The sequence below is a fragment of the Phascolarctos cinereus genome, unplaced genomic scaffold (assembly GCF_003287225.1).
Source record: "Phascolarctos cinereus isolate Bilbo 61053 unplaced genomic scaffold, phaCin_HiC Scaffold_726;HRSCAF=1367, whole genome shotgun sequence".
In the NCBI taxonomy this organism is placed as follows: domain Eukaryota; kingdom Metazoa; phylum Chordata; class Mammalia; order Diprotodontia; family Phascolarctidae; genus Phascolarctos; species Phascolarctos cinereus.
The window spans coordinates 102196607-102268695 of NW_027556098.1; the positions used below are offsets into that span (position 1 = coordinate 102196607).

Sequence of the window (72089 nt, forward strand, 5' to 3'; positions counted from 1 at the left end):
GATCCCAAGAGGAAAACTTACAGGAATGTAATAGCCAAGTTTCAAAACTCCCAGGTTAAGGAGAAAATATTGCAAGCAATGAGAAAAAAAATTTAAATACTGCAGAGATGCAGTCAGGATTTCACAAAACTAAGCAGCTTCTACACTAAAAGACCACAGATCTTGGAGCATAATATTTCAGAGAGCAAAAGAGCTGAGTTTCTGACAAAGAGTAACTTAACCAGGAAAATTGAACATAATCTTGAATGGAAATAAAAATGGGCATTAGACAAACTGAAAGACTTTCAGGTATTTGTGACACAAAGATTAGAACTCAATGGAAAATATGTTATAAAAGATCCAGGAGAAATATAAGGAAAATATTAAAGACTAATTATAAGGGACTCATTAAGGTCCAACTGTTTATTATCTGTGAACATATTAATATTCTTCAAACTGTCATTATTACTAAGGTAGTTTGAAAGAAAGATTGGGGCTGAGTTATATATAATGGAGTGATTCTAAAAAACAAAACTGGGTAGGAAAAGGTAAAGAAAGAGCAATTATCTCATAAAATGGGATGTGAAAGGTAGAACTGATACAGAGAAAGCAGGTGGGGGTGGATGGCTGGTAACGTTGGGAACCTTACTCTCATCGGCTCTAGATAGAAGAAGAAACAACATATACATCTAGAGGAGTATAGATTTCTGGACTTGCAGAGAGGTGAAAGAACTGGGGGACAGGGTCAGGAAAAAGCTTTTAGAAGGGTGTGTAGATTAAGATTTAGGAGGGTAGTGGGAGAAGAAAAGTGAGGGCCTCTTAGAGGAGTGGGTAGAAGAAGCAATAGGAGGGTAAGATGAGAAAATAAAGGTAACAAGGACAGGGTAAAAAGAGAGGATGAGAAGGATGATAGTGAGTAAAAATAAGATGGAAGGAAATTCACAATATGAATTACAACTTTGAATGTGAATGGGGTAAACTCACCCCAAAAATGGGAATGGATAGTGAATGGATTAAAAATCAGAATCTAACAATATGTTGTTTACAAAAGACACATGTGAGAAAGAGAGATACAGAGTTAAAATGGACGGTTGGAGTAGAATTTATAATGTTTTAACTGATGCAAAAAAAGGCAGGGGTAGCAATTATGATCTAAAACAAAGTTATGGCTAAAATAGATTTAATTAAAAGAGATGAACAAGGTAACTACATTTTGATAAAAGGTGCCATAGACAATGAAGCAATATTAATACTGAAGCTATATGTACCAAATACTAGAGCATCTGAATTTTTAAAAGAAAAGTTAAATGAAATATAGGTGGAGATAAATAGTAGTACTTTAATAGTGGGGTGGGCAGAGAGGGTCTTTAATCTCCCCCTCTCAGAACCAGATAAATCTAACCAAAAAAAATCAATAAATAAGAAAAAGTCAAGGAAATGAATAGAATTTTAGATGAGCTGGATATGAGATATCTAGAGAGAACTGAATGGAAAGAGAAAAGAATAAACCATTTTCTCAGCAGTTCATGGCACCTTTACAAAGATTGACCATATATTATGACATAAAAATTTTATAGTTAAAAGCAAAAAAGCAGAAATATTAAAAGTATCAACTTTAGATCACAATACAATAAAAATTATATTTAATAAGAGACCACAGAAACAGATTGAAAGCTAATTGGAGACTAAACAACCTAATCTTTTTTTTTTTGGCTAGACAATGGGTGTAAGTGACTTGCCCAGGGTCACACAGCTAGTTAAGTGTTATGTGTCTGAGGCCAGATTTGAACTCAGGTCTTCTTGAATCCAGGGCTGGTGCTCTACACATGGTGCCACATAGCTGCCCCCTAAACAACTAATCTTAAAGAATGAGTGGGTTAAAGAACAAATCATAGAAAAAAATCAAAAATTTCATTAAAGAGAATGACAATAATAAAGCAACATATTAAAACTTATGGGATACAGCAAAAGCAGTGATCAGAGGAAAAGTTATAGCCTTAAATGCTCATATCAGTAAAACAAAGAAAGAGCAGATCAATGAATTGGGTATGCAATTAAAAAAAACTGGTAAAAAACAAACTAAAAATCCCCAATTAAAAATTAAATTGGAAATCCTAAAAAAGGTGAAATTAGTAAAATGGAATGTTAAAAAACCATTTAATTAATAAATGAAACTAGGAATTGGTTTTATGAAAAAATAATAAAATAGATAAACCATAGGTTAATTTGATTTATTTTTAAAAAAGAGAAGAAAACCAAACCACTCCTATCAAAAATGAAAAGGGTGATTTTACCACTAACAAAGATGAAATTGAAGCAATTAAAAAAACCTTCTTATAAAAGCAAAATCAGATTTCAATAATTGGAGAAATATTAATTGCTCGTGGGTAGGCAAGACCCATGTGATAAAAATAACAATTTTACCTAAACTAACGTATTCAATTCCATCCCAACTAAATTACCAAAAAATTATTTTACTGAATTACCAAAAATAATAAAATGCATTTGGAAGAAAAATCAAGAATATAAAAAGAACTAATAAAAAATGTAAAGGAAAGAGGTTTAGCAGTACCAGATCTTAAACTACATTAAAAGGCAAAGAAATAGAAAGGTAGATACAATGGAAGAGTAGACAATTTATAGCAGCCAAAAAAAAAAAAAACCCAAAACAAAACCACGCTTGAAATGGGGGGTTTGGTAGGGGGAGGGCGCTGTTGCACATTCTTGTACTACCTGCCAAATCTGACGGAGCTTGCTTCGCCTGAGCTCTTTAGCCTGGAAGTGCCTGAAGCCGCCAAGACCCTGGAGGGTAGGGGGCTTCCCTCCTGTGGCTGATGGAGCGGCTGGTAAGACCACTCACGCACAGGGATGAAACAGAGAGGGGCGCGGAGGTGGGGGTGAGAACCTGGGGGAGGGGAGTTGTGTATCTATAGAGAGAAAGCGGAGGCATTTTGGTTTAGAATTTTGCTATATAAGGCCGGGAAGGGGAGACGGGCACTGGGGAGAACAGACAAAAAGATCGCACCACCGAGCAGCATAAAACAGGGAATGTAGAGCTGAAGATGAAAACTGAATTCATCCAATTTACACATGAGGAAGCTGGAAGCTGGAGAGGGTGAGTCGCTTTTCCAGCTTCCCAAAAGCAATTTGTGGTAGAGAGCGGGGATTATTCTTCTATAGAATGGAATCTCTTGATTTGGAATATTTTTTTTTATGAAGCCAATATTTTGTTGATGTTTTAGTAAACTTGTAAAATGGAAACTTGTAAGTGAGGGAAAAAATTGCATTGACTTCATAACTACCATCCTAAGTCATTATGATCATTTGATAAAATAATTGATTTAAAGAGAGTAAAATAATTTAATCCAAAAGTATAATGAAAACATGGTAAGTAGTACTGAATATATCTCTCTATATTTTCTCTTTTTAAAAATTTTTATTTATTTACTCTGAACTTAAGAAATAAAACAAGCATTTCCATAACAGTAGAATAGAAAAAAGATGATTGTACATGAAACTGCAAATCTGTTATGTACAACTTGCTATTCTTTTTAAATATATAATAGTTATCATGTAAATTTCTTTTTCTATCCTTTTTTTTCTTTCCTCCTCACCAGATGGTTACCACTAGACACAAATGTGCCTGTGTATATGTAAACATGCTTTAAGCATACTTTTATTTACAAGTTCTTTCCCTGGATGCAGATATGTTCATATGTCCTTTATAGTTAATTTGGGTATTTAAAATAGTCAAAATGACGTAGTTCCCCCAAGTTTTTCCTAAAACAATATTGTTGTTACTGCATACAGTATTCTTTTGGTTGTGCTCATTTCACTTTTCATTATTTTATGCATCTATCCATGTTTTTCTAAGATCACCAAGGTCATCATTTCTTATAGCACAGGTAGTATTCCATCACAATCATATATCATAACTTGTTCAGCAAGTCCCTAACCAACGGGCATCCCTTCAATTTCCAGTTCTCTACCACCACAAAAAGCTGCCATAAATATTTTAGAACTTATAGGTTCTTTTCCTTTTCCCCTAATCATCTTGGGAAATAGATCTAGTAGTGGTATTGCTAGATCAAAGGGTACAGGCAGTTTAATAACTCTTTGGATGTAATTCCAGATTCCTCTCCAAAAAGATTAGATCAATTCACAGTTTCACCAATAGTGAATGTGTCCCAATTTTTTTACATCCTCTCCAACATTTGTTGCTTTCTCCTTCGATTATTTTAGCCAATCTCATAGGTGTAAAATGATATCTCAAGATTGTTTTAATTTGTATTTCTCTAATCAACAATATTTAGAGCATTTTTTTCATATGGCCACAATTTATTTTGATGTATTCATCAGGAAACTGCATATTCATATCCTTTGATCATTTATCAATTGGAGAATGACTTGTATTCTTATAGATTTTACAAAGTTCTTTATAATTTGAGATGAGACCTTTACCTGAGAATCTGTCTACAGATTTCCCCCCCAATTTTCTGCTTCCCTTCTGATTTTGACTGCATTTGTTTTATTCATACAAAGTCTTTCTAATTTAATGTAATTGAAGTCATCCATTATATACTCCACACTGCTCACTATCTCTTCTTTATTCATTAATTGTTCACTTATCCTGTCCCTATATTTTTACACAACCAGGGAGCAAGGGACATTATGAAATAAGAGCATACATTTGCACGAAAGACAAGACAAAGAAAATATTCAATTTAACTACATCTTTATTGAATTTGCATATTCTTTTGTATATTGGTTACTTTTTAATGCAATTGCTTTTGTATCCCTCCCATTCTTAAAAAAGTATTTCTCTCTCTATATGTATACATGTGTATATATATATAAATATATGTATAATTTGTGTGTGCACTTGCATATGTGTGTGTGTGTACATGGATGTGTGTGGGTATATGGCAAAGCCTTAGTCCCTTGCCACCCCTCCATGTGAGTTAAGGGGTTGGGGTAAGGGAGGAGTTGGAAATGGGGGAAGGCAGTCCTATTTAAAGATAAAAGGTACAATTTTTAAAAAGCAGTAAACATGAATATATTTATATCTAGCATATACTTTCTGTTAAAACCAATTTGTCTGTTTTGGAAGAATTAACATGAAAGATAAGACTAGGGTATCCTCCACATCTATCTTAATAATAATAAAGGTGATAATTGCTTAATAAATACTTGTTGATTATTGTTTTAAGGAGTGGTATTAATAAACATAAAAACCCTGGACTAGCTTCTAAGTAATATACATACATGTATACATACATACATACATATACTTACATACACATACATATATGTATACATACACTTACACACATACATACACATATACATACATACATGACCTTTGGGCCTATATTGTACCATCTGTGTGTGGGAATAGATATATACATACATACATACATAGATATATATTTATTCCCACATACAGATGATACAATGTCGGCCCAAAGGCCTTTGCCTCCCAGGAATTTAGCAAGGTTATAAATTGTAGATTCAAAACAATAGCCAAGAGTTTTATTTTTCTAATGATTATGTACCTGGCATGTTTACATGGAGTTATTGATAGTACCTTAAAGTGTTTTCTGTGCTTTTTTGAGAGTTCTCTTAACACATAATTGAGTCCAGAGGGATCTGGTCTTTTTTTTCCAGGTCCAATGTAATTTGCTTTCATTTTTAAAAAGTAAATTTACTTTTTACTTTAAAAGCAAATCTACATTTGAGAACAAAATGACTTTGAATGGGTAATTGGTAGATTATTAAAAAGTTTTCTTTCCTCTCCTGGTTGGCTTCTGACTCTTTAGGCTTTGCCACCATACTCTAGCTGCCTTCTTACCTTGGAAGTTCCCTCCTCCCCTTTGGCACTGTTCCCTGGTCTCTTCAACATGCTGGCCCCCTTATTCCTTTAGCAAGTTTCTCCAAGAACCTCTATTTTGAGGAAGGGCCCAGGCCTGCCATACTTCACTCCTTTCCAGAACTTTGTTCCTTGTGTCATCCTTGAGAAAATTTCCTTCTATTTGGGGAGCCAGGATCTATATCTATATCTATATCTATATCTATATCTATATCTATATCTATATCTATATCTATATCTATATCTATATCTATATCTATATCTATATCTATATCTATATCTATATCTATATCTATATCTATATCTATATCTGTATCTGTATCTGTATCTGTATCTATATCTATATCTATCTCCATATATATATATGTGTATATATATATGTCCATATAACAAAGTACTGTGTATAGAGTACCAGTTGAATGATATAGACAAAAAAGACAGAGTGCAGAGGAGACAATTAGTTATTGGAAATAGTGCGAAAAGGCTGCTCCACAGAAGTTACTAGCTGGTGAATCCATTGCTGAACCTTACAGAAAACAAAGAAATGCAGAGAGAAGAAAAAGCAGAGACAAGTAGCAGAGGGGACGGACTTAGCTGAATAGGGGCAGAGGAGAGGGGATGTGCACAAATGTGCCAAAGTGTGTGATTGTACATAATGTGTGGAAAGAAGAAGTGAGATAAATATTTGATAAAATTAAGAATCTGAGCTCTAATCCCAAGTTTTTTAAGATGTATTTCCCAGTCTACTTCCATTTCTTGCTAGTTTTCTCCAAAATTACTTCCTATGTATGTTGTAAATATCTTGAATATACAGTCAATCCTCAGCTTTCATTGGGGTAATATTCTTAGAAAATGGGGCAAAAGTCAAAAACATGAATGTTGATACACTGAACCCATGAGATATAGGGGTTTGGTTCCTGTGGCCACCAAAAATTGTAATCTTTCACTAAAGATTGCTGAAAATACATTTTTCTGCATACAATCCTTTATAATAAAACATTAATTCTGATAATATGCACTTTTCCTGTAACATAGTAACATGAAATAACCCACAAAATGCAGTACACAAAATAAAATTGGTGACATGCAAAACATTTTTCTCACTAGTAATTCCCTAGAATTCTGTGCCCTTTTGTGCTAACATCTCAATAAAAGAAATTGACTTCAGACAATTTTCACTTTTCATAACACATATGTCATATTGTATGACAAACAAAATTCTTTTTTTTTTAGAGTAGAGAAACTCATTTAAAAAAAATTTTCTTTTTTGGTGAGGCAATTGGGGTTAAGTGACTTGCCCTTAGTCACACAGCTAGTGAGTGTTATGTGTCTGAGGCCAGATTTGAACTCAGGTCCTCCTGACTCTAGGGCTGGTGCTCTATCCACTGTGCCACCTACCTGCCCTTGACAAACAAAATTCTTAAAACTAAAACTTTTTTAACCTGAATTTTACCTCTTACTGCGTCAGATAGTGGTGTGAGGGTGTTGTATAGTATACCATACTGCTATAAACCTCTGCACTTTGGCCACCCTCCGAAAACCAAGGAAAAGGTTGCTGCGACTTTTGTCTTTGCTGTGGGAAGACACAGACTGGTGAAGGCTCGACATCACCTCCATCACTCTGTCCTTCGTGGCCTGTGGATGGTGTTGGAGATTATGAAGGACACATCAGCTTCAAATAATCCCTCAGTGACATCTACTTCATGTACTTTTTGAGATTCTTAAGGACATCCAAATCCGTGTCTGAATTGGGATGATGGTATGGCAGCTTTAAAGAGTGCTTCCCATGCCCTACTGGGGACAGCTAGGTGGCACAGTGGAAAGAGCACTGGCACTGCTATCAGGAGGACCTGAGTTCAAATCCAGCCTCAGACACTTGACATTTTCTAGCTGTGTGACCCTGGGCAAGTCACTTAACCCCATTGCCTAGCCAAAAAAAAAAAAAGACTGCTCCCCAGCTTTCCCCCTTTTTTTTTTAAAATAAAAAAGTCTCATCTTAGATGTGTTAAGGTTACTAATTTCTTTGGGGGAGGTGAGTGTGGTTCAAGGTAATGACTGATGGAGAAGAAGGTGTTAACTGTGATCTCTGCTTCAGAATTTTTGAGCTCAGTAATTGGTTAAAGGGGATGGCAGTATGAACAGAATGTTTTCTGATGTACCCAAAGTTAGCTAACAGGAAAGTTATGGAGGGAGTATAAGGCATATGCTGCCAGGTGCTATGAGCTCAGCCCAAATGAGATGGACATTTTATCTTTTGGATTCTCATTGGGAAAAGAGAAGACCTTCATAGCTAGTTTTATGGGTTAAAGTGAAAAAGAAAACAGAACAAGGGACTATTAATACTTAGGAGAAAAGAACCAAGAGATACGGACGTAAATCTTCCCTGGCAGTTCTATCTCTTCAATTATCAGCACGTGCCAGAAAATGGCCTGGGTTATTTTCTCAAGTGAAGGATCTAAGGTCTCATAAAGGCTTTTTCATATTGAGATTCTACAGTGAAAATGCTAACTCAGAGTCTTACAGGATGAATAGCCTCCTAATACAGAAAGATCCTAACAGAGCAATGGGAATAACAGCTTTATTAGTGAAAATAGCTATGTATAAATGTTTTTGCATATTGATTTATTTACAATCTGAAGAGTAGGGAAGGATAGTATATCCAGTAAGAAAATCCTAAAAAGGAAAATTATATTTTTATACATTAAAGGAGGGATCATAGATCTCAGAAATCAGGGATTATGAATAAAATCATGGCAGTCACAGTATGATAGGCCCTACACCTGGATCTTAGCGATTATCTATTCCATTGCTTTCATTTTTAGATGAGGAAGTTGACGTCTACAGGGGTTAAATGAATGGGTAGTAAGTAGCAGGGATCTGAATCCTTGTCTTCTAAGTCCAAATCTTTGCACTACACTATGAACACATTGGGTGCCTAATAAATGTTTGTCTAATTGAATCATTGAATTGAAGTGATAAAGTCTTGACCTAGAGAGTGACAATAGGGATGGAAGGAAACAGCAGTCCTTGGCGGTGGTATTCAGTCATTTTAGTCATGTTCAGCTCTTTGTGGCCTCATTTAGGGTTTTCTTGGCATAGATGCTAGAGTGCTTTTCCATTTCCTTCTCCAGATCATTTTATACATGAGGGAGCTGAGGCAAATAGGGTTAAGTGACTTGCCCAGGGTCACACAGCTAGTAAGTGTCTGAGGCCGGCTTTGAACTCAGGAAGATGAGTCTTCCTGAATCCAGGCCTGGCACTCTATCTACTGTTCCTAGCTGACCTGGATTTGTTGACTAAATTCCAAACATAGGTGGAGGAATCAAAGATGGCACTATATTTTAGAATCTAGGTGCTTAGGAAAATGATACAAATATGAAAGTCTAGAAGGAACTGATTGAATGACAAATGTTCTGAATTTTAGACATGTTCAAGTTGAAGTGGTTACTAATCAGGGCAGGAGGGCCTCAATCCTGTGGGAAGCCAGCTTGTTCAAGTCACTTCTGAGATAATGCCCCTAACTAGCTGTGTCACTATGTGCAGTTCATTCCACTTTTCTGGCCTTCAGTTTCATGTTTGTAAAATGAGGGGGTTGGGCTAGATAACTTCCAGATCCCTTTCCGGCTTTAATAGTCTGTTTGCGAATATCCTGAAGGAGATCAGGAAAGAGGTCACACATTACTGATATTACAGCTTTTATGCAGGTCTTTAATTGCCTTCTGGGCTTGTCCGTCTCAAGGGTGCTTTGAGGGTGGGGTAGGGGGGTTGCTGCTAAATTGCTCTCCAAATAACAGCAGCCTCTCAGACTTCTGGTAAAAAAAGAAAAAAAAAGATTTGAAAATAGTATGAATTTTTCTGAGGATATAGTGTGCCATTCACAAATAGGTACTGACTACTCTCTGCTTGGTCCCCCACCTATCCTCACCTTTCCAGAGATGGAGAAGATAGTGTTATCTGTGAAGTTAGTGTGTTTGGCTGCAGAAGTGCATTGGCCACAAAAATCAAACAGCGTTCTGTGGCGAACTAGTCAGTGCCTGATGGCTGTAACAATTCCTGAAATAATTCCTAGCATAAGCAGAATATTGTGATTTTGCTGACACCCAAAGCGTCATCTGAATCTTCTTTTTTTATCTCTAGGTGCATGAGAAATTCTTCTCTCATAGTTTCACATTCAGTCTGATTTGGGGCATGACTCTTGTGATGCAGTGCCGGGCACAAGGTAAAGAAAGACCCTACTATTTTTAGGAAATGTCAGTATTGAGACAAGGCAGTTAGGTTTTGTGTTATATATTGTAGACTGTGTCTATGTGGCTCACCAACTGGAATGTTCTTGAGAAGAGTTTTTGGTTTTGATCATCATAGTCCTTGAGAACTGAGCTATAGATTGGATTGCCAAATGGCAAGTCCAGTAACATCATTAAGATAAGTGATAGACTTGGGCCACAAATAGTATGACTTAGTAGATAACCAATCAAGTGAATAGACCCAGCTCAATGAGCCACTCTGCTGTTCGGTACATGGTTTGTTGGTGGTTAAATTAACGTACAGCATAGACCTTGACTTGACCTTGTTTCAGGGGCAACTGACTTCAAGGTTTGTGAGAAATCTGGAGAATTTCTAAAAAATTCACAGGAGAGGGAAAGGATATAGGACAACTTAGATTGGAAGATATTGTAAACAAAGACAATAGCAGTCTTCAAATCTTTGTCCAATTTCACTGAGGATAGAATAGGAGAAAATGGATTGAAAGTGAGCACAGATTATTTCAGTTGTTAGACAGCAAAGAGGAAAAATATTTAAAAGTTACTGTTTGTTCAGATTTATACTAGGAAGGAAATGATACTAGAAAATTATAACTCCTAGGGGTTTAGTCATTGTTGTTGTTCATCCCTCATTCTTGAAGAGGACCAAGGACATCAGGAGGGTGATGTCTTGACTTGTGAGTGAATTGGATTTAAGTGAGGCAGGGCTGTGCAAAGTCACCAACCTCACTCTCTTCTTCAGGGTCATTGCAATCCAATGTCAAGACATAGGTCAAGACAGCTGGTGATAGCCCCTAAGTCAGTTATAGATTCAGAGTGTTAGAACTGGAGGGAAATGTAGAAATCATAGAGACCACCCCTCTCATTTTATAGATAAAAGGGCTCAGAGAAATTAGGTGACTTGTTAGTGGTAGAGCCACAGTACTTCATTATTCATAGATGTGGAATAATTTTATGTTTTCACCAGTGATGTAGAACTCTAGAACTTGTAGAGTCAATTCAATTCAATTCAGCATAACTCCTCAATTGTTATAATCAGGCAGTTACGTGGCATGGAAGAAAGAATGCTGGGCCTAGAGTCAGGAAGTTGTAGTCAGTCATTTCAGTTGTGTCTGGCTCTTTGTGACCCCATTTGGGGTTTTCTTGGCAAAGATGCTGGAGTGGTTTGCTATTTTCTTTCTCCGGCTCATTTTACAGCTGAGGAAATTGAGACAAATAGGGTTAAGTGACTTACCCAGCATCACACAGCAAGCAAGTGTCTGAGGCTGGGTTGGAACTCAGGTTCCTGAATCCAGGCCTGGTACTCTATCCACAGTGCCTCCTGTGCCCACAGTCAAGAAGAGTTGACTTCAGATCCAACCTCAGATGCCTCCTAGCTGGATGACATTGGGCAAGTCAGTTAACCTTTGTCTGCCTCAGTTTCCTCAGCTGTAATATTAAGATAATAATAGGATCTACCTTCCATGGTTGTTGTGAAGATTAAATGAGATAATATTTGTAATGCCCTATTAAGTGCAAGTGCATAGTAGGTGCTTAATGAATGCTTATTTCCTTCCTTATTCTGAGGCAAGGAATGGGAGAACTTGAAAGGAATTTAGAGTTCAGTTCATCTAAACTCTCACATAATTTTTTTTTAAAAATAATATCCCTGACTAGTGGGCATCTGCCTTCTCCTTGAACACTGACATCAGGAGAGTATATTACACCTTAGGGATCTCTAATTGTTAGAAATTAGAAATTTTTGTCTTTAAATTGATCAAAAGAACTTTGATCTGCTATGCCTAATTCTAGGGATCAGTCTTTCCTGGAACTGCTCAGAACAGGTAAATCCCTTTTCTGTGTGTGAACCCTTCAAATATTTGAAATTGGTTGTTATGGTTCCTTTATTTACATGAATATTGGAACAGGAGTACTCTGAATGAATTTTCAAATAATCCAAATGGAATAGACAGAAAACAACGTCAAGATTGAAAGATGAAATGAATTTGGCTTTTTTGTTCCTGGAGAATAGCAGATTGAAGGGCAACATGTGGTTTCAAGGACCTGAGCACAAATCATTATATATCAGAGAAGTAGTATCACCTAGTGGGTAGAATGAATGTTGGACCTCAAGTGAAGGAAGACCTGGGTTCAAATCCTCTCTCAGATGTTTGCTAGCTTTGTGATTCTAAGAAAGTCACCTCTCTGAGCCTCATTTTCTTTGTCTATCACATGGGGATAATGATAGCAATTACCTCACAAAGTTGTTAAAGGATCAAATGAGATAATATATGGCGAGTGCATGGTACCAAAGTAGAACTGTGAATATTATCTCCTTTGTGGATAAAACTTGAGAAAATGGTTTAGATCGCAGTAGCCAAAGGTTGAGATTTAGGGTCATAATTCTAAAATTGTATAGTAGGCTAGATGAACTGCAAACATGCACTTTGGGACCTAAGATTCTTTTAGCTTAAGGTTTTCATTCTATTTTATTTGCTGTTCCATTTAGTGCTATGATGCTATTTGCTACCAAAATTATAGATTCAGAATTGGGGGTGTAGGAGATGGAAGAGGTTGGGCTTTTTTTTTCTCTTTCTAATTTTCTTTCAATTAAGAAAAAAAATCTATTAACTGGAAGCAGTTTTTGGACATAAAAGGGCTATAGGAATAGAAGATGTCCTCCAGGCACCCATTTATAGAGAAAGATTCAGAGAAGTATCTGTGAATCAAGGTGATATTGGTCTCATAACAAAAAGAAAAACAAATTCTTCTGATTCTACAGGAAATGTGATCACTGAGAATGAGACAGTGATGCTGGAGAGACCTGCGTCTTTAAAATGTTCTCTGCAGACTGTTCAAGAGGTCATGATAGTCACATGGCAGAAACTCACTAATAGAGGACCAGAAAACATGGCGACTTTCAGCAAACAACATGGAGTAGTTATCCAATCACCTTACAAGAGTAAAATAGAAATGACTCAGCCAGGGCTCAGTGAATCGACCATCACCTTCTTAAGAACGGCAGTTGAGGATGAGGGATGCTATTTATGCATCTTTAACATCTTTGGTGTTGAAACAGTCCCAGGAAAAACCTGCCTCAGTCTTTATGGTAAGATTTTGTGCATATTCATGCATGCCTTCGGTAATCTGGGAGAATTCTTATTTCTTTTTTTGTTTGCTTCTTGTTGTTTTTTAAAAATAAGTACTTCTTTTTATGTTCTTTTTACATTTTGTTTTAAAATTTCTCGTAGCATACTTTCCTCTCTTATCCCTCAGACACTCATATGTTATAACAAATAGTATTTTTTTTAAATAAAAAAGAGGAGGAAGAGGAAAATAAGCAAAATTGACCAATACATTGAAAAAGTGATAGTGGTGGTGGTGGTGGGGTGGGGGAGGATGCAGTGTTCCACACACATTAACCTATCACTACTGCAAAAGAGTGGGTTGAGGGTATCTTCTCATATCTCTTCTTTGGTATTATCATGTTTGTTCTTTGTAATTTTGCAGCATTTGCTTTTGTTGTTTTGTGGTTGTTCCTTCCATTTATATTACTATAGTCACCACATATGTTGTTTTCTTGGTTATACTAACTTTACTCTGCATCAGTTCACAGAAGTCTTTCCATGTTTTACTTTATTCATTTTGTTTGTCATTTCTTACAGCATAGTAACATTCCAGTCCATTTGGATGTCAAAATTTGTTCAGCTATTCCCTAATTGATGGATATCTACCTTGTTTCCAGTTCCTCGATATTACAAAAAGCACTGCTAGGGGGCAGCTAGGTGGTACAGTGGATAGAGCTCCAGCCCTGGAGTCAGAAGGACCTGAATTCAAATTTGGCTTCAGACATATAACATTCACTTAACCCCAATTGCCTCACTGAAAAAAAAAAAAGATATTGCCATGAATATTTTGTTGTATATATGTATATGGACTTTTCTCTTATCAATGATCTCTTTGGGATACATGCTTAGTAGTGGAATCTCAGGATGAAAGAGTATGGACAGTATAGTCACTTTATTTGCATAATTCCTAACTGCTTTCCAAAATGGTTACACTGATTCACAGCTCCACCAGCAAGGCAGAAGTGTACCTATAACCTCTTTAACATTGAGTATTTCTCTTCTTTGTTATCTTTGCCAATTGACTGGGTGTGAGGTAAAACTTCAGGGTTATTTTGATTTACATTTCTTTTATTATTAGTGATTTGGAGCATTTTTTCATGTGGTTGCACCACCTAGCTGCACTATTATAAATATATATGTATATAAATATACATACACATATATACACACACACGTGTGTGTGTGCATGTTTTGTGTTGTATATGCATGGTCAAAAGTCATATATCTATATCTTTATGTATGTATATAATTACATATATGCATATATATATTTATGTATATTTATATATTGTTTTTGTAGAAGCTTTTCAATTTCTTGTACTCAAAATGATCTATTTTATCTTATTTTCTTTCAAACTCTACTTTTAAGAATATATTTCCTATCTGTAGCTGTGAAAGGTTTATAATTTGCTTCTCTTTCATTTTTTATGTTATGATTTTTTTTTAAGGTCACATATCCATTTTCAACTAATTGTGGATTATGGTATAAGGTTTTGGTCAAAATAGTTTTTTTCTTCAGCAATTTTTCTTTTGGGGTTTATCAAACACCAGGTTGTTGAGTTCCATTGTTTCTGATTCTCCCTCGTCTAGGCTATTATATTGATCAACTCTTCTTTTAAACCAATACCAAAAGGTTTTTATGGATGCAACTTTTGATATACTTTGAGGTCTAGAATGCTCTTCCTCCATTCTTGCTGATGGGGTGCTTGGACCCCAGTTTTTCTCTAGCCTCAGAAACACTATCCTTGGCAGTTTCCCCCCAGCCCAAGAACACTGTGCCTAGCAATTACTCATAAGTGGGCCCCAGCAAGACCTTTATCTGTCTCCCTGGTACAGTTACACAAAGCTGGGTGAGAGAGTGACGGGCTACTCAGGCCCCAGCCCCTAAGATCATGTCTCTGGAAGCCTCCCAATTTCTTTTTGTTGTTGTTGTTGTTGTTTTAGACAGTTGGGGTTAAGTGACTTGCCCAAGGTCACCCAGCTAGTAAGTGTCAAGTGTCTGAGTTTGGATTTGAACTTGGGTCCTCCTGACTCCAAGGCCAGAGCTTTATCCCCTGCACCACCTAGCTCCCCTGCCCCCCCCAATTTCTTGGTAGGCTCCTGTCTTGTGAGAAAATTTTCTCTTGTTGCAGAACACATTCTCTTATCAGGACAGAGAGAGGTGCTTGGCCCAAGGATTTTTGTCCTTGTCTGATCCAAGGACTCTTCCTCCCATGAGAACCCCAAGGTCCATGCCTCCTACCTCAATGTCTGATATACTCCCTACACTTTCCCATCCATAGCTCCCAAAGACACCTGGACCTTTAGATTACCTAATTAGTATCCCTGGCATTCCTTTCCCATGCCCCTTTTCCATATAAACCCCACAACCATCCTCAGTCTCTCATACGTTCCTTAAGAACCCTTGCCTACTGAAAAGATAATAAATCGTTGTCAACTTGACCTAAAGAATGCTTGAGTCTGTGAATTCATTCTAGACGACCCTGTTCTGTACTCCAGTCCTTGAGGGGTCTCTGAACCTCTCAGACCCACAGCAATTCCTTTTTCATTATTTCTCTTAATATTTTAGATTTTATATTATTCCACATGAATTTCATTACTATTTTATCAAATTCTTTAAAATATCCATTTGTTAGTTTAATTGGCATCACATTAAAACAGTAATTAAACTTTGATAGTACTGTCATTTTTATTATATTAGCATATCATAGTTATGAACACATCCATATGAACATCCAATTATTTACATTGGCCTTTCTTTTTTCATTAAGGAAAATTTTATAATTGAATCTGTGCAATATTTTGTACATTTTGTAGATAGATCCCTAAATATCTTATGCAAGTTGTAGTTATTTCGAATGAGATCTGTCTTTGTATTATTATTGTCTTTTGGATTTTGTCATTATTATATAGAAATCATATTGATTTTTGATAGTTTATTTTGTAGCCTACAAATTTGCTAGTTATTAATTGTCTTAATATCTTTGCAGATTCCTTAGTATTTTCCAAATAAAACCACATATTATAGCAAATAAGGATTGTTTTGTCTCCTCTTTGAATATCTTCATACTTGTATTTTCTTTTTCTTATTGCTTTTGCTAGCATTTCTAATATAAAATAATAGCAGGAAGAGTGGACATTCTTGCTTTATCACTATATCTATTGGGAAATGTTCTAGTGTATACCCATTATATATTATTCTCACTTTTGGTTTTAGATCGATCCTTGGTATGACATTAAAAAGGTCCCTCTATGTCTATATTTTGTATAGATTTTAGTATAAATAAATCTTATACTTTGTCAGTCTTTTTCATAATCATGTGGGCTTGGATGCTTTCGGCTTTTAATATGATTAATTATGGTGATTATTTCCCTAATATCAAATCATACTTGAATCCCTGATATATATTCATCTTGGTCATAAAGCATGGCTTCCTAGATGAATTGCAATAGTCTTTTTTTTTTGCTTTACAAATGTTTATTGATTGATGTTTGTAAATATTGCTTACACATGTGTTTATATTTATATTATTTATATAAACTATTTATGTAGTGCTTTATTATTACACTACAATCTACTATTACATTAAGTAACTGTTAATTTCTTGGTCTCCTTCAATAACTTATCATCCACATCATATCCCCTAAAAGTGGGTTATAAGAGTCTCTTTGATAAGATTTTATTTAAAATTTTAATTTGATATTCCTTAATAATAGTAGTCTATAGTTCTTTGCTTTATCTTTCATTGGTTTAGGTATGATTATATTTATGTCATAAAAGGAGTCTGAGTGTTTTGTTTTCAGATTTTGAGAATTATTTTTGTAATAGCGATACTAATCATTATTTAAAGGTTTGATAGAATTTCTCTGTAAATCTGTCAAAATCAGGAAGTTTTTTCCCCCCCTTTCTTCCTTTATATCTAGCTTACTTTCCTTTTCTGAGACTGAGCTATTTAAGAACACTTTTTGGTCTTCTGTTTATTTGAGCATTTTATGTGTTTGAAGGTATTAATCTTTTTCTTTTGTCTTCTCATTTTGTTAGCTTATATATGTGCATGGTAGCTTCTCAAGATTACTTTTATATCTTCCAATTATGATTTCACTTTGTTCCTTTATTATTTTGTTGATTTGGTTTTCTGCCCTACTCTTAAAATCATATTTCTTAAAGATTTATCAATTTTGTTAGTCTTTTCAAAAAATAGCTTTTAGTTTTGCTTATTCTTTATTATTTTATGTTTCCAACTTATCTATTTTTCCTTTAATTTCCATATCTCCTCTTTTGTTCTTATATTGGGATATTTATTACATTTTTAATTTTTAAAGTGAATATTCATGTCATTAATTCTCTCCTTTTCAATTTTGATAAAGTATATTTTTAGGGATCTAATTCCTCACCCTCTACTCCCAGACTGTTCTAGCTGCATCCTAGAAATTTTAGTATATTGTTTCATCATTATAATTTTCTTTCACATAACTCTTATCTTTATGCATGCTGTCTTTAAGACACAGTATTTTGCTTGTATAGAGATCAGGTGCATTTTTTAAAAAGGATTATTGCTTTTCTGTTTCTCTGCTTCAAGATTGTTCTTCATTCCTGTATATTGGTATTCCCAATCCATTGCATTCTTTGGAAGGTCTCATTCCTGTGGGTTCAAGGTGGGTTTTTATAGTCTTTTTTTTTCTGTATAAGCCATAAAATCTGCTTCCACTTTTTTTTATTTTTCTCTTGAATCATTTGATACAATACTGCTGTGGTTCCACACTTTTTGGGAAGTCATAGGTTCCTATTTCTTATCAGATATTGATTCCTTTCCACGTGTCTTGAAATATTTATTCAGAGATGTTTAGATTCATTTAGATATCCTGGAGGCCATCTTTGCTTCTGTTTTAATATCTTCCCTGATGAATTATCTCCTTGTGCTCAAAGTTTTGAACTCAGTTTCCTTCCTCCTGAGATCTTCAGTAATTTGTCTTCTTTCCCCTTGTGTTTTCTTATTCCTTACTTTCTGACTTTTTCTTTTTTGAAAGTTGGTACCCTGAAGGCTAGACCTCAAGGTTATCTCTCTCCTGAACTACAGGCTCATATAATCAAATGCTTTTTAGACGTCTTGAACTCAGTGTCTTGTAGATATCTCAAATTCAACATATCCAAAACAGAACTCATTCTATTTGCATTCCTCTCTTTTCTACTTCATTATTGCTCTATATGGCTTGACCATTCTCCATTCACCCATGTTCATTACCTCATTGGCATCTCTGATGTCTCACTCTCATTCATCCCTCATATCCAGTCAGTTGGCAAATCTTGCTATTTCTACCTTCACAACTACTCTTATACCCTTCCCCTTCTCTCTACTTTCACAGCTACGACTCTGGTTCAGACCCTCAGCACTTCTTGCTGGATTATTACAAATGCCTTCTAATTGGTCTCCCTTCCTTAAGTCTCTTTCCAATCCAATCTATCTTCTGCTAAGCTGCCACAGTGATATTCCTGAGTTCTAACTATGGTTCCCCTCAACCTCTCCCCTGCCCCCCCAAACACACTCACTAAACTTCAATAGTTTCCTGTTACCCCAAGGATCAAATATAAACTCCTTTGTTTGAAATTTAAAGGTCTTAATAATCCAGCCCTTTCCTGTCTTATAGTGTTCTCACCCTTTACTCCCTTCCACTGTCTAATTCAACTACAGTGGTCTGCTTGCTGTTATGCTCTTCCAGTACTCCATCTCCCAACTCTGGGCCTCTTCACTTGGACCTTTTAGTTTCCCTGGCTTCCTACAAGTCTTAGCTCAAATTTCACTTCTTCAGCAATACTTTCCAACTTCTTCTAGCTGCTAGTGTGTTTCCATCAAAGATTATGTTCCATATACTCTCTGCATTTCTTATATTATTTAATTATTTATATATTGCCTCTCCCATTGGAATTTGAGCTTCTTGATGATAGAGACTTAAAAAAAAACCCAACCTTTCTTCATCTTCCTAGTACTTAACATAGTGCCTGGCACATAGTAAGTGCTTACTAGATATTTTTTGATTGATAGCACCACTAGGGTTTAGATTCTCCCCCCACTCCAGAAGATAAGTATACTTTCAGAACTACTGAATAATTAATCCTTTCCCATTAGACCTGCATACTCTGAGTAATTCACTAGCTTTGTTCTCTGAGGAGGACACTGTACAGAAGTCAATGTGAATAATTTTTTTCTCCGGCAATTCTCAAATTAGACATTACCCCTGAGGTAACACCCAGAGCTGGTACTGTCCAGAACATCCCTTCTCTGGCCAGAATGTTAGATTCTGTGATTTATGCTGCCTCAGAAATTCAAGATCCTCCTTTCATATGAGAATTTAGGCTTCAATAACATAGCCCATGAACCATGCCTCAAGCTCTGTGCAACTATGTGTTAACTTCTGCTACATGCTTTTGCCGCAACTCACTATCAGAGAGACAATGTGGAGTAGTGGATAGAACACTGGACTTGAAGCCAGGAAATCTGGTTTCAGATCCTACCTTAGGTACTAACTAGTTCTGTGACTCTGGGCAAATTATTTAACTTCTATGGTCCTCAGTTTCCTCATCTGTAAAATTATGGTGTTGTACTCAGTGGACATCTCTTCTACCTCTAAAATTCAGGCCCAAACTTATTTGGCCTACTGTCCCATTTAAAAAATTACTCAGCACCCCCCTGGAAATCTACATTCTTTAACCCCTTAATTTTTTCAAAAAATTTACATCATTTCAAAAAAATAGCGCCCCTGTGGATCATTCCAGCACAGCTCCTTGCCCTCCCCCCCCAGGGGGTGGTATTGTCCACTTTGGGAACCTATGTCTAAATCTGTCATCCTGTTAGGTTATCTTCAGATTGGGTGGGACTGGAATGGGGGCACTGAAATGAGCAGGGAATCCCTCTTCCCATAATTCAGGTCCCCTATTCTAAATATTGGTCTAAATGTGGCAAAATTATAAAGATCAAGTATGACTTAAATGAAGAGATATGAGAAGACAGCCCCAATCCACCCCTTCATGGAGATAATAGGTCCACAAGAGCTACACATTGCACTTTTGGAATTTTGGACTTTTGGACTTTTTCAATGTATCGACTAGTTGTGCTTACTTTTTTTTCTTCTCTAAAAAATATTATTTATCATATAGCATGGCCTTGTGGGAAGGGGAAAGGGAAGGATACATGGGATACATGGGTAACATAAAAAACAGAAAATATCAAATAGCACTTATTTAAAAATATAAAAAGGCACTTTGTTTCAAATCCTTCATTTATCCATTTCTGGGATTTAAGGTAATTTATACACACACTGGGATTTTCTGGTTCGGCTTGGTACACCAAAAGGCTAGTTAGTCTCTCCTTCACCTCAGAAAATAGTATCCCTTCAGTTCAGAGCATAATCCTTGCTTTAGTGGTTGCTAAGCAGTGAGAAGCCTAGGTCTGGTTGTTAGCTAAACAAAGCCCTGTAAGCTTCTGAAGAAGCAACAGATGGTCTGTTGCTATGCCCTGTGGGGTTCTTATTCTGCAAAGGAGATAGTCTCTAGGAAACTCATGAGATATGAGGGGAGCAGTCATTCAGGTTTGAATAGCATTTGTGTTCCAGCTGTCCTTTCAGGTTTAGACTGCAGAATGTCACTCAGCCATCAAATGCCAAACCAGTCATTAATCTCTAGGTCAGCCAACTGGACCCATTCATCAGCTTAGTATGACCTGATATAGGAGGAAAGTACCATCGAAGAGTTTCTCATTGCTTGAGTACACTATTATCGTTCTGTGCTGATGCTCCTCTTCCTTTCCTTTCTCTCTTTCTTTCTTTTTTTTTAGGCAGTTGGGGTTAAGTGACTTGCCCAGGGTCACACAACTAGTAAGTGTCAAGTGTTTGGTCTGAGGCCGGATTTGAACTCAGGTCCTCCTGATTTCAGGGCTGATGCTCTATCCACTGCGCCACCTAGCTGCCCCCTTCCTTTCCTTTTCTTTCCTGTGCCCCATCTGTCAGTCACTGAACTGCTTTGTCAAAAGGTGCCTTGCTTGGATTTGACCCTTCTATTCTATGCCACCACACTGTTGGATTGTATGGTGCACATCTAGCCTAGACTTGAAGCCAGGAAGATTGGAGTTAAAAATCCTGCCTCAGACACTTACTAGCTTTGTGACCCTGGGCAAGTCTTTTAATCTCTGACAAATTTCCAAAATTGATTTGTGGGTGATTTTTATCACCCACAAAATGAAATGACAACAACATTTATGTAGTGCCTACTATATGCTACCTCTGTTAAGCAATTTGTGATTATTATTCTCATTTTATCCTCACCACAACCTGGAAGATACGTGCTATTATTATCGCCACTTATAAATGAGGAAATTGAGGCAGATTAAGGTTAAGTGACTCGACCAGAGTCACACAATAAATAAGTGTCTGTGAGGCCAGATTTGAGCTTGGGTCTTTTGGATGGCAATACTATCTACCTGACAAGGCCATGGCAAAGCTCAAATGAGGTACTATATGTAAAGTACTTTGAAAACTTTAAAGCACTATGTAAATACTGGTTGTTATTATTATTATCTTAAAGCAGATCCTCATCGCTTTATACCTGGATCACCATGATGGAATGCTCCCTGTCATCTTGATCTCCAGGCTCCAGATTTTCTAGTGTTGTTTCACTAAAGGACAGAATTCACAGATAGGTGTTTGACCTGGCACAGTCAATAACTTGGGGTCTACTCAGCAAAGTAGGATAAAATGAGGGCAGAGCACCTTTACTCTAGGATGAGGCATAGCATGCATGCTTTTCATATATACATATGCCTAAATCTTGCACTGGTTTGTTCCACCCTGCATTAGCTGACATTGCCAGACCTCAGTCCATTATTTATATAAGCCCGTGATGTTTGCCAGACACCTTTTGCTAGGACATTCAGTTCTGGGTGATGACTGCTTGCAATGCATCTAGCTTTTGACTTCTTGACAGATCTCCATAAAATGCCACTTTCAACATCCATTACCCAGGATTGTGCAGTGGCTCCTTAATGTATCAAGCCTCAATTTCTAAATGATTTTCAAGTTCTCCATAATCTAGCCTTGTCCTACCCACCCAACATAATTTCTCACTGTTCTCCAATATGTACCTTCTGTTCTAATTATTCCTAACTTCATCGTTGTTTGCCCTCCCAAACACAAATTCATCGTAGCACCATGTTCATTCCTGCCTCTTAAACCCCTTCTCTAGAATACCTTATATACCTTATTTCTTAATTTCTATCCACTTAGATCCTAGCCATACTTCAGGGCTGTTGTGATGCTCAGACAAGATCAGTACAAAATCTTCTGTTTGACATTTAGAACACTTTACAATCTGGCACCTTCTTACATTACACTTTACTCTCCTCCATGGTCTATCTATGGTGGCCTTTGTTGTCATTCTTCATACATGACACTGCATCTCCTTGTCTTCTATGCCTAGATGCTTCCGTCTTTACCTCAGCCTCTTAGTTTCCCCTGGTTTCTTTCAAGATTCAGCTTAAATCTTACTTTTTTGTAAGAGGCCTCTGCTGGTCTCAGTACAGTCTACAGTATTTCCTCCTTAGTGTCTTCTCTTCCAGAGTTGTCTTCCAAGTACTCTGTATATATCTTATATGTCCCTAGTTATCTAGATATTTTCTCTCCATTAGACTGTAAAGTCTTTGAGGACAGGGACTGTCTTTACCTTTTTTTATCCCCAGCACTTAGTATAGTGCCTGGCACATAGCAAATACTTAATAAATTATTTTAAACTTAATGATACTTGGCAAATCTTACAAAGTACAATATGAATGCTATCTCAGTCACATATGAGTCCCACCTCCACCATGAGATGTTCACCAACTCCTCTAGCCCACAATTATCTATCTTATCTCTGAATCCCATTGTACAATGACTTTAACCCTGTAATTGTTCTCTAATTATTATACACATAATAGTTTTGTTTCCCCAATTAAGCTCAATTCCTTAATGTGGCAGTACAGTATAGTGGAAGCAATGCTAGATAAGGAGGCAAAGGACATGAGCTCAAGTACATTGACTATTGATAACCTGGGTGACTTCACATCTGTGGGCCTTGGTTTCCTCATTTGGAAAATGAGGGGTTGGATTAGAACCTGTCTAAGGTCTCTTCCAGCTGCAAGTCTATAATAGTTTCTACCTCACGAGGTTGTGACGATAAAATGAGATAACAAACAAAAAGCATTTTTTATACTTTGAAACTCTATATAAATGCAAGCTATCATTAATATTTACCTCTGTATCAACACATTTCAGGAACTATTTCTTATACGTGTTTTTTTAATCCCTTGCAGTGCTGGGCACATAGATACTGAATCCATTTTCATGAAAGAGCGTTATTGATTTTTGTCTCAGTACAGCCTACGGTTTTCATGGACTACCAGCTCTCCGAAGGTCACCTGAATGTCACCTGCTCTGCCACTGCGCGGCCAGCCCCTGTGATTTCCTGGAAGGTCGGGCTAGAGGTGCCAAATAGCGTTGAGAGCATTGTTCATCCGAATGGTACCACATCAGTCATTAGTGTCCTCCACATCAAAGACTCTGAGAACCAGCTGGGGAAAAAGATATTCTGTAATGTAGAGCACATGAATAATAGGATGGAATACAGCGTGATCCCAACCAAAAATGGTGCAGGTAAAGATGCTCTTGCTGAACACTTCTAAGGAGAGACTCAAAAGAGAGAATAGAATAAAGGGAGGGGGATAGGATTAAGGGAAATATGCTTAGTTTTTCGCAACATGACTACTATGAAAGTGTTTTGCGTGACTACACATGTATAACCTGTATTGAGTTGCTTGCTTTTTCAGTGAGGGTGGGTGGGGAGGGAGGAAGGGAGAAAATTTGGAACCCAAATTTTAAAAACAAATGTTAAAAAAAAATTTTAAATTAAAAAATTTAAGATGCCCATGCTGGTGTTTGTGTGACACATAACCAGTCAGTCTCATTCTTTGTCTCTATTCTGCATAGAAAAATAGAGAATAGATTCCCCCAGGAGAACAAAGAGATAGGTAACAGGATGAGGGAGCATGGAAGGATACTTTACAGATACTTTAGTCATATATGAGCATTGTGCCAGATACTACCAACAACCTATTGGTGTTGCTGTTCAATCATGTCCGACTCTTTGTGACCCCATTTGAGGTTTTCTTGGCAAAGATACTAGAGTGTTTTGCCATTTCCTTCTCCAACTCATTTTACAGATGAAGAAACTGAGGCAAACAGGGTGAAGTGACTTGTCCAGGGTCACAAACCTAGTAAGTGTCTGAGGCTGGATTTGAACTCAGATCTTCCTGACCCCAGGCCCAGCACTCTGTCCACTGAACCATCCAGCTAACTATTGGTACCCCCCCAAAAAATAGAAGGTTCACATTACTTTTTGTAACAGTCTCTCAAGGGGAAATATGATGGATATTTACAAGAATATATAAATTACATGCAAAAATAAATGCAAAGTAATTCTAGTGCCTCCCTAGAAGTTAATGGATCATGAAAATTCACACAGACAATGGTACCTGAGTTAGGCTTTGAAGGAAATTTGAGATTCTAAGAGGGAAGGAAGATGTTTCTCTGTCCCAGCATTCTAATGGCAGCCTCCCCACGTATGTCCTTGATTCTCCTAAGCTGATGCTAGGAGTATGCAAGGGGAGGACCTCTATGCTGACCTGTTTCACTCCATTTTGCACCCTGTGAGTGGTTGGGCCAAATAGACTGTGTAGCTGGGCCCCAGCACTAATGACATACCTTGGAAGGAGATGTAGGCCTTCCACCATAGAAAATGGCACAAGGTCTTGGTTGACTCCAGGACCTCTTCCAAAACCAAACACTGCCTAGGCCTTCTCCAAGGGATAATAGAGAATCAACCAAAAGCCGAGTTTCAAGAAGGACACCTTTAGACATTCAGACTGTCTCATTTCTAGAGTCTACAGGTGCTTCTCCTCTTTCTTTTTTTCCTTTTTTTATGCATTTATTTTGATTTATCAACAATCACTTCCATATGCTTTTGAGTTTAAAATTTCTCTCCCCCTTCCTCCTCACCACCCTCCCCAAGACAGCACACAATCTGACATAGGCTATACATATATATTCCTATTAAACATATTTTCACATTAATGATATTGTAAGTAAAAATTAGAACCAATAGGAGGAACCACCAGAAAGAGGAAACAAAACTCAGAAGAGAAAAAAAAAATAGCAAATAGCATACTTTGAGCTTCTCCTCTTTCTTGATCCCTGGAAAGTCCCAAGAACTGAAGAGAGGATTTCTAGCATTTAGAACTAACACACCCAGAGATTATTTGCTTATTGTGTATCTTTATGTGGATACAGAGCTTCCAGTTTTGTTTCAAACTATAAAACTTGAAACAAGATTCTCATGGAGCCTGTATTCATAGGCATACACAGAACTGGAAGGGATTGTCCCTCCACCTCCATTTTACAGATAACGGAGCAGTCTTGGAGGAGATCAGTGATTTGTCCAAGGTCACATAACTAGCAAGTGACAGAGTCATGAAATTTGGTTTTCATGGTGAGTGACCTTGACATCCTGGAATATCACTCAGGGAATCCCAGGGCTTCACTTAGCTGGAAGTGGTTAAGTACAAAAATTTTGCCATGATTCATTCAGGTACAAAGCAGAGTATTAGAGAGAGGCAGTACAGAGTGACCACTTCAGTCACCCCAGTCAAATAGTGCATTTTGCTTTAGAATAAGGTCATAGAAAAATATCTTCACATACTAGAGTCCTAGAATTAGATCTTATTCTCAAGACATTTAAAATTTGAATTAGAAATAGACCTTTAATATGTATATCTATATATTTCTATATATACATATATACATATATACATATACATGAAAACAATTTTTGAGCTAGAGGACAGAGCATATGGTGAAGAAGGAAATTTTTCCAATAAAATTAAAACCATTAATGTGTACCTTTCTCCATGTTTTGTTTGAATATCTGACTCTTGTTTATTTTATTCTCATTATCCCTTCCCCATTCCCTGCAGGCCTTCATTTTTCAGTGGCTATATTTGTGGGTATTCTTGTGCCTGTAGTGATTCTGCTGGCCTTGATTTCTATCTTACTCTACTGGAAATATCGGCGCCAGAGTAGAGGTGAGTTGTGGGGGGAGGGATTGTAGAAAAGAAGGAGACAGTGAAAAAAAAAGTAGAACCAACTTGTTTTTTCAAGTTGTTGAGGGAACATGCTATTAGATATTCAAGAAATGGCCCAAAGAAGAGCCTGTGGGAATAAGGTTGCTTTAAAGTAAATAGATTGTGCACCTGTCTGGGAAAGTGGAAAGATTGCTGGGCTCAACATCAGACAGTGTTTCTCTATACCTTATTACCCATGAGACCTATAGTGGGAGACAACATAATTTAGTAGGGAAAGCACTTCTTTGGGAATCAAAGGACCTAGGCTTGAATTCTGCCTTTTCTTCTTCCTCCCTGTGTGACCTTTGGCAAGTATCTTAACCTCTCTGGGCCTCAGTTTCTTCACCTGTAAAATGAGGATATTGTATTAAATGACCCACTATGGTCTCTCCCTACTCTAAAAGCCATGATCCTGTGATCTTCTTACTTGTGGATCTGTTTCCTCAATTGTAGAATAGGAGGAAGGATTAAATGGTGTTAAAACTTTAAATCCTCTGTTGCCCTCCAAACCTGATTTTCTTCTCTCCCACTAAGCACTAGGCCAGGGGTGGGGAACGTGCAGCCTCAAGGCCATGTGTGGCCTTCTAGGTCCTCAAGTGCAGCCCTTTGACTGAATCCAAACTTCACAGAACGAGTCCTCTTAATAAAGGGATTTGTTCTGTAAAACTTGGACTCCGAAAAAAGGTTGTACCCAAGGACCTAGAAGGCCACATGTGGCCTCAAAGTAGCAGGTTCCTCAGCCCTGCTCTAGGCAAACACATATGCACTTGACCTTCATGACCTATGTCCCCTTTTCACTCAGTCTCTCAGACCATGACTAACATCCACCTGGTCAAATGATCTACTGTCTGCAGCCATGCCTTATTTTACTGTTCCTAAGGCTGCTGCTGTTGTCACTAACTTTTAAATGATGTTGACAAGTGACAGAGACGTCCCTGAAAGGAAATTGTTTAATGCCTTTTTCTAGAACTTTCATGAATGAAGCTATTAAAATTTTAGGTGATTTCCATTAAAAAGGGAGAATTGCAAAGGGAATCATATACTCTATATAGAGTCTGTCATGCAAGTTGTGAGTTTTATAGGGGAATTCAGTGTTTCAACAGAGAAAGAAGGGACTACAGGATGATGTGGCAGAAGGGGCATTGAACAGGAGAGTTAACGAATCTGTTTCTGTGACCTTGAGCAAATACCTTCCTTTCTTTGGGGATGTTTGTTTACTCTTCTTTAAAATAAAGTTCTTTTTTTCCCCTTGAAACATTAATATGGACATCTGTTTGCTCATCTATTTTTGAAATGGATTTTATTTTTCTTGCCTTCTCCACAAGTGCAAGAGGAGAAAGGGAGAGAGAGAGAGGATTTGGAATGGAACGTAAAATAAAACTGAATTTTTTTTTAAAAAAAGGAGTTGCCCTTAGAAGGTCCTTAAGCTCATTTAAAGCACTGTGAGACTAAGAAAAAAAATTTTTTTGGAGGAGGGGAGTTGGCTTCAAGCCCTCTTTAAGTCACCTCTACAACCTATTATCTCTCCACCTATTCTTTTTCCTCTAATAAGGCTTTTTGGATGCCGAGAAAAATCAACTGGTCTTAGCACTTAGTTATCAAGAAGTGTGTGTGTGTGTGTGTGTGTGTGTGTGTGTGTGTGTGGTGTGTGTGTGTTTCAGATACCAAATAGCCATGTTCTGGGTGATTGGAGGGCAGATGTTGTTTCGTCATTTCAGGCATGTCAGACTCTTTATGTCCCCATGTGGATATTTCTTGGCAGAGTTATTGGAGTGGTTTGCCATTTCCTTCTCCATCTCCTTTTAGAGATGAGGAAACTGAGGCAAACAGTGTTAAGTGACTTGCCTAGGGTCACACAGCTAATAAGTATCTGAGGGCAGATTTGAACTCACATTCAAATTTTAAGATACCAAAATATTTAAAATACCAAATGTCCAAGTTCTTGGGGATTGGAAGGCAGATAGCCAACCAGAATCAGCCCCATGTAGTCCCAGGGTTCCTGGGGGTTCTGTACATGTCTTCCCTATTGCTGATCTAAGAGTACCTTTCTTTTTTTAAAAAAAAAATTATTTATTTTTAGTTTTCAATATTTATTTCCACAAGATTTTGAGTTCCGAATTTTCACCCTATCTCACCCCTCCCCCATCTCAAGATGGCATGCATTCTGAATATCCCTTCCCCTAGTCTGTCCTCTCTTCTATCTCTCCTCCCCTTCTCTTATCTTCTTCCCTTTCTTTTTTCCTGTAGGGCAGGATAGACTTCTGGACCCCATTTCCTGTATTTCTTATTTCCCAGTTGCATGTGAAAACATTTTTTTAAACATATGTTTTTAAAACTTTAGGTTTCAAATTTTCTCCCTTCCTCTCTCCCCATCCACCCTCATTGAAAAGGCAAGCAACTCAATATAGGTTATACATGTGCAGTTATGCAAAACACTTCTGTAGTAGACATGTTGTGAAAAACTAACTCTATTTCCCTTAATCCTATCCTGCCTTCCCATTTATTCTATTCTTTCTTTTGACCCTGTCCCTCCTCAGAAGTATTTACTTCTGATTACCCCCCTTTCCCAATCTGCCCTCCTCTCTATCATCCTCCTGCTCTCTTGTCCCCTTCTCCTCCTATTTTCCTGTAGGGTAAGACAGATTTCCATACCCAATTGAATATGTATGTTATTCCCTCCATAAGCCAAATTCTGTGAGAAGATTCATTCATTCCCTCTCACCTTTCCCCATTTCCCCTTCACTGTAAGAGACTTTTCTGTTTTGTTTTGGGTTTTTTTGTGAGATAATTTACCCCATTCTACCTCTCCCTTTCTTCTTCTCCTAGTATAATCCTCTGTCATCCCTTAATTTTATTCTCCAGAAATGACCCCTTTATCTTCAACTCACCCTGTGCCCTCTATTTATCTATCTATATATACATACATATAATTTTTTTTCTTCCAGCTACCCTAATACTAAGAGTACTTTTCTTGCCATTTGTCCTGAGTATAGTTTATGGTACTTGTCCCAGATGTAAAAAGTCTTACTTTTAGTTGAGGGAGGAGGGAGGTAAAGTAAAAGGCATTGTAGGGCAGTAAAGAGGACGATGGACTGGGAGTCAGAGAACATCCCTGGTTTGAATCCTGGCTCTGCCATTCACTACCTACATAACCTTGGGCAAATCATTTAACCTCTTTGGACCTCATTTTTCTTATCTGTAAGATGAAAGGGTTGAATTAGTTGAGCCCTGACATCCCTTCTCAATCTAAAAATCAGTGATTCTACAAGGAAATGGCTTCGACAAAAAGGAATGAATGAAAAAAAATAGACAGGATTTGATGTCAGAGGATCTAAGTTCGGATTCTGACTCTATTCCTTGCTACCTGGGTGACCATGGACAATTCTAAGAGGGAATCCAAGATGAAGCCACTGAGATCCATTCCAATTCTAAAAATCTGTGATTCTACAAGGAAATGTCTTCAAGATACACTCTAAAGGGAATGATAGACAGTGAAGAGATGTGAGAAGTGATGTATTTTTTCTTGCATTTCCTTATTGTAACGATTTCGATTTCTCTACCTTTTGTTGTGGATGACTCTATAATCAGAACACCTGGGTTCAAATCCCACATCTGACTCTTACCATCTGTGAGATCTTGCAGATCATTTAACTTCCCCATACCTCAGTATCCTCTTCTGTAAAATGAAGGGGTTGGACCTGATGGCCTGTAGGGTCCCAACTCTAACTCTATGTTCTGATGAGCCAGGCTATGACTAAGGAGAGGGAAAGGAGAGTCAAAGATGATCCCAAGATTTTTAGCCTGCGTGACTGGAAAATTAGTAGTTCCATTAAAAGAAATGAGGAAGTCAGAAGAAGAAGCTGATTTGGCTGGGAGGGAAGTGGAGAGGATGAATTTTGTTTAAAATATGTTGAGTTAATCAAGTAAAATATCTAATAAACACCTGAAGATGGGTACTAGAGCTGAGATCTGTAACTTTTTTTTGCATCATGGACCCCTTTGTTCACAGACTTTTTTAAATTGTAAAATTCTAACACATCTTGCTAAGAGCGAGCATGTTACTCTCCCTCCTTATGTCATTAAAATCCTCCATGAGAAGAACAAGAGATTGCTATGTTTTTCAGAAACATGTTTACATCTTTCCCATAGTATTTTACTAAGCTAGACAGTAGAATGGAGATAGAATTTCCCTGGGGATTTTTATAGTATTTTACTATAACTTTTTATTTCCCACTTGATCGATTTAATTACTCAACCTCATTGAGACCACCTATCCACTAAACATGTTGACCTTCTTAAGAAATGCTACCAGGTCATGTGTTTCTGGGAAAGAATTAAAGAGCAGTTTCACATAGGAAAGTCAGATAATGTGTTTTTTTCATTAATGATGGTTCTGGGTTTTTTGTTTTGTTTGTTTTGTTTTGGTTTTGGTTTTATATGTACTGATCTTGGAGTCACAAAACCTGAGTTGAAATCCTGGCTTGATTACTTACTGCCCTTGCCCTCCAAGTCACTTTGGCCTGTCTGGCCCTTAGTTTCTTCACATAAAACAAGTCTGATAGAATCCTTTCTCAATTTTTGCCAATCATTTGCAGAGTGTAGAATAGATATTGTTTTTTTTTTCAAAATTCGATAAAATTATCCTGTAAATTTGTCTAGACCAGACCTCTATTTTTTTTAAGGCAACTGGGTTAAGTGACTTGCCCAGGGTCACACAGCTAGTACATGTCAAGTGTTTGGTCTGAGGCCGGAATTGAACTCAGGTCTTCTGACTTCAGGGCCGGTGCTCTATCCACTGTACCATCTAGCTGCCCCTAGACCTCTATTTGTGGTAGTCTCTTTACAGCTAGTTCAATTTATTCTTATGAGATTAAATTAAGATCTCTATTCATGCTCTATTAATTTGGCTATTTTAATAGTCATACAGCCAATGTAATTTTATGTTTTTGTAGCTAATCCTCTATTTCATTTGAATTCTCAGATTTGTTGGCATACAACTGTGTTTAATATGTTCTGATAATTCTGTTGTTTGTTCCTTGTGCTTTGCCTATGTTCAGTTTTTACTTTTGCTTGTTTTATTTTCATTCCTATTCTTGTTGGTCAAGTTGGCTAAAAGTGACCAAGTTTTTAGATTTTCAAAGAATCAACTTTTAATTTTATTGGTTCTATAGTCTTTTTTTAGTTTCTGATTTACTTATTTCTCCTTTAATTTTCAAGATTTCCTCTTCTGTGCTTACTTTGTTTTGTAAAAATTTGTTAGTTATCTAATTTTAACATATTTAACGTATTTAGTTTATTTATCTTTTTTTTTCTATTTTGTGAATGTATGTTTTTAGGAATATAATTTTTCCCCTGAGGACTGCTTTAGATGTATCCTAGAAATTTAGGTATGTTGCTTCATAATTATCATCACATTTCATATAGCTTTTAATTTTTGTTTGTTTTTTGACTCATTGTTTAGGCCAGGATGTGGCCACATGTGGCCTTGAGGCTGCAGGTTCCACACCCTGGGTTAGGCTTTCCTTATTAAATTTCTATGTCAATGTCTTTTGCTCGTGTGTTCTGTGTTAATTGCTATTTTCATTTCATTTTGCTCTGTAAAAATTGTATGTATTATTTAAGTTTTCTTACATTTATTTGCAACTTTTCTATGCTTTAATATATGGTATATATTTCTAATGGTGCCATGTGGTACTGAAGAATATGTATCTATAGCTGTATAGAATAGAGCTCTGTTTATAACTTTCACTGCACTCACCATGCATATGTGTGTATGTATATGTATATGTATATGTATATGTATATGTATATGTATATGTGTATGCGTATGCGTATGCGTATGCGTATGCGTATGCGTATGCGTATGCGTATGCGTATGCGTATGCGTATGCGTATGCGTATGCACATGCACATGCACATGCACATGCACATGCACATGCACATGCATATGTATATGTATATGTATATGTATATGTATATGTATATGTATATGTATATGTATATGTATATGTATATGTGTATGTGTATGTGTATGTGTATGTATATGTATATGTATATATGTGTATGTGTATGTGTATGTACATGTACATATGTTCTTGGTCAAAAGATACCATACATCTTTTAGCTCTAAATTCTCCAACAATTCATTCAGTTCTCTATTTTTCTTTTTGCTTATTTTTTTGTTAGATTTGTCTAGCTTTGAGGGATTAAAGTAAGGTCTACTATTATTCTTGTGTTGCTATGTATGTTTTTGCAACTCAGTTGAATTTTCCTTTATTAATAGGGATACTATGCCATTTAGTGCATACGTGTTTAATATTGATTCTGACTCATTGTCGATGGTTTATTTAAACATAATGTAAATTGCTTGTGAATTTTTAGTTTTGCTTTATCTGACTGCATAATTAGAATTCTTGCTTTTTTGTATTCATCCGTTGAACAGTAAATTATGTTCCAGTGTCCTCTCTCCTTTATTTTCTTACTTTTTTTCTTTCCTTCCTTCCTTCCTTCTTTTCTTCCTTTCTCTCTTTTCCCCCTTGATTTTCCCTTTCAGTTAAGTGGGTATTTCAAAATCTCCTTTTGTTTCTTCACTTCAGTTTCTTATGTTTGTTAATTTTTTTCTGCACCTTTTTCTAAATTTTTTTGCTTTGTTCTTTTTTTCTCCTTTCATTGAAAAGAAAATAAAAGAAATTAAAGAATAAAAGGATAATTGACGCACTTAAAAAATACACAGAATAGGATAGAAAGGAAGCCCAGAAAAATCCCAAAGAAGTTTTGACAGTTATATGTTAAATTTATTATATATTTAAAAAGAAAAGCAAGCTCTACATAATGGAGTTTCCCAATTTCATGTGTAGTCCTCTTTTTTCAGTTCTTCTATACATATAGAAATTCCCATTTTATTCTTTTATTTATATATTAAGCAAATTTAACAAAGCAACAAATAACTTAATTACTAAATAGTATGATCATTTCCATACATGTGCAGAAGATGAAATGGGTTGCTTATGAAACTATAAACCTTTGTTATGTTCATCTTGCTTATGAAGAGCTTTTAATGCTAAAGAGAGAAATTTTTACTTGATTCTGTAAATAATAGGTTGCCAGTGGACCTGAGTGAGCAGTGAAGTAACATGTTCAGTCAAATCTGTGCTTTAGGCATATCACTTTGGCATGTGTGTGGAGAATGATTTGGCATGCAGTGAGATTTGAGGCAGGAAGGCCAATTAGAAGGCTATTGCAATCCAGGTGACAGGTAATTAAAAAGCCTGAACTAGGATTGTGCCATAGAGGTGTTGCTAGGGGTGCTGGGAGCCCCAAAATGCAAGGAGTAAAGAGTGTGGGTCTGCCTCAAAAGAATTCAGCCACTCAAGCCTGGAATGGTCTGGAGGTAGCAGACAAAGAAGGGCTGGGCTGGGTCAGAGGTAACAGAGAATTGAAGGTTGGGCTGGGTAGGGGCCACAATGAAAGGACAGTTGAAAAGATTATTGAGTATCTAGGGGGAGATGTGTGGGAAGGTTCAGGAGCTGGGTTGCATTTTTGGGGTCCAGGTCCCATACCTCATCAGAGAAAGTTTTCTTACCCAAGAGTACCTAATACTTAGTCAAGTCCCAAACCCTATTCTCTTTCACAATTTACGTTCCAATCAAATTGGACTATCAATTGTTCAAAAAATGATATGCAATCTCCTGCCTCAATGTATTCTCCTTTTGAAAAAAATTTTTTTTTCTGAATTTAACCAAAACCAAATAAAATTTGGTGCATTTGGAGCATTTCCATAAGCTTGTTCCACAAAGATTCAGTTTTAATGTCTGAATGTTGGTTGAAACACATGCTTTGGGATCTGAGTGCAGCTACTACAGGTGGGGCATTCATTTTCAGAAATTTAGAAAAGTCTTAATTTCCTCTATTTTTATTAACAATAACAATACAGGTAGCACTGTGAATAGAACAATGGAGTTTTCCTGGAGTCAGGAAGTCTTGCATTCCAATTTGGCTTCAGACACTCCCTAGTTGTTTGACCCTGGGCAAGTAAACTAACCTCTGCCTCAGTTCCCTCATCTGTAAAAAAAATGGTGGGTGATTAATAGCACCTTCCTCCCAGGTTGGCTGTGAGGATCCAATGAAATTGTAGGTATAATGTGCTTCATAAACCTTAAAGCATTACGTAAATGCTAGCTATTTTTATTATTTTCATTAACCACAGTAGTACCGAGATTTACTTTCTGGCAAAGAGTTCTTTCTGCAAAAACAAGAAAGCATTTTTTTGAGTGGACCTCAGTTCTCTAGTAGTTAAGAGCCGGTTTTTAATCTGCTTTACAGTTAAAGAATGTGAGGGAGGGAGCTGGGAAGTCTGTAATGTTGTTTCTCCAAAGTTAAACTGCAAGTAAGTGACCTTTAGACCTTTGCGTTACATACTTGTCTTTCCTGCTTACTGGTCAAAAATAAATGACACAACTTGATGCTTCCATTTAATACATGTGAAAAAGCTGGATCATTTATATAAGACCAAGAAAAGGATTCTGACACACATTATATTCATTTGGACACACAAGAAAGAAATTCCCACTTTCAGAAACCCAGATGAAACCAAATTACCATTTAAAGAAATTCCCACTTTCAGAGACTCAATTAAACCAAATAGCCTGTTTGTTTGTTGGGATTACATGTGTGTGTGTGTGTGTGTGTGTGTGTGTGTGTGTGTGTGTGTAATGCTTTTAATGCTTCAAAACCTCAATGATCTGTGAGGTTCCTCTATCAACATAAATCAAACCCGTTTGACTTATACAAAGGACAGAGGCTCTGGGTTCCAATCTTACATCTCATGCTTGGGCTTGGATAAGTCATTTGGCTTCCTTGGGCCTCTGTTTCCTTATCTGTAAGATGAGAGGGTTGAACTAGATGACCTCTGAGATCCCTTCCTGCTCTAGATCTGAGGTCTTAATATTTCATAAAAGGTTTTTGAGACCATCTAATAATGAATTGCACTGAATTTAATTAAGCTTGTTTCTGAGACTCTAGGCATAGAGTTGTTCACTGGGTATATCAACTGAAACCTTTCCAATTTGTTAAGAATAGACCATAGGATCATAAATCTAAAGTGAGACCACCTGGTCCAGCTCCCTTCTTTAACTATTAAGGAAACTGAGGCTCAGGGAGGTGGAATTTGAATCTGGATCCTGTGGTTCAGAAATCTGCCCACTGTACCATAATAATGTAGCATCTCACAAAAAACAAACAAACAAAAAAAACCCCAACCCCCTAAACCCTTATACAACAAGCCAACTGCAGGTTTGGTTCCCAGGAAAGTGAATACCTCAGGTTCAAGATACTCTGTAGGACCACACTCCCCAAACTGTAGGTCATGAATAATCCTCTCCCAATTCTCAACCCCAGCCTCTATGTTTAACTTTAGTAGTTTAATAATGCAATGATAGTAACAAAGGCCAAATTTGGTCAGAGGAAGCAATACAAGGACATTCTCAAGGTCTCTCTTAAGAAATTTAGGATTGATGGTGTGACATGGGAGACACTGGCACAGGACCACCCAGCATGGCATGCCCTCATCAGAGAATGTGCTGTGCTCTATGAGCAAAGCAGAATTGAAACAGTTCAAAGGAAATGCAGGATGCGCACATTTAGAGAAACCACCCCAAATGTTCACATGGACTACTTGTGCCCGACCTGTGGTAGAGCATTCCAAGCTTGTATTGGTCTAATCAGCCATAGTCAGACACATTGAAATTTGACTCTAGCACAGTGATGTCATTTTGGTCCTCTTTGAGAATGAAAGACAAAAACCCAACTGAACCGAACGCAGTGAGCTCAAAGCAAAGGTAATTTTAATTATATTTAATTTAATAATTTAATTATATGTAATATATAAGAATAAGAACAATAATAACGAGATGTTCTCACATATAAACTGTGGGAATACTCTTACTTGTTATGAAAGTATTCCGCACATGTTGCATCAGTGGGAAGAATGGTCACATACATAGAGAACACAATTAGAGAGGCACCCATGAAAGAAAGGCCTGTGGCTAAAGCAACTTATGTTTATAGCACTGTGGGAGTTCTTGTTGCCTTGTGCTTCTCTAAGGATCCTTAAGCTACCCCCTCCCCCAGGCAGAATGTTTTTGAGCCTGCTTTTCTCCACATCTCTCCTCCAGATTGCCAGGGCTAACTATTGAATCTATCACTGGCTGTCTTTCTCTGAGGCCAGGAGTCTCATTCTTCAAAGCTGTCTCCTTTTAATTTGATCAAGCTGGTCCTGAGACAACAGGCATGGCGTCTTTCACTGGTCCTTTAACTGAAGCCTTTCCAACTTGGTAAGATCTTGAATAGATCATAGGATCAGAAATCATAGGATAAATACATCATGATGATCATAGGATCATAAAGTGAGATGGCACCAGAGAGATCATCTGGTAATCCCTTGATTCTTTTCTGATCCTTGCTGGGTGTAGGGTCACCTACTGGGTGAACAACTCCTCTGCAAAGTGCCACGGCTGATGGAGGTGGGGCTAAGGAGAGAAATCCTTCCCCTCCCCAGCACACACACACCCACACACACACATATCTGTGTGTGTGTGTGTATGTGTGAATGTATGTATGTATATGTGTGTGTGTGGGTGTGTGTGTGTATGTGGAGGGAGAGAGAGAGAGAGAGAGGGAGGGAGAGAGACAGACAGACAGACAGAGCCATTTGGATATAGCTAATCTTCAGTCTGTCAATGGCAAGCTGCCTCCTAATTCCATTAGACAGAGCTTCACATCTTTTAAAGGCATAACAGTGAAAAAAGATTCACAGCCATATGTGGGAGTATTCACAGTACTCTAGAAGTTACTAAGGAACATACAAAAATGTAAATTGGTGGAGGGGAAAGATAGGGGAGAAGGCTCTTAGATGGGAACCTATGTATTTCCAAAGGAGAATCCCTTACTATAGTTATAACCCAGCTAAACTGACTAAAATGCCTGCATAAACAATCTGTTTCATTTTCCCTGCATGCTGAACTGATGATTTACTTCCATATAAAGAATAAGACGTTAGTGGTGGGTATTCAGAGAGTTGAAAAAACCATTTGGCTAAAACTTGAAAAATGGGGAAACCAAATTTCTTCACTTTTCAGCAAAGGCAAATTAGCAAGTGAAATCCACTTGTTTTCCTGAAATCTGACAAGTTAAAAATGGATGGATGGAGGCTTCTTTTTATCCCAATATTCAGGGAAAGAGTGGTTTTCTACAAAGATACTGCAATCCCATGATTTCTGAGTTACAAAAAGGGGGCAAGCCCATCTGCAAGCATTCTCCATATATCAGACACAATTCTTAATGCTCCCTAATCATGTCCCTTTTCTGTCATGTCTTTTGGAGAGTCTCCAAGAAGTCTTGCATCTGGCAGCCAATTTCAAACCATCAGAATGCATTTAACCTCTTTCTGCCTAATACTAAAAATTATAACTACCATTTCCATAGAGCTTTAAGGTTTGCAAAGCACTTCATTACTTTATCTCATTTGGCTCTCCTGAAGAATCTTGCCTTTGAGGTAAATGCAATTATCACCCCCATTTTACAGATGAAGAAACTGAGGAATAGGGGAGCTAAGTGAAACTAGTGCATGTCTGAAGCATGATCTAAACTCAGTTCTTCATGACTTCAAAATCCAATACTACATCCACAATTCTACCAAACTACTAACATGTCTCATAGAGATGCAACGAAGAAAACAACATTAGTATCTCCCCATCTCCCAAATTACTATTTAAAACTTTGTCTTTGTCTCAAAAAAGTAGGTTCAAATGAACAGTCAAGGGCCCTCCCTGCCCTCTTGAAACCTGTAACTTGAACAACCTGGGGAAAATTAAAAATGGAAAAACAATTGAATTAATAAAGGTCAAGAACATGTCCTGAATGAGCTGAGTCAGAAAAAGAAGAAATAGCTAGGTAGAGTGGAAACCACTGGAGTACACCAATTTAGAAAACATCAGGCTTCCAGGAGCTCATGGGATTATCATAGGCTCACAGTTCTAGAGATGAAAAGAACCTTAGTGGGTATAGTGTCTAATCCCCTCACTCCACAGATGAAGGAACTATGGTCTAAGAAGATTAAGTGACTTATCCCAAGTCACTGAGCTAGGTAGTATCTGAGGAAGAAATCAAACCCATCCTGCTGACTCTATCCTTGACTCCAAGCTGCCTCACTTCATAAATTGGGGGGTCAGAGGCCAAAGAATATTTGGTAGGGAAGAGAATTAACAAGAGGCAAATGGAGCTTTGGCCCAGGATGCCAACATGAGGTGGGGCGTCCTCCCTTCAACAACCAGGGTTTCCATTCCCCGCTTCTTGATTTTCTAGTGTTAAGCAAAACAACTTGGCCACCACCTCTAGGACCCTATAGCTGTGACCCTCTCTTAAGTCTTGAACCCCCACAGGAATAAAGGGCAATCTTTCAGGGGCAGCCCTCCCTCCCACTGTGACTAAACCTACCCATCAGGCTGTTATCTGCCCATCCCTTCCCCCACACTGCATTTGCCTCAGAAGCTAGTTATTGAAGGACACATATGCTTGGAGGGAAGAGTGTGAAATATGGGGCTCTGATTATTAGCTATATGATCAAATTTTGCTTTCATCCCCCCACCCCCACCCCAGTGGTTAAGGGGCATAAACATAAGTGTAAGAAACTGAGTGATAGAGGGAGAGACTTTAAGCGGGAGTCTAGATGACTTCCAAATGAGGTATTGTCTCATTGTAGTTATAACACAGCCAAAGGTCTGACTAGATGGCTGTATAAACAATCTAAGTTTTTTCCTGTGTGTTAAACTTTTTAGACCTCATGATGCCAGAAACAGATTTCCTGACCTTTGTGAAAACAACTTTATGTCTTCTCAAAAGAAAACAAATCTTGTAGACAAAATAAAGACAAATTAAAAAAAAGACAAAAATTTTGGTTTTGGTTTGCTTCAGGCAGTTGGGGTTTTTTTGTTTGTTTTTGGCTTTGCTTTTTAAAGCAGAGTTACAGCTTCTTTACGTAAAAAAAAAATCAGAGTTTGGAATAATACCTTGAACGTCACAGGTGCTTAAAAAACGTGGATGGAATTGAATTGAACTAAATACTAGCCAACCATACGTTCTAAAAATGAAGCAGGAATTTTGTTGCTAGTTAGCATCTCAGAGGCTGTATTCGAACAAAACAGTACTCAAGGTGGTTGTAGGCTCCTGACTGTCTGGTTTCAGAAGAAGTAACTGTAGTTTGTTATATGATTTCATTCTTTGCTGCTCTGGTTTTACTTCAAGATAACATATCATTTCACAGTCCTTACATTTTAAAGGGAAAGATTAAATTCCTTTTTGGGGGGAGAGCAGGGGTCTTATCTATAGAATGTCCTTGCAGGGCTTATAAGGCAAAACTAGACACAAAGTGAACAGAATTCTAAACTGAAATCGTGTTTGTCTGTTGATTTCAACAAAACAAACTGAAAATACAATCAAGGATGAGGGCATTGGGTCCGTGTATCTGATGTTAAAGAAGCTGGAAATATTTAGTTGAATTTTTGACCCAAGTTTTCAGTATTCACAATCATAATTGCAATAACTAACATTTATATAATACTTTAAGGTTTGCTTCTGGCAGCTGGTTGTAGAACACTTATTCTGCTCCTAGAGTAGGTGCTTAAATTCTTTTTCTGCCTAATAATGAAAGAATAATAATATCTCCCATTTCCCTCTGCTTCAAAGCAACTACTTCTATCTGTACGAGCCCAAGGCATTTTCTACCTCCTGCTGCAGCCCAATCTCTCAGCTGGGATGTAGAGAATCTCCAGTGAAAAGGAGCAACCATCCCTTTGACTTCAGGCCTCCCATCTCTTGATAGGCCCATCTTGTGAGGGTAGAAAAATGCTGTCTTCCACATCCCATCATCCAAACCCCACTTCACACTCCTTACTTTCCCAATTCTTCATTTCCATTCCCTTTAACCTTCTCAGTCATCCTAACTCCACCCAGCCCTTCTACTGAACCCCTGGTATGCCTGTTCCTTAGGCAACAAATTTCCCTTCATTTTAAATCTACTCCTCTTCCAATCTTATCTACTAGCTCTTACTGAAATCTGGAGTTCTCCTGATGTCACAGCCTTGCTGGCCATCCTTTACACTACTGTAAATACTGTAAAAAAACATATCTTCACTCAATCTCCTCAGTTCACTGGTTAAGGAGGAGGAGTTGGAATATTCCTTGATCCCCATCACCACTTAAAGGTTCTCTCCTTTCCTCTTTCATTAAGTAGCCTCTCTTCCTTTGAAATTCATGCTATTCATATCTTCTACCCAATCAAAATCCTGGTAACAGTTGTCTGCATATACCACTACCCCCTTCCTTCCTCAATGAGTTCAATACCTAGCTTACACATTTTTCTCTCTTCCCCAACTCTTGCCCTTACACTTCAACATACATAATTGATTCTCCCTCAAATACTCTAACCACTCAATTACTCAATCTGCTCTTCTCCCATGAGCTACTCTTCCACCCCACATCAAGAGGGTCATACCCTCAAACTTGCCCAGAAATGTACCACTTCCTATGTTCGAGAATTCTGAAATAATGTTATCCAACCATATTTTTAGGGAAAAAAAATCAACTAATACATTGAAAAAGTCTGAAAATATACATGCTGTACACATGTGAACCTTCCATTTCACCTCTCCCTCTCCCTTCTACTACATATCCTAATCTTTTTCATCATGACCTCCAAACCTTTGACCCCTCAATTCTCTCTCAGGATATTTCCCCTGCACTAGCCATGCTCCTTTTCTCCTCTTCTTGACTCCTTGGTAAACCAATTCAACTCTACACTGACCTCCTCTCTCCTGAATACCTAGTCCTTATAATATCCCCAGTTTTGCCCAGTCAAGCCTCAGCCTTGGATCACTCCCACTACTCTTTGAATTCATGCCTGTACACATGTTGGTCAATGAAGGTGGAGGAAATCACATAACTGTAGTGACTGGGCCCACTACAAATGTGTTACATGGTCTTAACTGTGCCCTTACTGCTACTAGGCAATCCTACTATACCTCCCTTATCAATTCACTCTCTCACTCTCAACAGTGGCTCTTCTAAATCTTGCATCTGTTCTCAAACCTCCCATGGCTCCCCCTACCCCTTTTCTCAGGTGAGAGCTTCACTTCATATTTTATATAAAAAATTGACATTCATCATGAACTCCCTCTTCTCCCCTCTTCCTCATCTCCTATCCCTCAGATGCCTTCTGCTGCCCTCTTCTCTGTCATCCCTGTTTCACATGATAAAGAGGTCTTACTTCTTACCAGGGCTAACCCCCCTACTTGTTCAAGAGATTCCCTTCCATCCCATCTCCTCAAATTTTTTCCTGCCACCCCCACTTTTTTCACTCTTTTCAACTGGCTCATTTCCTACTACCTAAAAGCATGTCCGTGTCTCCCCTTTCCTGAAAAAAAACTTCTCAATTGACCCTTCCATCCATGCCAACCATCATCCTATAGCTCCTCTGCCCTTTGTAGCTGAACTTCTCAAAAACATCTACAATCGGTGCCTCCATTCTCTCTCCTCCCATTCTCTTCTTAACCCTCTAAACTCTGGATTCTGAACTTATCATTCCACTAAGACTGCTCTTCCCAAAGTTACTAATGATCTCTTAGTGGCTAAATCCAATGGCCTTTTCCCAATCCTCATTCTTCTTGTCCTCTCTGTGGCCTTTGACACTAGTGATCTTTGTCTCCTCCTTGATATTTTTTTTTCTAGGTTTTGGGGACACCACTCTCACCTGGTTTTCCTCCTACTTCTCTGACTTCTCTTCTGTCTCATTTGCTGGCTCCTCCTTCAAATCACATCCTCTAATCATAGGTGTCCTTCAGTATTCTATCCTGAGCCATCTTCTCTTCTTCCTCTATAATTACTTCACTTGGTGGTCTCATCAGCTCTTGTGGATTAATTGCCATCTTTATGTTGATGATTCTCAAATATACCTTTCCTGCCCCAAGCTCTCTGCTGACCTCCAATCTCACATCTCCAACAGCCTTTTAGACATCTTGAAATGGATTCCAATAAATGTTTTAAACTCAGTATGTTCAAAACAGATGTTATTATTTCCCCCCCCAACTGCCCCCTCCCCCTTCCCATTTACTATAGAGGGCAACACCATCCTCTCAGACTGACAACCAGGGAGTTGTCCTGGATTCCTCACTATGTCTCACCACTCCCTACCCCCAATGCTCTCCTCCCACACACATCAAAGCTGTTGACAAGGCCTGTCAATTAACCTTTACAACAACTCTCAAATACACTTACTTCTCTCCTCTGACATTGCCACCACTCTAGTGACAGCCTGTATCACCCCACACCTGAATCAATAGGCTGTGCCTCCAGGCACAAATACAAAATGCTCTGTTTGTGATGAATGAAAAGCCCTTCATAACCTAGCCCCCCCCTACCTTTTGTATACTCACACCTTACTCCCTAGAATAATACTCTCTGATCCAATAACACTGCCTGGTGTTCCACAAATAAGACACTCCATTTCTCAGTTCTCAGCATTTTCTCTGGTTCTCCCATGCCTGGAACACTCTTCTTCCTCCACTTTTACTACTGACCTCCCTGGCTTCCTTTGAGGCCTCACTAAAATTCCACTTTCTATAGGAAGTCTTCCCTAACCCCTCCTAGTTCAGGTGCTTTTCTTCTTTTAATTATCTCCTATTTATATAGGAGATATATAATATAGCTTCATATAGCTTCCTCTGTATATATTTGTTTGCATATTGTCTCCCCCATTAAACTGTAAGCTCCATGAGGGCAAGGATTATTCTTTGAATCTCTTTGTATCCACAGCACTTAGCACAGTTCCTGGCACATGGTAAGCACTTAATAAATGTTTCTTGAATTGAATTGAATGTCCCCCACACTGACCTGAAACATGAAAGGTATTTTTTTTAAGGCAGTTGGGGTTAAGTGACTTGCTCAGGGTCACACAGCTAGTAAGTGTCAAGTGTCTGGTCTAAGACCAGATTTGAACTCAGGTGACTTTAGGGCTGGTGCTCTATCCACTGTGCCACCTAGCTGCCCCCAAATGTATTCTTTAATTACCCAAACCATCTATAGGAAATCTTCCCTAGAAGCTGTCTTTAAGTATTACTGCCTGAATGGTAAAGTAACTGGCTTTTTATTGGGGCAGGCATCTTGGAGGTGATCCAGGGGTGTGCTGGAGCCAGCTTGAACCACCTAGCAGAAGCTGATTGTATAATTTTCAGTGTAAGCGTTTACACTTCAAACGCTACAAAAAATTGTAGCAAATGCCACATCAGGGCTTGATTTGTTGTTTTGTCTAGACTTCAGAAAGTAGTGGAAAAATGTTCATCATGCAGATTAAATTTGCTCGTTTTACCTTCTGTGTTCTTGTCCATCCTTTGGGCATGAGCTCTTCTCCTAGCCATGGTTCTGACAAGTAATTTCTTCCTTGCTTTTCTCATTTGTTTATGGTGTCATCCTTTATCCTGCCCATAATTTAAAGTCCAGTTAAAATATCACTTTCTCCAAAAAGCCTTCCCTATTCCCTTTGGTTGGTAATAACCTTCTCCCCTCAAACTTTGTGATTTATTAACTTACTTAGGAGCATGGAGTCATTGAGCTAGAGCCAGAGGGAACCTCAAAAATCATCCAGTCAAACTCCCACATTTTAAAGATGAGAAAATTGAGGCTTAGGAAGGTTGTGACTTACCCAAGGTCAAACAAGTAGCAAATATCACAGGTAAGATTTATATCTAGGTCCTCTGGGTCCAGGGTCAGTATTTTTTCCTCTGTGCCATGTAATATTACACATTCTAACTGTCTGTATTGGTGTCTTATCCTCTTCTTTTTTTTTTTTGACTAGGCAATGGGGTTAAGTGACTTGCCCAGGGTCACACAGCTAGTAAGTGTTATGTCCCAGGGTCACACAGCTAGTAAGTGTTATGTGTCTGAGGGCACATTTGAACTCAGGTCCTACTGAATCCTGGGTCGGTGCTTTGTCCACTGCGTCACCTAGCTGCCCCAGTGTCTTACGCTCTTAATAATAGGTGGTGTAGAGGATTGATTACTTTGTATTTCTTTGTATTAGCTTTGTATTTCTCTCAGTGCTTTACACAGTGTATATCAAAGATGTCAAACTAGTATCCACAGAAGGCAAGCTTTTTTAAGCACAAGCAAAACTCCTGAGTGCTCATCTGAACCAGATTAAAACATAATTGGGGAATGCTTAACAAAATGAATAAAAATATAGTACAACTCTGATCATCTTAATGTGTGATTTTCTAGGTAAATATGTGACCCACAGGGCTCCCTTTCTGTTTGAGTTTGACAGTACTACTGTTCATTGCAGGTGTTTAACAAATTATTTTTGTTGCTATTCTTCTGAAACTTGAGAAGGCCCACTCTCCCCCCTCCAATCTTGGGCACAGGAATATGCTCCCTTTTCTCAACTTGATCATTAGAAAGAGTTTTACTTTTGTTTTTGACAACAAATGTTAAAGTTTCAGCAACAACAGAAAGCTTCATTGGAATTAGCTGGAATTTGTGATGGGTTCTAAGCTACACATACCAACATCTGTCAAGATTGCATGTGCTGGAGGATTCACAGCCCTCCTCTACACCAGATTCTGTCAAATGTGCCTCCCTGACCAGGGAGCTATGCTTGCATTTGCCTGAGCCTCTCATTTTACCTGGGATAGTAAACATAAAAGCTTGAACTTTGAGGTTTGTTCTCTTTTTAAAAAAAATATTTTATTTTAAATTTATAGATAAAATAAGCATTTCTATAACACAGTACAATAAACAAATGATTGCACGTGAAACTACAAATCTGCTATGCACAACTTGCTATTCCTTTCAAATATACAACAAAATTATCATGCAAATTTTTTTTCTTTTCCTTTTCTTTCTTCCCTATGTCCCCTACCCTAAGGATGGCTACCATTAGACACACACACACACACACACACACACACACACACACACACACACGCATGTATGTATGTATGTCTAAAATTATTCCATACATACTTTTACTTATCAGTTCTTTCTGTGGATGCAGATAGCATCTTTCTTCATTTGTCCTTTATAGTTAATTTAAGTATTTATAATAGCCAAAATAACTTATTCGCTCAAAGTTGTTCTTGAAACAATATTGTTGTCACTGTAAATGGTTTTCTTTTGGTTCTGCTCATTTCACTCTTCATTATTTCTTGCAAGTTCTTCCATGTTTTTCTAAGATCATCAAGCTCATCATTTCTTATAGAACAGTAGTATTCCATCACAATCATATACCACAACTTGTTCAGCCATTCCACAATTGATCGGCATCCCTACAATTTCCAGTTCTTTGCCACCACAAAAAGAGCTACTATAAACATTTTAGGACATATAGGTTCTTTTCCTTTTCTCTCTAATTATCTTTAGAAATAGACTAACCAGTGGTATTGCTAGTTCAAGGTTATAGGTAGTTTAATAACTGGGCATAAATCCAGATTGCTCTCCAAATTGGTTGGATCAGTTCACAATTCTACCAACAATGAATTAGTTTTCTAATTTTTCCACATCCCCTCCAACATTTATCACTTTCCCTTCAATCATTTTAGCCAATCTGGTACATGTAAAATGATATCTCAAGGTTGTTTTAATTTGCATTTCTCTAATCAAAAATGATTTAGAACATTTTTTCCTATGATTATAAATTGCTTTAATTCCTTCATTGGAAAACTGACTGTTTGTATCCTTTGACCATTGATCAATTCTGTCATTTGTTACAGCATCATAGAACATCATAGCAGACCTCTCAAGTCATTCTCTGGCTTATGTGACTAAGAAGCAAGAATCTGAGACCACAGCTAAAAGGAGAAAAGAAATAGGTGGAGAATCTGGAGGACGCCTAGAAATTCCTGTTATTGATTTTTTAATCTTTCCATTTTTTTGTAAAAGTTTTATTTTTTTTAATTTATTTTATTTTTTTTTTTATTTTTGTTCTAGGCAATGGAGTTAAGTGACTTACCCAGGGTCACACAGCTAGTAAGTGTCAAGTGTCTGAAGCGGGATTTGAACTCAGGTTCTCCTGACTCCAAGGCCGGAGCTCTATCCACAGTGCCACCCAGCTGCCCCAACGTTTTATTTATTTTAAGCTTAATAGAAAATGAGAAAAGGAAAAAGGAAACATTTCCATGTACATAGCAGAACATGAGAGAATTCAATATAAAACAATAAATTTACATTTCAAGAAAGCTTATATAGTAAATACTACACATTGTTTTCAAGGCTGCCCAGCTTTGCATCTTTGTAGGTCTTCTTTTATTCTCTGCTATGTACTTTTTACTTTATTTTTTTCCCTTCCAAACTTTTCAAGTTTATTTGGAAGAACAAAAAGTCAGGAACTTCAAAGAAATCAGGAAAAAAAGAGGTAAAGGAAGCAGATTCAGTACTGTCCTCCACCCTAAAGAAAGCTACAGTTAAGTGCAGAGATATATATATATATACATATATATATATATATATATAGAGAGAGAGAGAGAGAGATATCCGTATATGTATGTATATATGCACATATATAATATATACATATACGCATATATATACAAATATACACATAACATAGATATCTATAAATACATACATATATACACATATACACTCATACACATACATGTAAGATTGTACTATGCTTGATTCCCCTTGTCATCTGATTCTCTGAAGTTGGATAGCATCTTATTTTATAAGTCCAAGTCTTTCCATTTTTGCTACATCAACCAGCTCATCATTTCCTACATCACACCAACATTCCAACCCAATCATACCCTATCCCAGAGATGGTCTATGAAAGTCTTTTCCCAATTTTCTGCATTCCTTCTACTCTTGGCTATGTAGGTTTTATTAATACAAGAAAATTTTAATTTGTGTAATCAAAATTATCCATTTTACACTTCAACAATACTCTCACCTTATAATATAGTTTAAGGTCCGAGAGTACCGAATCTGCTTCCTTTACATCTTTTTTTCCTGGTTTCTTTGAAGTTCCTGACTTTTTGTTCTTCCAAATAAACTTTGTTAATTTTTTTTCTAACTCAGTAAGATATTTTTTAATTATTTAATTGGGATGCCATTAAATAAGTAGATTAATTAGATAAAAATTGTAATTTTTTTATTATACTGACTTTACCTACTCCAAATATCTGATCTTATTTTATTTGTATAAAAAGTGTTTTATGTTTGTGTTCATACAGTTCCTGTGTCTGTATGCTCTCAGGTATTTTATACTGTCTAGTCATTTTAAATGGTCTAAAACAATGTTGAATAATTATTTGGGGCCATGCTTGTTGAGTGTAATTTCACATTCAATTCAGATTGTTTTGTGGTTGCATATGTGTTCTTCATAAGACCATACTTTTGTCTCCACATAGTCAAACTCCCACAGCAGATGGGCAGACAGGAAAAATGGCTTATTAAGGTTTTTGGAATGCTTTAAATTTTATTTTCAACTACACTACATTAGTAATGCTACAGATACTTTACTATGAATGGCAAAATATAAATTCTTTAACAAATGAATGGTTTCTTCAATGTCTTATGACTTATAACTGTGTTTTCCCTATCAATTGGTGAGTAAAACCTTTGTTCAATTTATGGCTGACTCAGATATCTACATTTTGATATCTTTGTTCAAATGTTATTTAATTTGTAAGAGAGGTAGTATGGGACAAAGTGCTGAACTTGGACCCAGGTGCACCTCGTATCCTTACTAGCTATATGATGTCGGGCAACTAACTATATCTTGTAGTATATGAAATGACAAGAAACAGAGTTCTGGCTATGAAAAAATATGTATTTGTTAATTAGACCAGCAAAATTTCAACAAATTGAAGTCACTAATCTATCTTGGAAGGAGTCTCTAGGCCACCTTAAATCTGGTGGCTTCCTTCTGACAGAAACCTTCCCTAACAAGCAAAAGGCAACTCTGATTGTTGTTCAGTCATGTCCAACTCTTTGTGACCCCATTTGAGGTTTTCTTGGCAAAGATACTGGAGTGGTTTGCCATTTCCTGCTCCATCTCATTTTATAGATGAGGAAACAGGCAAATGGGGTTAAAATGACTTGTTCAGAGTCACATAGCTAAGTAAGTGTCGGAGGTTGGATTTGAACTCAGGTCTTCCTGACTCCAGTCCAAGCATCCATTGCACCACCTAGCTGCTACTCTGACTGGTGAGGATGTGGGCTGAGGGTTCTCAATTCTTCCTGTTGTTGGGGAAGAGTGAAATCTGAGAATGTGATTAATCATGATATTCGGCATTCTCCTGTGGTCTGAGCAAGGGAATCCATTTGATCAGTATCTTCCTGGTTAAGTTTATCCTTTCCTGAGCCAGCTTGCCCCAGACTTTTAATGAAGTGAACAAGGTCACAGGAATCACTTTTGGTTTGTTTATAGAGCAGACAGAAAGGACCAGCCCAGGCCTTGGAAGAGGCAAGAATGTAATCATACTCCTTTTCTAGAAAGAGAGGTCTCTCTAAAATCTAGACTGAAAGGTATGAGTGGGTGGGTGTGGGCAGGGTGTGTGGCAGGCAGAGGGGAGAGAAAGGAATATGATCTTTTAATGCTAATAATCAAATGATATAGTTATTAAAATTAATTCCCTCACTCTTAAGCCTGAAATAATTCCTGAAGGCTAGAAGTCATAAATGGGCCATGATCTGTGTCGATGAAATCCTAGATCTGTGACATATTTTTTATGATAATAATGCTACATGTTATCTAAAAATAATGTTGCTTCTTGAAATACATAGATTTTTTTTAGTTCAGTACCATAGTTGGTGCCAAATCCTTGCTCCCTGGCAAACCCAACTTCTTGTTAGCCAAATGCTGCTTGGTATTGTGGGGTGGGGGCAGGGGCAAGGGGTGGGGTGGAGTGGAAAAAAATTCAGTCAATCTAATAATGTTACTGGCCTTTTCTGAGCCTGCTGGACACTGCCTCAGAACTTAGAACCAAATGTGGAGGGAAAGATGGGTCTAACAGGCAGAGTAGGAGGCCAGCTAGATTTAACAGGTGTGGGAAAACTTTATTGTATTGTTTGATCTGACCCTGCATGATTCAGAGACCAGACCTATTGTTTAGACACAAGATTGCTTTTATGCTTAAGTCAGGACCTAGGTTATGATGACCAAAAACCCAGTTAGATCCAAAGACTGATGCAAGGAACATGAGAAGTTTCCTCCCATTATACATCTTAAGCCACTCATATGTGTATCTCATCTGCAGACTGTCTCTGTGCTGGTTAATTAGCTGTTTACTTGTTCCTTTTTTTGAATCCTATGTAATGTGTAACCTACAGACTTTTTGGGGGAACTGGGGGTTGGGACTGGGCCTCCCCTTTTTCAGCTCTACCCTTCTGCCAGATGACATAATAAATTTCTTTCCAAATTATTTCAGTTCTGGGTTTTGTTCTTTGAGCGACTCTGAAAAAAGCCTCTGATTTCTGGTTTTAATTAGAAGGATACTTTATTCTCTGCAGGGCTGTCACAGTACACCAGATCTTTTTTTTTTTCCTTTAGGCAATCGGGGTTAAGTGACTTGCCCAGGGTCACACAGTTAGTAAGTGTCTGAGGTCAGATTTGAACTCAGGTCCTCCTGACTCCAGAGCTGGTGCTCTATCCACTGCCACCTACCTGCCCAGTGCCCCAGATATCCATCATTAAGCTCATTTCTGTAAGTCAAATCATGTTTCCAGGAGTTCCTTATTCAAATACAGATGCTTACATGAGGAGAACAATCATAGATTGTGGAGTAAGGAAAAAAAAAAACATGGAAATTATCTGTTCCAGGCCTCTTCATTTCACAGTAGTTGTCTGTCCCAATTTGTTGATCTAATAGTCACTGGACTAATTAAACCCTTACCCAGCACATTCTAGAACTACCATTCATAATTTCTTTTGAAACTTCACATTTGGCTCTATGATCCAGAGGTGTTGTCCAGTAGTTTCAATCATGTCCGACTCTTTGTGAACCCTTTGGATCTTCTTGGCAAAGACATTGGAGTGGTTTGCCATGTCCTTCTCCAGCTCATTTTATAGATGAGGAAACTGAGGAAAACAGGGTTAAGTGAGTTGCCCAGGGTCACACAGCTAGTAAATACAGAAGGTCCATATTTGAACTCGGGTATTCCTAATGCCAGTCTAGGCAATCTATCCACTGTGTCACTTAGCTGCCCCCTATTATTCAGTACAAATGATTATTTTGGTCATATTTTATCTTCCAAATATTTGTACCAGCATTACTTCATTTGATTCTTATAACAGCCCCGTGAGACACAGAGTGGTTTCTATCCCTTTTTACAGATGAACAAATTAAGGCAAAGACAAATTAAATGGCATGTCCAAAATCCCATAATAAGTTAGTGCTGGAGCCAGAACAAGAAATTAGGTCTCTTCACTGAGTCCCTTGCTCTTTCCACCAAATCTGGACATGTGTACATCTGGTACGTGTTTCTGCTGTTCCATTTCAGAAGACAAAAGTGGTATAAATTCATGGTATAATGGATAGACGAATGTCTTGAAAGTCAGCTGCCTGGTGTTTGAATCCTTTCCCTGCTTATTATTATCTGAATAATACTGAACTTTTGAGGCCTTTTCCTTTGGGGGCCTGTTTCCTTGTCTGTAAAGGAACCATCACCTCGTAGATAGAATTCTAGAGCTAGACAGGACCTTAGAGACCATTTAATTCATTTTATAGATGAGGATGCTGGGGGTGTACAACCAAGCCTTCATACACAGTAGCTTTGTTACTCTCTACACACAGAACCTCAATTGTACCCAGAGACAATTTGCATTCATGCTCTCTGTCATGATTATGGATGCTGCAATGGAATAAAAGGAAATAGTCATCTTCCTCCTTCCAGAGCCTGGAGATCCCAAGAGAAGGAATGTATTGATTCTTATTACACAGTCAGCACCCATATCCAAGAGGGCACCCACAAACACTAACACAAGCATACATTCTCTCTCTCTCTCTCTCTCTCTCTCTCTCTCTCTCTCTCTCTCTCTCTCTGTTCTCTGTGTCCTCTTTCAGTCTCTCTGTCTCTCTGTGTATCCTCCTGTCTCTTCTCTTTCTCTGTCTCTCTGTCTTTTTCTCTCTCTCTCTTACACTCACATTCATTTTTTCCCCTCTTGCTTTCTCTCTATTTTTCTCTGTCTCTCTCTGTCTATCTGTCTGCCTCCCTCACTCTTGCTCTCACCCTCCTACTCTCCACATTGTCCTGGGATGCTGACATAGCTCGTAAAATCACAGGATCACTGTCAATCTGTTTTTGGGTAGGCTGTAGGCTCCTACCCTTCCTAATCCTCCCATCACACAACTTCTTATTTGGTGTTCGTTTAGTGTTAAATGAGGGATGGCTACAGATTGTCTTTTACAGAAGTAACCCTTACTTTTTTTTTTTGGTTAGGCAATGGGGTTAAGTGACTTACCCAGGGTCACACAGCTAGTAAGTGTTATGTGTCTGAGGCCAAATTTGAACTCAGGTCCTCCTGACTATAGAGCCAGTGCTATATCCACTGCCACCTAGCTGCCCAACCCTTTACTTTCAATTCAAGATTACCAGGCAACTTTGAGTGTCTCCACTCATCATATTTCTTCCACACATCATACACTCCTAGAATCATATACACATAAACTCCTTTAGTTGAAAGGGTGTTATTTAATCTACCCCGAATCATAAATCTACCTGGAGCATAAATTGCCGTTACAATATACCTGACAAGTGGTTATCCAGCATCAGCTTGAGCAATCCCATTGATGAGAAATTTCCCTTCTTCCAAATCATTTCATTATGTTTTAGAAGGTTGCAAAGTGTTATAAAGTTCTTTCATATTGAGTTGAAATATGCAGTCCTGTAACTTCTAACTTTGGCTCCTTGCTCCAGACAATTAGATTAAATTTAATACCTCTTTTATAGGATAAAATATTTGAAGACAGCATGCGTGTTGGGGTGTATGGGGTGTTTGGGAGGACTAGCACCTCTGGTGTGAGGGCTTGCTGAGCCCTTTTTGGGGCTACTCATCCACCTTTGGTGTCCACCTGGCACTCAACTCTTACCTGCGGCTCCAAGAAGGTACAGCATATGCAGCAGCCATACCGTGGTAAAACTAGGGGGAGAGTCAGCGAGTCTGCTCCAAGCATGTGAAGACTGTCTCCAGAGGAGCAGGCAGATGAGAACAATTTTATTCCAGCAGCCACGAAGGTGGCTGAAGGCACCAGTCGTCTTCATTTTTGTTTGCCATTGGACTTCAATGACTCTGAAGGAGAGAGTGAGGCCAATGACTTTGTGTGACTCTGCCTCATTTAATTCACCCACAAGTCAATACATCACCATGTGATATCATTAGTCCTCTTTGAAAATAAAGAATGAATAACAACAACAACCTTTCCTGGGGCCTTCAACTGACATTCAGATGACAAAGTTTTGAATTTGTATGAGAAATATCATAGCAGTAATTCAATGACTCACTTCCTTTGTGAATAGGAAGTTATAATCTGTGATTTTTTTTCAGTGTGAATATTCCTTCCACCAGCACAGATTTCAGCTCCTTTTAACTACAGTAGACTATCTTCACGTGTTGTTCTGGCTGTATCTAAGGTGACCAATGTTCTTTGTGAATCTCTAAGGCTATTTCTTTACATGGGCACTTTTATGTTGCTCTGCAGACGTCTCCTTGTTAAGTCTTTATATCTCAGCGTGAGGAGGAACCTTAGAGATCACTTATTCTAAATCCTTTAATTTTACAGATGATGAAACTGAGATCCGTAGAGGTGACTTATTCAAGGTCCAAAGCTAGTTTGTGGTAGGACCAGTTAAAAGTTCTCTTGAACACAAGTCTAGCATTCTTTTTATTTTTTTGGTGAGGCAGTTGGAGTTAAGTGATTTGCCCAGAGTCACACACCTAGTGTTATATGTCTAAGGCTGGATTTGAACTCAGGTCCTCCTGACTCCAGGGCCAGAGCTCTATCCACCGCGGCACCTAGCTGCCCCCCTAGTATTCTTTTTAAAAGCAGCTAGGTGGCACCATGGATAGAGTGTTGGGCCTGGAGTCAGGAATGCCTGAGCCATATCTAGCCTCAGACACTGGGCAAGTCACTTAATCTCTATTTGCCTGTTTCCTCAACTGTAAAACAGAGATAATGACAGAACCTACTTTTCAGGGTTTTTGTGAGGATCAAATAAGATAATTGTAAAAGCTCATAGTAAAGTGCTTGGCACATAGTAGGCACTATATTAATGTTTATTCCCTTCCATTTCCCTTTCCCCTCTTCCCACTTACCCACTGTACCTGACAAGTGTGGACATGTCAGTGCTGACGTAGTTTTTTCCCTAGAGGTCAAGATAGCCAACTGGACCGCACAATGTTCTGTATTTCCTTGCTAATGATGTCAGTCACCCCAGTGAGAAATGTGCACCTCTATGTGTGTGGATTTAGGGGTGTGCAGAAAGTGATGTGCGAATTCTAGCAGTATTAGAGAGAAAAGGCACTGCAGCTGAGTCTTTGCTTCAGTAAAAGCGCCTTAGCCCTGAGGGCAAGAGATGAGGCAAGAGGCTGTGGGGGAATTTGGGTCTTTCCTCAACTGGAGGAAAAGTCAAAGGGAATGAAAACTAAGGAATGCTTTAAAAACTCTGTATCACTTAGTTGAGTTTCCAAGGAAATACTATTAATAGCATTAACACTATGACTGCTCTTCCACAGGAAGAGCATAGGTCCCGAGGGAGATGTTTGAGTAGAGCTCGTAGCTTCCTCAGAAAGTCAGTAAATGTCTTGGATTGCATTAGCCCAAAGAGAAAGCAAAAACTGAGGAAGTTGTATAGCACAGGATGAATGATGGAGGCACCAGCATTCATGACCAACACAAGAGGTACTAATCATAGTATTAGGCAGGCACCATGACCTAATGGGGCAAGTGACAGATTGAGTCCAGCCTAGTCTCAGACTGATTTGCTTAAAATACCAGATGGAATTCATTGTCTTTTGTCATCATTTGAATGGCTCATCCTATAAAGTCATTAGATATGAAGTCAGAATATCTAGGTTTAAATCTAAGCTCTGCTACCTATTAATCTACATAATCATGGATGAATCTCTGGGCCTCAGTTTCCTCATCTGTAAAATGAAAAGATTGGGCTACATGATGTCTAAAGTTTCTTTCAATTCTAAATTATATTATCTCATGAAATGAATGTAATGATATTGTGAAAGATAATATCTTTTTTAAAATCCTAATTTTATCAATGTGAATGAGTACTCCTTTCATTGATATAGACCACAATTCTTCCATGCCTTAGTCCATAGTTACATGAGTTATTGTGACCATGATAATTCACTCTCTCATGATGTATCTTCTGGTAACAAGCTACTAGGTTGCTCCTCAGATAACAGGCACACAATGTATTCCTGCTGGGCCCATATCTAGCTTGGTGGAACCTGCCAGGCTTGCACTGTCATACTGTTGATATGACAAGATTGCCTCCATGCCATGATATAAGAACAATGTATGGTTCAGAAGAATAATCAAATGAATCTTTAATTTCATCCCTATGGGCATTCCCACCAACAATACAGATTACAATATATCCATGCCTGTCCATTCTCTGCAACCCATCCATGGCTTCCCATAAATTCACCACATGGAATCTATTAAACATATTGAGGACTATCCTCATGTTCTCCTGAGATCATGTGGTTAATAACGTGTGGAACACATGAATGCCTGTCAGTCATCTTTCACTCTTGCTACGTGATAGAGTCAACTTCTCTGAGGGTCAGGTGTTTCTTTGATTGCAATCTTTGCACTTCTCCTGTATAATCTTTAAAATGCCCTTCAGTTCTTTGGAAGCTGTAGTTTCCTTTGGCTTACAACTATATATCACTTGAAATATATTGGTGTTAAAAATGGGCCTTGGGATCATTAAAAGAATCTTGAATCTTCCAAAAACCAATCTGACCCACTCTCCTCCTCCTATTAAATTATAAGTCTAATTAATTTTCCATTTGCAATGTCTAAGTGATGGACAAACTTTGTAATTTGTCCATGAGACTGTATATCATGGTCAGGACATTAGACATTCTTCATTCACTTCATTCTTCTTGTGTGGATAGTTAAGCCAAATTCACTCCCGTTCAGTTCTTTCTCACCTCTCACCTAGACAATTATAATAGCCTCCTAATCGGCCTTCCTGTCACTGATGTCTCCTTTCCACACAGCTACCAAACTCATATTCTTAAAGCTATCTAATGCCCATTGTCTGTAATGTAAAATGCAAACCATGGTTTGCTTTCAAAGTCCTTTATAATCTGGTTCCAACTTATCTCTTCAGACATTTCACATTACTCCTCACCATGCACTCTATATTTCAGCCATACTGTCCTATTTGGTATTCTTTGCACATAACAATCTATCTCCTGCCTCAGTGACATTCTATGAGTTATTCTCTAGGCCTGGAATGTTCATACATATACATATACATATACATATACATATACATATACATATACATATACATATACATATACATATACATATACATATACATATACATATACATATACATATACATACACATACACATACACATACACATACACATACACATACACATACATATACACATACACATACACATGCACATACACATGCACATGCACATGCACATACATATACACATACACATGCACATACACATGCACATGCACATGCACATGCACATGCACATGCACATACACATACACATACACATACACATACATATACATGTACACGTACATGTACATGTACATATATACATATACATATATACACATGTTCATACATATACATGTACATATATACACACATATATGTGCGTGTGTGTACATGTTTTTCGGTTCATTTTCTAAAATTTTTATGTATTTTATTCTGGACTTAATAAATAGAAAAACCATTTCCATAACATAGTAGAATAGGGAAAAAAAGATGATTGTAAATGAAACCGCAAATCTTTTATGTACTGCTTGCTATTCCTTTTAAATATATAATAAATTTATCATGTAACTTTTTCTTTTCCATTGATTAAGTCTTCATCTAAAAAATTGATTAGAACTTTAATTTAGTCAGTGTGGCTGGTGGAAGATGAAATTACTTAGGAAACAAGGGTTTGATCTTCTGATCAAATATGATCTTCTGATTAAATATAATAAACTGATCGTATCAGTTTATTAAGTAATTCATGTCAATTGCTCAACAAACTGGGACTAGATCATCTCAGCTTAGGCCTGGACCCTAATTACAGGGGGAGACAGATTTTTATGCATTAGAAACAATTAATCAAAAAAGACTAATTAATTAAAAAGAAACAAGATGACATTAGGCAATCTAATTTCTAATTGGATGAAAGATTAGGGACTTTCAAAGTTGGGAAAGGAAGAGCAAACAGGCAAAATTCCCTGAATAAGAAAAGGAAGGATCCCACTCACCCCAAGTGTCTGTAAACAGTAAAAGGAACATAGAAACAATAACTGATTGGTCAGTATGAGGGCCACTTTTCAGATAAGATATATGTGTTGCTTCCTTTACTTAAAAATAATCACATTTTGGGGTTTCAAACATACTACAAATACCTGATAGTTGACTCATATTAATGTATTGAAGTTGCATCTTTAAACCACCCTATACATTTTCATAATTTTTATAAGTGATAACCAAAATTTTTTAAATGAAAACGCAGTCTTTAGTATATTAAACTTATTATTATTATCATGTTTTAAAACAACATATACTTCATTAAATACTTAATAGCTTCCAAACATTTATTCATCACATTTATTTATTATTTTATCCCATTAAAAAATTCAATTAATAATCTAATAGCATCCAGATTAAAAAAAAAGTTGTTTTTCTAACAGTGTTTCTGATACAATGGTTTTCTAAATTTCACAATATAAGAAAAATTTAAAAATACAATAATAGCATACACAAGCATTTAAAACATGAAATAAAACTTATTACCAGTTAGATGATATCAATTCAATCAAACACATTTCAAAATTATCCTACATACAAAATCATTAATCTTACTACCTAGCATTTTATACTAATCACATCTGAAACCGACTTTAGAGTTATCAAGTATGGAATAATTACATTCAATTAAAGAAATAAAAATAATAATAATAGCCAACATTTATGTAGTGCTTACCAAATGTCAGTCACTGTACTGAGCAATTCACAATCATTATATCAATTTGATTTTTATAATAACTCTGAAAGGTGGGTACCATTATTATTTTCCTCTTTACAGATCAGAAAACTGAGGCAAACAGAGATATGATAACTTGCTTACAATCACACAGCTAATAAATTTCTAAGACCAGAATATAACTCATTTCCCAGCATTTTTTTCCCTAGCACCTTTATTTGGGAATCTGATCTGAGGTGAGAGGGGTTAACAGGGACAGAAAGTGAGGGGCTAACAGGGTCAGAAAGTGAGAGCCTCTGAACTGGGGTGGGAGGGGCTGAGGGGGTGTCTGATTTAAATAAACTTTTCTCTTTTCCTGGTCAAGGAAATGTTAACAAGAGGCAGCTATTTATGTTTCCAATAATTTTTTTTTGTGAGGCAATTGGGGTTAAGTGACTTGCCCAGAGTCACACAGCTAGTGAGTGTTATGTGTGTCTGAGGGTAGATTTGAACTCAGGTCCTCCTGACTTTAGGGCCAGTGCTCTATCCACTGTGCCACCTAGCTGCCCCTCTGAGAAATTTTAAAATGCAAACCATGAACCTTTGTCCCCCCTTCACTTTGGGATTGCTTTCAAACTGGCTACCTTCCTTTATCAGACTAAAATAATAGGGCTAGTACTATTTCTGCTTAAAACTTTTACAGAATTTAATTCTTACTTTTTTCCTTAAAACAAATTCTACAGAGTGGTACCTCAAAACTTACTAAGATATTTCAGCATATATTAAGTGAAAAAATTTTTCATCAGTTAGCCAACAAGCATTTAAGTGCTTAATATATGCACTGTGCTAAGTCTGTGCTAAGCACTGTTACAAAGAAGGCAAAAAACATATTCCTGCCCTTAAAGAGCTCACATTCTAATAGATTCAAGTGTGATTAATCTCTTTAGTGTAGGAAATTATTTCCTGGACATAGGTTAGATCTTCTATTCAAAGAAGATGAGTGTGTTTTCATTCAGGTGAGGCTAAGAACTCATATACTGTCAAAATATTATTTCTTAATATTTGCTAAAAACAAAAATACCCTTAGTGCCTTAGATGCTTCCATAAGGTCAATAAAAAGTGGTAGTAATAAATAAATGTCCTTAAAATAAAATATCATTAAACTGGCAATGTGACTATTTAGAAGTGATACTGAGAGGCAGTGTGGGATAGGGGATGGAAGGCTAGACTTAAAGTCAGAAAAATCCAGGTTCAAGTCTTGCTTTGGACACCTACTAGCTTCATAACCCTGGCCAAGAAGCTTAACCAATCAGTAAACAATATTCTCAAAGAATACATTGTGGATAATTTTCTGATTTACATTACTGAAGGGAATTTCTAGTTACCATCAACTTCCTACCATCAGCACACACACACACACACACACACACACACACACACACACACACACACACACACAAACTCACACTGAGAATAACCTTAGTGCACATGTGGCCCTCTAGGTCCTCAAGTGCTGTCTTTTGACTGAATCCAAACTTCACAGAATAAATTCCCTTAATAAAACGATTTGTTCTGTAAAACTTGGACTCAGTCAGAAGGCTGCAGCCAAAGACCTAGCAGTATGGCCTCAAGGCTGCTGGTTCCCCAGCCCTCACCTAGTGAGAACCACATTAGCCATACTAGAATGCCAGTGGCCAATTAAGATGACAATCCCCCTGACAGATCTTGAGGTTTGGGTATTTCTGCCACCCACCCTCATGACTCAGTGGGGTAGGTCCATATTAGTTTCCGGAGCAGGCAGGATTCAATAAGGCCTGAAGCTACCTCTAAAATTCAATTTCCCATTTTAAACCTAGTCCAGAGGGTTTCAGGAACAATAGGTCATTTTAGGGGGCTGCTTCCATCCATGTATTAAGTTCTCAGAGCAGGAACAACTGACCTTAGCTTCAGAACCAACTCTGTAATTCCAGGGATCCTTTAAATGAGGGATGATTCGCTTGGGGGATTTTTAGACCTGACCAAATCACCCTGGGCATGATTATGGCTAGAGCTTTACCCCTGGGATATCACTATAGCTCCTCATCCTCTAAAAATGAGACTTGGAGACACCTTGAGGCCTGGTGTATCCTCACACCAGAACATGTAGTCACTCCAGTTCTCTGGTGTATACACCTTCATTCCTTCCCAGGAGTACACTTCCCAACACAAAAGGTGAGAACCAAGTGATGGAACCTATGGACCTCACTTTAGGGGAGGAATAAAAGGAAGCATCTGGAATGAGTGAGGGCTTCCCATACAGTGCTTTCTCAAGCCTCCTTCTCCTCACTGTGATTGCCTCTCTGTCTCATTATAAATCCCCTTATTTAATGAGCTTTTTTATGAAGTTCCAAGAATACCTTGCCTCTGTTTTCATTTGTGATGAAATCAAAGCTGTGTAACTTTTTGCCTGAAGCTTCCAAAGCATAATTTGTGCCAGAAAGACAAAGGAACATGAGAGGAAAACAGAGGTAAGATATTCTCAGAAGCTCATGAAAGAAGATTTACGGTGAAATATAGAGACAGGTACAGCATGAAGTAGAGGGTTGTGATCCTTTATGATTGCTTTCTCCAGGCACAATTTCTCCAAGTCTCGACAAAGCTCTCTTTAATAGCTTGGAATGATGTCTGGAAAAACTATCTTTAGCAAAAAAGTAAGGGGCTTGCAGGGAAATATATTTGGTAACTTTTAACAGTCAGACTCTTGCCGCCAACACCCAAGTTGCCAGATTTTTATTTATCTTCTTCTATTGTGTCTGCTCTCAAAGAGTGGTTAAAGCCAGGAGTTGCAGCACAGAGGGAAAGATGACAAATACTTTTTCTGGATTTAGACATTGCTTCTAACTTGAATTGCCTGTAGGTTGTGTGATAAGGATGAAGGCACTAGGCCAAGTGACATGTGGGACAAATGTTTTTCTTACCACTGAAGACTCTTGGCCTACAAAAAGTAAGAATATTCTATATTTAGAACATTTTGAGTATCTGGCTATTTTAAAAGATACCTTTTATTGACCTTTACACTTTACAAAGTGTTTTTCACAGTGGCTGGGGAAGAGAAATTAGTGGATCAATGTCAGAATCATAGAGTATCTAGTGCAGTGGATGGAGCTCTAGGCCTAGAGTTGGGAAGACTCATCTTCCTGAGTTCAAATTGAGCTTCAGACATTTACTAGCTGTGTGACCCTGGGCAAATCACTTACCCCTGTTTGCCTCAGTTTCCTCATCTGTAAGTTGGAGAAAGAAATGGCTAACCACTCTAGTATCTTTCCCAAGAAAATACTAAATGGAGTTATATTAGTAGTAGTAGTAGTAGTAGTAGTAGTAGTAGTAGTAGTAGTATTTTGGAATTGTTACCTTTAGGGAATTCAGACTTCCCTCCCCCACTACTCTGTGCAGGAATTTGGGGTTCAAGAAGCCATATCCTTGAATTTCCTTTCCAGGCTGCGCACATTTCTCCTATAGCTATATATTTCTACTGCAAGTCATTGCTCCTTATGTAAGGGTGGGAAGGAGAAAGTGGAAAGGAGAGACAAGTGACTTCCCAAACCTTGCTGTAGTCTGAATAAAGTGAAAAGAAAACATCTAGGGTATAGTGCCCTGGAGACACCCTCCAACTGGACAATAGATTCCCCCACAAGAGAACAATTCTAGGTTCAAGGCATTCTACGGGTCAAGACTCCTAAAACTATACCTTACAAGCTCACACTGATCGTGTTAATTATATCAGTTAAAGGATGCAATTTGCTCAAATTAAAGACATTTACTACAATGGTATGGTAAATAAAGTAGCAACAATGGGGATAGTTCAAGGTAGATCTCTGCAGATTCACCCTCCTAAAAGTATGGTTCACAATGTGTTAGCCAAGAGATGCATTAGACAAAAACAAAAGCATTTATTAAAATTGAAGAGGAAGGAAAATAGCAAAAAATATGGCTTATTCTCCTATAAGTGCTCCTACCACAAGCAGCAAGAACAGAGCCATGAAAATGGGGCAAAATAAAATAAATTTCAACCAATAAAATTGAGGCACACTATTCTACAAATACTCCAATATTGCCAAATAGAATAGACACATAAAGGTCATAAGAAGAGAGGCACACATATAAGAGGCACAAGTGGCCGAAGTGCACATGTGAAGGTGTAACCAACGTATATTTGAGGAGAAGCAACTCAGACCTCCTGTACTGTAGGATTACAGGACCAGAGATATCTTTGCATTATTGATTTTCATCTTCCAGTCTGCCAGACACTGCCCCACTTCACACTGCTGGGTATTAAATGCTGCTCAGCTGTAGTAGAATAGTAGTGCAGCCTCAGCTAAAATCCTTGACTAAAATATTGCTATGCTGTTTCAGCCAGCACATTTAGAATTAGCAACTCCTTTTACCTTAGTACCAGTGTAACAAAGGTCCCATGTGTAGAGAGGCCCTTGTACAGAATGGGACCTAGGTATGGCAAGAGCTGTCCCCCTACTTGTAGCATTAGGGGTGTTATTGCAAGGCTTGAAGACAGGCAAGGATAAGCATCTCTAGCCTTTTCTCCCCACACCTTTTTTTTTAAGGGAGACTTTAATTCCTACCAGGAGGGGAAGCAGGAAGTTGGGGCTGGAGGCCACCATTCTGCTCTCCTCAGAGAGAAGGGGTATCAGACTAGAATTATATCTACTTGCTCCTGTAAATATTATTAGTCTAGGAGTTATGATTAGGTTCAATCCAATTTCTGAAGGAGCGCTACCATTGGGAGTGACACAAGTCAGCTCAGCAAAGAGAGTGTCTTAGATCTCACCCAAGGGGAAACTGTAGCAAGCCAGAGAGAGGGACACATAGAGATTGCTAGGTCCCCTCAGGTCTTCCCAGTGTTTTCCTTCAGCAATGTGGAAAGGGATTGGTCTTGTTCATCAATGAGCTTTGGGAAAAGGGTTACACCAGCAGAATACTTCCCCAGTTGTGCTGCCCTGAAGTCTTAGCTTTGAGGTCTCCCATCAGGAAAGCAGGAAACTCGGTCCCAAGCAAGAGGCTTTCTCTAAAATGTTACTACCTTATTCAATCAATTCCAATCGCTCCCTATTACCTTCAGGATCAAAAATAAAATCTTTTCCTTGGCTTTTAAAGCCTTTCATAGCTCTCCTTACACCATAACTAACTCCCTCCATGTTCTTATTCTCTGCTATACTTACCATTTGTCTCCTCTCTTACATTATTAGCTCGAGAGCATATCTTTGCATGTTCTTGCAGCGATTAGCACAGTGATTCATACACAAACACACATTTATTCCCTTCCCCTTAAATGCTCATTGACTTGACCAGGGGTGGGGAACTTCAGCCTTAAGGCCACATGTGACCTTCTAGGTCCTTAAGTGTGACCGTTTGACTGAATCCAAATTTTACAGAGCAGATTTGTTCTGGACTTGACTTCACTAGGCTTGAAATAAAGAGTAGAACTGTGATTATAAACTAAGGCTGTAGAGTGTTCTTATTTTCCAATTATTCCTCCTGATTTGGGCTAAGTTCCCTGTGCACAAAAAAGTTAGAAAGGCTTTGGTCTTCTCTTATTGTTTCTACTATTTGCTTAGCCAAATTCCTAGCCTTTTCCATGCAAACAAAGCCACTCAAAGTCCAAAAGGACTTTTTGTCCTACACCCTAACAAACTGGAAATTTAATCACTGAAAGTCTGAAATAGGCACACCTTCACATCTTATTTCAATTCAATAAGCATTTACTGGGTAGTGAGCAAAAGGCCAGCCTCAGAGTCAGGAAGGCCCACTTTCAAGTCCTGCCCCTGACTTACTATGTTATCTTAGGGGATAGCAGCTAGGGGGTGCAGTGGATAGAGCATGGGGCCAAGAGTCAGGAAGGCTCTAGAGTAAGGGTTCCCAAACTTATTTGGCCTACTGTACCCTTTTCAGAAAAAAAAAATTATTCAGTACCCCCCGGAAAATCTACTTTCTTTGACCTTTAAAGTTTTTAAAATTTGTGTCATTTCAAAAAAAAATAAATTAAAAAAGATGCATCTTAAATTTAATAATTTATTGTAAATTTGTGGGTTTTTTCCTGCATTGAAATTTTGATCATACAATATTGCCATACGTAGATGCATGCTGTACTTCCCAACAATGCGCAACACACTCACTTGCTTGTTAAGATCTGTCAGTAGTTGACCACTAATGGGTTATAACTTTCATTTTGTGTGTTTATTTGGAAAATAATGTAATTACTACGACTTTAAAGCTGTGACACAACAGATGAAACTTGTACTGGCAGTTTTTCAAAACTTACTTCTTTTCTTTCCTTATGCTTCCACCACCTCCTTATTTTTATTCAAAGCCTCCCAATTGCACCGGAGGCTACTACCACCCCCCTGGATCATTCCAGCACTCCCCAGAGGGTGGTATTACCCACTTTGGAAACCTATGCTCTAGAGTCAGGAAGACCTGAATTGAGATCCATCATCAGACACTTACTAGCTATGTGATCCTGAGTGAGTTACTTAACTTCTGTTTGACTCAGTTGTGTAGACTGTTAAATGGGGATGATAATAGCACCTACCTCCCAGAGTTGTTATGAGATAATAACTGGAAAGCATTCAGCCCAGAGCTTGGCACATAGTAAGTGCTACATAAATGTTAGTTATTGTTATTATTAACCACTTAGCTTGAGGAAGCTTTCTCAGATTAAAATTGCAAAGCAAAGGTTAATCTGCATGGGTAGATGGTGCTGGCCTATTAGTACTTCCTTCTTCTATTGAAATAACAGGTCTGATCCTCTCATCCTGTACCTCTCCCTGGTCCCCTGTAAAAAGCAAGGATGACATGTTTAATGACCTAATGTGTACAAGGCAAATTTTATTTAAAAGAAGGTGCCAGGACTTAGACCCAGGACCATAAAAGTAAAATCACTTCTCCTTCTTGGTAGACTTCAACTCCTCCAAGGACCAATGTAATCCCTCCAAGTTTATAAGGCCACATAGGAAAGAAGTTGGGTTTGCTATATTGAAAAATCCTACTTTATTGTGAGCTCCACTTCCCCCAGGAACCTTTAACCTCCAAGCTAAGATTTTTTTCGGGACAAGATTTGTTGTTTCATTGGTATAGGGAACTCTCAGTGGGCAATCTCCCTCTATCAATAAAGATTAGTATCCATATTACAATTTAAATTTAGGAAGTTGCCTGGACCACCGAAAGGCTATAACTTTGCTGAAGAGCATACTACCAGTATCTATCAAAGGCACATCTTAAACCTTAAAGGTCATCTTCACTCCAAGGCCAACTCTCTATCCACTAGACCATACTTAGTGAAAATCAAAATCAGCCCTTTTCCTTAGAAGGAAATTCTTCAGATTAGTCCAGCTGCCTTCTGATCCAGAGTTCTTTCCTCTGAAGGGTCCTTGCATTCTACACAGGATAAGAGACAAAGAAGATTCAGTACGATGTTCTTTTTATTCAGCAGAGCTGAAAACTGAGCCAATGGTCTCTAGAACAATGCTCTCTTGTCCTTTGTTTGCCAACACAGGCCACTGATGATGGGGGTGGGGTACAGCCATTTTAGGCTGTTATTACTTATTTCCTCTTCTGCCTTCTAGGAGAAATTCTGTAAGAGCTCCAAAGAGGTGAATGGCGGCTGGGTTAAGACATACAGGGATCAAGTCTATTTGCATGAATTAAGAAATGGCTTAAGATGTATTTATATTCAATTTATTATTATTTATTTCCCATTATGTTCTTGTGAAAGTAGGGAAGCAATATGGTCTAATGACAAGGAGCACTGGATTTGGAATCAAAAGATCTGGATTCACTCCCTGGCCATTCCATTTGCTCCCTGTGATCTTGGCCAAATGACTTCATCTGTTTCTGTTTTTTTTTAAATTTATTTAATATTTCATTTTCTCTCAGTTACACGCAAAAACAATTTTAACGTTTGTTTTTAAAACTTTGAGTTCCAAATTCTCTCCTTTTCTCCCTCCCCACCCCATCCCCCATTGAGAAGGCAAGCAATTTTATATAGGTTGTACATGTGTAGTCATGAAAAATATTTACATATTAGTCATGTTGTGAAAGAAAACATAGACTGAAAAAACCCTCAATCAAAATAAAGTAAAAAAAAATATGTTTAATATGTATTCAGACACCATCAGTTCTTTCTTTGGGGGTGGATAGCTTTTTTTGTCATAAGCCCTTCAAAGTTGTCTTGGATCATGGTATTGCTGAGAATAGATAAGTTATTCACAGCTGATCATCCCACAGTATTGCTGTTACTTTGTGCACAGTACATTTCACTTTGTATCAGCTTGTGCAAGTCTTTCCAGGTTTTTCTGAGAGCATCCTGTTCATCATTTCTTACAGTACAATAGTATTCCATCATGATTTGTTCAGCCATTCCTCAATCAATGGGCATCCCCTCAATTTCCAACCCTTGCCACCAGAAAAGAGCTTCTATATTTTTGTACGTACAGGTCTTTTTCTTTTTTTTTTTTAATCTCTTTTAGGATACAGACCTAGTAGTGGTGTTGCTAGGTCAAAGGGCATGTATGGTTTTATAGCTCTTTGCACATAGTTCCCAATTGTTCTACAGAATGGTTGAATATGTTTTCATACAGGCACCAGGGTAGGAAGACAGGACAATTAAAGATGGTATCAAAGTCTTTGTTGATGCTAGTGATCTTGAGATGGACAATCTTTGTTCCAAGGAAGCCAGCAATAAATAACATTATTGAGACAGATTTTCTACAGTATGTATCAGGATTAGAAAGGTTATTAGGTATATACAATATATTCATTAGTATGGTAGCCTAAGGGAAAAGGTAGGCTTCCTGAAAACCCAGTCACTTGTGATATTTTACATCCATGTAGTCATTTCTTCAGAGAGAGTCTCTGCCTTTAATAGCATTAAAGAACACTTATCTGGGACTTCTACCCACTTGTCCTTATATGAAAGTTTGTAACTCTCTTGGCTTTCAATTTATAGACTTCATCTCATCTGTCTGGATTATAGAAGAGCAGAGTACTGGGTCAGGGCTCTGCTTGTTTATTGATTATAAGTTTAAGCCAGGGATATGATGGCCTATCCTTTGGTTTTCATGAGGATAAGTCTATGATGAACAGTGGTTCCAGGCTCAGCACAGAGTATGCTTAAAAATTGTTCGTCTTGGAGTTGTGAACTGATCCAACCATTCTGAAAAACAATTTGGAACTATGCCCAAAGGGCTATAAACTATGCATACTCTTTGATCCAGAGATACCACTACTAGGTCTATATCCAAAGACATCCAAAAAAAGGGAAAAGGACCTATTTGTACAAAAATATTTATAGCAGCTCTTTTTGTGCTGGCTAAGAATTGGAAACTGAAGGGATGCCCATCATTTGGGTAACAGCTAAACAAGCTGTGGTATATGATCATAATGGAATATTATTATGCTATAAGAAATGACAAGCAAGACAATTTCAGAAAGACCTGGAAAGCCTTACATGAATTGATGCAAAGTGAAGTGGACAGAACCTGGAAAACATTGTAGACAGTAACAGCAACATTGTATAATGAAGAATTGTGAATGACTTAGCTATTCTCAGTAATACAGTAATCCAAGACAATCCCAAAAGACCAATGATGAAGCACACCATCTGCCTCCACAGAAAGAACTGATATTGCTTGAATAAAGACTGAAGCATGCTATTTTTCACCTTCTCTCTTTCGCTTTTTCTTTTGGGTCTTCTTGTACAAAATGACTAATATGGAAATGTTTTACATAATTGCACATGTATATCTGATTGCTTACCATCTCAGGGGAGGGGAGGGGGAGGGGAGGGAAAGGAGGGAAAGAATTTGGAGCTCAAAACTTAAAAAAAACCCAAATCTTAAAAATTGTTTTAACATGTAATTGGAGGGAAATAAAATATATATAAAAATGTAAATATATTTATACATACCTACATATATGCATACATACATATATATGTATGTATATGTATATGTATGATACTTATCAACCTAAAAAAAAGTTCCATCTTAGCTTCTCACTCTCATGACCATAGTAGAGAGCAGTCAAGAGGCAGGTTTTGAAATTTTATACCAAAAGGAAAGAAAGCAGGAGAAAATTCCATTTTGTACTGTGTCGCCACAGAGGCTCCACTTGGACATCTAGTTAGAATGGTGGCTATTTACTTCGGGTGGAGGCAGCAGTCAGAATGCTGAGGCAGATCACTCAGACACCCAGACAGAGAAAATCAAGTTTCAGAACGTTTATTAAATACTTGTCTTGTATTATGAACAAACTGATACATTCACAAACTAGAGGAGCAGGATGCTGGATGCTGATAGGTGTAAGGTAATGGCTCATGCATGCATCTGAGCCCAGTAAAGCGCAGTGGTATTCTGTCCCTTGTATGTCCCCAGGCTGAGCCCTTTAGGTGAGCACCCTGATGATCATCTGTGTGAATGATCTAACCACTTTGATGGTTGGATTTTTATAGTACTGGACAGCACCACCTGCAAGTCTAGCAATATGTTTGTAATAAGAGACCTTCAATACAATTGGCAGATAAGGGAAATCTGGATATCACATGCTGCCCCTCCCAGGATTCTTGGACTTACCTACCTATTGCTGGTGTTGGTGCAGGTGAGGAAGGTGAGTCCCTTCTCCACAGTGACTTCTTCCTTCATCGATAGCTTCAGGGTCCAGGGTGAGCACAAAGCCAGTGGTCTAGGGGACTTAGCTATTCACAAGACTCTTGGGTTCAAGTCTTTGGCTATCTCCATTGGGGCCTGATGCGATATGGCAGTCAAGATGATTTTTGTTTAACTTGCCTGGCACATACCACATCCTGTCTCTTTCTGGTGTTTTGAAGTGTCACCTAGACTAGATTTCCTGTCTTGCAGGTGACAGTTATTTGGCAGTTGGATAAAGCAAGCTGTGGGCTTTTGACTCAACATCTTGCATAAAAGCAACAGCTGCTCTCATTTATATTTTTGCTGGAAGGAGTCATTTAGTATTAGTGAGCCAAACATGACTACAAAAACACCATTTGAATATATTAGCTAGTTTTCCTAATATTTTCCTAGGGCAGCTAGATGATGCAGAAGTCAGGAAAACTCATTTTCCTGAGTTCAAATCTAGCCTCAGACATTTATTAGCTATGTGACCTTAGGCAAGTCACTAAAACTTGTTTGCTTCCATTTCCTTCCTGGAGAAGGAAATGACAAACCACTCCAGTATCTTTGTCAAGAAAACCCCAAATGGGGTCACAAAGAATCAGATGTGATTGGACAACAGTCACAAGACTGGACATTTTCCTTACTCTTTAATGGAATTTTCCATTCCTCTTTATTCTCATACAAAATCTTATGATTTGATTGTGCATAGCCTATGAGATACAAAAGCACAAGAGAGAGAGTTAGGGGAAAAAAAAGTGAATTGATTTGTTCTCGTGAACAAGTACTGCCTCAGGGAAACAAAGACAACCAGCTTCAAGGGGGCTTACCTTTTACTGATTTATAATATTAATCAGTGGAAGACATGAATCACTTAGAGTTCTTGAATTATGTATCTATGTATATAATGTAAATAAAATTCAGTTGTTTGAAATTTGTTGTGATAACTAATCAATGTTGTAGTATAGTCAACTCATTTGGAGCCTTTGGATTATGGGTAGGCCATAGCCCATTGCAGTTGGTTCCAAGATCAAGATCTAATTTTACTTAAACACTGCAATGGTAAACAGAATCTGTAACGGGCCTTTAATATTTGTTCATTTGCATACGATTTATGTCATCCCTTGTATGTTCTTTAATATTTTTATTTTATGTAGTTTTTTTGGTGAGGCAAGTGGGGTTAAATAACTTTCCCAGAGTCACACGGCTAGTGAGTGTTATGTGTCTGAGGCCGTATTTGAACTCAGGTCTTCCTGACTCCAGGGCCTGTCTATCCACTGCGCCACCTAGCTGTCCCTTTTAAAAAAATATTTTTTATTTTATTTAGTTTCCCTTCTTGAACGTCGGTATCTCTTTCAATATCTTCCTTCAATATCTCATAGATCCCTTTTAAAGCAAATCCTTCCTTTCAAAACCTTAGAAGTCCAAAATTTTAAAGCGCCATTATAAGGTATGCATCTTGACCTCTTTAGTTACAAATACTGTCTCCCTCTTCCCCAAATCATTATACATCCTTATCTGTTTATGTGTTGCATGTCTTAGGTAGAATATAAGATTCTTGAGGTCAGGGCCTGTTTCTCAATTTTATCTTGGAACCATCAATCCTCAGCCTAGTACATTGCACATAGTAGGTGCTTAACATATAACTGCTTGTTGGATTGTCTTGGAATGCAGGTGAAAAATCTAAGCCACTTAGATGTACTCAGCCTATAAACAGAAGTGGTTAGTTCAAGGACCCTCTTTGGAGAAGATTAGAACTCTGATCATTTGTATGTATAGCCCCAGTTTTCCTATCTATGAACTATGACACCTGCAAGTAGTGTATTAGAAATTGGTTTAAAATCTTGACCGAAAGACCTTGTCTGAGTGTTATAAATAGTGATTCTAGACTAATCATGCCAGAGGTAGAAGATCACAGGATCAGAGACTCAGAGTTGTAAAGGACCCTAGAGGTCATGTAGTCCAATTTTTTTTTTCATATAGAGAAATTTTCTTTTTTTTAATTTTTAATTTTCTTTTTCTTTTTTTTTCATATAGGGAAACTGAGGCTCAAAGAGGTTCAAGGGCCTTACCCAGCAGCAAACAGCTAGTAAACGGCAGAGTGGAATTCAAACTGAGGTCTGATACCTGCCAGGGCAATGCTCTTTTTACTACTGATCTTTATGTTTTCTATAGTACTGTTGAATAGCTTATTTATCTTTTCTAGACCTATAGAAATTAAAATGAGTAAATTAAAAGAAAATGAGTAATGATACTATTGACATCAGTAGAGGGTAACTCTTTTGCTGTTGGAGATTCAGTGATATTACCCCAGAGCCCTGCATAATAAAAAATACCCGACCTATTGTCTGTTGTCAGTAAGTGCTTATTGCTATAGGACTTTTTTTTCTTTGTTTAAAAACACCAGCTGGAGAGGGGAAGAGGGAGTATATGCTTTTTAAATGTAGTAAAGTGACGACAACAACAACAACAACCAAACCACAAAGCATTTATTAGTGTGAGAACCTATAAAAAGACAGGCTTCTGGAATGCCCTGACCTATCAGCTTTTAATTTTTTATAGCCAAGTAGTCATTAAGATTCCCTTGCTTTGGGCTGGTTCAATATTAGCAAAATTATCAGCATAATTGACCATATCAGTAACAAAATGAACAGAAATCATATAATCTTCTCAATAGATGCGGGAAAAGCTTTTGACAAAATGCAACTTCCATTCCTGTTAAAAACATTAGAGAGTATAGTAATCAATGGAATTTTCCTTAAAATGAAAGTAGCCTCTATATAAAACTATCAGCAAGCATTATCTGTAATGGAGATAAGCTAGAAGTATTTCCAATAAGATCAGGGTGAAACAAGATGTCCATTATCATCACTGTTATTCAGTAATCAATAGTTATATTTTGCATAGCAATAAAATCAAACAGTATGAATTTGAATACATGTGACCACTTCAGGGATAGTCATTGTTTTCACTATTTGGGACCTTGTATTTAAAAATAGTGTACAATAGGTGTAATTCTTTCCTAAATCATGATTCTGGTGACCTTCCAACTTAAAATTTGAAGACAATCTTCTTTCTAAAGAGGATATCAAGTACCAAATTGTTGAAAAGAGATAAGCTATTAGATATTTTATAAAGAAAGTCCCACTGACTCTATATTTCACAAAACCTATTGGCTATGTATATCATAGGGCGCTGGGCCTGGAGTCAGAAAGACTCATTTTCTGGGTTCAAATCTGGCCTCAGGCACTTACTAGCTATGTGACCCTGGGCAAGTCACTTAACCCTGTTTACTTTGGTTTCCTCATCTGTAAAATGAGCTAGAGAAGGAAATAGCAAACCTTTCCACTATCTTTGCCAAGAAAACCCCAAATAGGATCACAGAGAGTCAGACACGACTGAAAATGAGCAACACACATACCACAATGCTTTCTAATCTTTCACAACTCATTAATAAGGTGATGGTGAAACAGATTTTCCAAGACCTCTCAGAAGTAAGTGGGGTAAATGATCAATGAAGTTCTAATGAACTAAGAACTATATGCAGTTACCTAATTCCTGGAATCTTTGAATTTCTCTTATCTTATTAGCCTTGGAAAGACTTCCTGCTATGGGCGTGACCCAGAAAAAAGGTATTCCCATCTGAGCTCCATTTTGGCTTTTTCTTCAGAGCACCTGGTTCAGAGCAAGGTGCAGGGGCTAGAGCTGAGATCACTCCTGGAGTACCCTGGATGGATGACCCATGAAGAGACCTG

At 37.8% G+C, this 72089-nt stretch overlaps 1 protein-coding gene across 8 annotated transcripts; it reads left to right on the forward strand.

Moving 5' to 3' along the window:
* Positions 1-2697: 2697 nt before the first annotated feature.
* Positions 2698-49884, forward strand: CD200 (CD200 molecule). 8 transcript variants are annotated; one of them, XR_002328322.2, is made up of 8 exons: positions 2698-2825; positions 9986-10067; positions 12872-13198; positions 23616-23894; positions 26270-26377; positions 31753-31803; positions 46231-46329; positions 46448-49884. XR_002328322.2 is itself a non-coding variant. In XM_021007158.2 (7 exons), the coding sequence occupies exons 1-6, from the start codon at positions 2814-2816 to the stop codon at positions 31758-31760; spliced, it is 816 nt and encodes a 271-aa protein (XP_020862817.1). In that variant the 5' UTR covers positions 2698-2813; the 3' UTR covers positions 31761-31803; positions 46231-49884. The 8 variants fall into 8 exon arrangements, 7 of the variants coding, with proteins under 7 accessions (XP_020862817.1, XP_020862819.1, XP_020862820.1 ...); XM_021007158.2 differs by having other exon boundaries at positions 46231-49884; XM_021007160.2 differs by lacking the exon at positions 46231-46329.
* The last annotated feature ends 22205 nt before the right edge of the window (positions 49885-72089 follow it).

Bases quoted from the DNA above. Each gene is read 5' to 3' on its own strand.
- CD200 (XM_021007157.2), top strand. The intron at 13,199-23,615 runs GTAAGATTTTGT...TTTTTGTCTCAG, and splicing joins AACCTGCCTCAGTCTTTATG to TACAGCCTACGGTTTTCATG. The intron at 23,895-26,269 runs GTAAAGATGCTC...CATTCCCTGCAG, and splicing joins CCCAACCAAAAATGGTGCAG to GCCTTCATTTTTCAGTGGCT.